General features: G+C 44.8%; 2 protein-coding genes and 1 long non-coding RNA gene across 14 annotated transcripts in view; all 3 read right to left on the bottom strand.

Moving 5' to 3' along the window:
- The window catches only part of LOC134092069 (potassium voltage-gated channel subfamily KQT member 2), a 48244-nt gene extending 47618 nt beyond the window's left edge, over positions 1–626 (bottom strand). The window contains exon 1 of the mRNA XM_062544872.1: positions 118–626. Within this exon, the coding sequence (XP_062400856.1) occupies positions 118–410 (293 nt within the window). The 5' untranslated portion in view covers positions 411–626. The remainder of the gene's footprint in view (positions 1–117) is intronic.
- A 6585-nt stretch (positions 627–7211) lies between these two features.
- ralgapb (Ral GTPase activating protein non-catalytic subunit beta) lies at positions 7212–42003 on the bottom strand. Of its 12 annotated transcripts, none has more exons than XM_062545621.1 (34): positions 41864–42003; positions 40025–40232; positions 38205–38407; positions 37170–37336; positions 36128–36314; positions 35494–35625; positions 34573–34751; positions 33969–34019; positions 32498–32569; positions 32078–32125; positions 30144–30295; positions 29435–29645; positions 26842–27043; positions 26261–26428; positions 24446–24560; positions 24060–24204; positions 23859–23923; positions 23548–23686; positions 21757–21890; positions 20527–20709; positions 19843–19994; positions 18971–19158; positions 17847–17953; positions 16762–16917; positions 16383–16433; positions 15686–15889; positions 13982–14140; positions 13524–13692; positions 12584–12706; positions 11783–11922; positions 11433–11538; positions 11219–11297; positions 10077–10225; positions 7212–9584 (listed from the first exon to the last, which is right to left on the bottom strand). In XM_062545621.1, exons 2-34 carry the CDS (start codon positions 40199–40201, stop codon positions 9391–9393), a joined length of 4707 nt encoding a protein of 1568 aa, XP_062401605.1. In that variant the 5' UTR covers positions 40202–40232; positions 41864–42003; the 3' UTR covers positions 7212–9390. The 12 variants fall into 12 exon arrangements, with proteins under 12 accessions (XP_062401605.1, XP_062401607.1, XP_062401606.1 ...); XM_062545623.1 differs by having other exon boundaries at positions 16762–16914; XM_062545622.1 differs by having other exon boundaries at positions 17847–17950.
- A 965-nt stretch (positions 42004–42968) lies between these two features.
- On the bottom strand, positions 42969–48480 carry LOC134092229 (uncharacterized). Its single transcript, XR_009940181.1, has 3 exons — positions 48401–48480; positions 46366–46506; positions 42969–43007 (listed from the first exon to the last, which is right to left on the bottom strand). It is a non-coding gene; the product is annotated as an uncharacterized LOC134092229 (long non-coding RNA).
- Between the last annotated feature and the right edge of the window lie 4020 nt (positions 48481–52500).

Here is a 52500-nt window from a genome sequence, read left to right as displayed (position 1 = left end):
CTCGCCACAAAAAGCCACCTCAGACTTGGAACCTCAGGTTGGCCAATGTGTTATGATCTCGAGTGGCTTTATAACACATAATATATATCAGGCTGTGAACCCAGTGCCATTACTCACACATAAGCATGGTAAATAAACGCCCATCCTCTTGGTCTCTCCAATACATTGTAAAGGAAATTCTGCAGCCGTCTATAGAAGGCGTTTCTCTTCGGTGGTTTCTTCCCGGAGATGCTGGAGCGCTGCTTGCTCAAGATGCTGCCTCGTTTGGTTTCCTCGGTGCCGGTTATGAGCAGAGCCCCGTCTCGGTTCGAGTCTGTCGCACCTGCCTCTAGCCCAACAAAGCCCACTTTGAGCTTCTTCTCGGCGGCGGGGCCAGGGTAGACCCCGCCGTTGCGGGATTTTTGCACCATGCTCGGGGTAGTACCGTCATGGGGAGCCGCTGCTGGAGGGGTTATCTCTCTCTTTGCCAGGTAGGAGCATCTCAGGAACCAAGCTGAGAAGGGCGTGAGAGGTCCGCCTAGTGCGCAAGTGTGGACGTGTAAGCTTGTTCTGAGAGGAGTGAACGTCGCTAATGGAAAGGCAAGAAGGAAAATCTGCAATCTCTCTCTTTCTCTCCCTCTCTCTTGAGCTCTCTGTTCCTCTCTCGCGCGCGCTCCCCCTCGACACCTTCCGGCCACCTGACTTCAAGAGAAAGAAAAAAAAGTCTTCAATTATTCAGACTTCAGAATGGGGTAAACATCAGTCTGGAGATCGGATTAGAAATCAGGCTCTTTAACAACAAAATTACATCCTTCAACCCAGAGGAAAAAAACACAAATTGATATTTTTGGTCTGTCATGAGGCATTTCTTGATCACAGTCTCAAATGTCATTGATAATTCCACCAACTCAAATATGTATCATTGCATAGTTGTAAGGCAAATCAGTAGGCTACACATGTACAAAAATGCAGAAACATTGTGATCTACATTTTGACAATGAAACTATTCAACTGATATTTTTCTGTAAAAGGGAATTTAATTACATTTAGAAAGTAGGCTGTAGGTGTGTTTTATTAGTAAAACGAATGACAAAAAATATACATCTCCACATTCTTCTCTTTTTGTACCCAGATTGTATTGTGTAGCCTACATATCAGATTAGTCACAAAAATGCATTGTAAATCTAACCAATCTTCCAGGGTTCTACTTCCCTCACATTTAGTAAAAGGTAATCCACCCAAAATGGTCACCGTCTGAAAAGAGAGCAAGGTGATGGGAGGAAGAGAAAGGACAGCCGAAATGGATAGAAGAGAAATGACAAAGGACTGGATCAGAGCCAGAGGTAAAAATAAATAAGATGGGAGCAAAGCAAGAGTGAAAGCAACAGAATTGGGTTTGTGCGTGTGTGTGTGTGTGCGTGCGTGTGTGTGTGTGTGTGTGTGTGTGTGTGTGTGTGTGTGTACATGAGTGAGTGTGTGTGTGTGTGTGTGTGTGTGTGTGAGGGAGAGGGAGAGAGATGGGAGGAGAGGAATCGAACAGAATTGAACACAACAGGTCCATTGGGAAAGCATGGCAGGGAATAAGCAAACAGAGCAGGACAGAGTGTTCCTGCTGAATCTGTTCACCGTCTCTGGGCTCCCTGAGCCTCAAACCTGCACAACAGAACGCCAGCGCCACAGTGACCAGCAAAGGCCAGGTGACCTCTATGGTCAAGGGGGGACCCTCTTGCAATCAGGGGATGTCAGCCTGCAGGCCATTTCTGGCCATCATGTTTCATCATGCTTCACGTGGTTCTCCATGGGTGTGGGACATCCACCATAATGACCCATCAAGCAGCATGTGGCTCAGCCCTAAACGAGAGGAGAAGAGAAGAGAAGAGAAGGGAAGAGAAGAGAAGAGAAGCAAAGAGAAGAGAAGACGAGAAGAGAGATGGGTGGTGAGTAGCTCGTGTGTTCCAATGATCATCAGCAATGCACACACAATAAATGTGTCAGTTACACCACAGGGTCTAATGAAAACCCATTTCTGGGATTTGCCACCACAAAGGCATCGTTAATCACAGACCAACACTGAATTATGCATAATCATTGTTGTGGTCCAGGTTTAGCTGGACATAAATAAACCTGCTATCCCTAATTGTACTTCATAGCAGGATTTCTGTTCTGGATCACAAAAATATACAATTTGGCCAATACCATTGAACTATACAACACAAAACAGTACATGTGATTGTGTAAGCGTTGTTGACTGAAGTGTTGACTTCCTTTCTTTCCCTCATGTTGTACACAAGGTGACATGTTTAACAGAACCTAATTACTCTGTTAAAGGTGTGTGTAAAAAGGTTGGGGATGGGGCTGTCTACCAGATGGCTCGACCACTTGAAGAGCAGGTCAGCTAAGGAAAAAAGGGGAAAGGAATTGATTTCAGGATCCTGTATCGATTTGTGCCAAAGCTCAGTCAGCCCAGCAAGAAATCACTACAGACAGGCCCTCTAGCCCTCCTTGTCCCAAACACCAACATAGGAAGCGCAACCATAATCTAACACTATAAACCTAATTAAACTAGTAGCCATAGCAAAGCCCTGTATACGGCATACACAGACATGGGAGGTTATGATAGCATACAGATGGTAATACTAGTAAGTGAACACATGCTAGTGTTGAGAATATTGGGAAAAAAATGGTAGTAAATTATGCATAAAGAATGGATATCCCCACAGCACACATTCACAGAGAATCAGAAAAACATAAGCTCGGGTGGCGGATTGGTTTTCATCTCTCAGGGATGCGTTTCCATGGCAACAACCCACTGAACAATGAGCCTGTTCTGTTTTCTGTCCCTGAAGCCCGGAGTGGCGAGACAAGACTGCTGCTTTCTCAAAGATGACGAGGGGAAAAAAGGGACCTGCTGGAAAAATAAAAAAATAAAAGAAATAAATGAATGAAAACAAACAATCTACCTTCACTGTTTAAGTTCCTTCAGTGTTGTATGCTGCAGAGTTAAGACAGTATCATAGGGATATAAATGCAGCATGTGCACGTTAAAAACATCACACTGGTTCCTATATAGGCCATAAAACACTGTCAAAATTCTGATAATTTCCCCCTTTTACTGGCGTTTGGCGGCAGTTGCATTCACCACTTTTAACACAAAAAAATTGATATCTCAAACAATTCTAAAATCACTATATAGGTCATTCTAGTCTCATGTTTACTTCTAGCCTACTTATTACAGCATCGTGTTTCTACACTTACTGTATATCTTGGGAGTTGTTTTACGCAAAGCATGAGCCTACGCTTTCCAAAACATAAGCAGATTTGTAACAGCATATGGAGATGCACATGGCCCTGGGGTTAGTTCTGCTCTTCTAGCTTTGATGATGTGATATTGATCTGCTAGAGAGCCACCCAGCAAACACCTGTTTCTGCCCTCCAGCTCACCCCTCCACACATTCTTATGGTGAACCGCTAATGTACAGCAGTGCTTCAGTTAAGAGTTAAAACACCAGCGTTGCTGTTCACAACATAAAATGGCAATATTTTTTTCCACTGATAAAAACAGGTTAGGCATTGGTAACCATGGAGACTTGGCCTGGTCTCTCTCTCTCTCCACCACTTCAGCATCAGGTATGTAGTGCTCGGCAGCTGGAGAGCAGCGCATAGCGCAGCGTAGCAACAACATCAGCACGTCCCCTGCTCTCACTTAACTTCCATATGGGGCTGTAAAGAGAAGGACATAAGCCACAGGACATCTATAATGGGATTTCACTGCTAATGGCGGAACGTGAATAGGATTGTTAAAGCGCACATTCATTGAGAAGCTATGAGGGCAGCGGACGACTAACTAGGAATGACAAGGATTCGAGACATGACAGGAAAGCAGAGCTGGAAGTGATCTTCTGGTCACAAATATCCCAGCATCTTTCTCTTTCAATAATAGCCTTACAGCTCTTTATTCATGTTGCATATCACCCAATTCTGTCATGCTCCATGTCATTATAAATCTGACATAGTGCATGTGTTTGTGTGCTGTTAAACCCATGTCAAGATGGTAATCTTCTGTTATATTTGGTATTGTAATATATGACATTCCAAGACACAATAATACATAAGTAAAGCTTTGGGACTGAACAGAGAAGAAAATGGTTCATTTCACAACCATCCGGTCACAGCTTGCTTTCCTACAGTATTTCTCCAACCAGAGACATAGCTGTGTGTCCCTTCATGTACCCTCACTTTCTCTGAGAACTAGAAAGGGGATTACTCTGCAGGCCTCTTTGAATTTCAGATTCCTCAGAAAACCCTTTGCTGCCTGGCTCAGTGTGTGTGTATGTATTTTTTAAAAGAGTCAGACAAAAGAAAGGAGAGAGGAGAGAAGGCGTGAGGAGAGGCAAGAGAAAGAGTGGCTGCACCGAAGGTGGTCGTGATGAGGGAGGACGGCAGCAACGCGAACAGATGGGTGGTGAGATGGACTGAGACAAAACAAGGCAAAGATAATTACACACCACCAGAAAGACAGATGAAGACAGAGAGAGAGAGACAGAGCGAGAGAAAGAGTGAGTGAGTGAGTGAGAGAGAGAAAGGGGGGAGAAAGGGATGATTCGGAGAAAGCCAAGTCCCTGTGTAAGGCACAAAGCTCCCTTTTCCTGGGCAACGCAGGGCTTGCCAAGGCCATGGCGATCAAAGCACCTCGGCTCGGCTCAAGCCAGGGATCACCAGCGGCAGCGGGGCTGCCAAAGCCTTCAGGGCCACTCTTAGGATTCTACTGCTGCCCGCCCGCCCGCCCGCCCGCGCTCCTGCCCGCCCGCCTGCCTGTCTGCCCGGACCTTGAGGAGAGTTGACATTGATACAGGGCCCTCACGCAGCTGTAGAGGTCAGCCAGAGCACTACGGGACGTCTTCACGGCTCACGCAGGGGCCAGTGTGTGTGTGTGTGTGTGTGTGTGTGTGTGCGCGTGTGTGTGTGTACAGTGTGTGTTTTGAGGGGGGAGGTGGAGGTGGGGGTGGGGTCAGTGGTGCACTATCAGCAAGAGTTCACAAGGGGAAAAGTGCACATAAATTACGATAAAGTACTTCCCTGGTGGTAAAGGATGACTCAGCAATCTCCACATTGTCCCAAAGGGCCACAGCCTCCGTGTGTGTGCGTGTGTCTCTCTGTGTGTGTGTGTGTGTGTGTGTGTGTGTGTGTGTGTGTGTGTGTGTGTGTGTGTGTGTGTGTGTGTGTGTGTGTGTGTGTGTGTGTGTCAGCAGGTTCAGGAGCTGTGGGGTGGGGGTGAGGATTGATCTACAGTGTGGCCTTACACAGGAGGCTCGTGCTGCCTTCCTCTTCTCGCTCCTCCCTCTCCGTCTCCCCTTAATGAGGTGTTTGCTCAGGGAATTATTCTTCCCATCAGCTGTTCGTGGCCCTCATAACACGCTCCGATCCCCCAGCCGGCCCTGAGAAGAAATGGGAACTGGCAGCGTGCGTGGCTTTGGGGGAGGCTAAATCACTCCACTGATCTGGCAACGACATCTTTAATTGGTTTTTGCCCTCCTTCTCCATTGCCCGTGTGCCACTGTTAGTGAGATGCATGATTTCATCAGGGTAAACAGACGAGCATGGCGCTTAATCTCGCAAAAAAAAAAAAAGAAGAGACAAACCGTGTGAAGAGTCGAACGCATTTCTGTGGAGGAGTGTTGTGGTTGGGGACCAACATGTTAATGGAAGAGCACATGTTCCACACTGTGAAGTGGTGTGTGATCCTGTGGGGTATATAGGCTGCAGGGAGACAAGAGGCAGCACCGCCACTTCACACTGGAGCCTCATCAGAGTCAGAAGTGATAGGAAATAAATCTGTTGGGCAGCAATCTGAGCGTCACAGGAATTGGCTCGCTTATACAAGCCAACCCAGGACAGAATACAGTCTGGAATATACAGCCTTTCGTAAAACAAAGCCATGCCTAGTAAATTGGCAATGGCTGTGCATCACAGGCCATGCCTTGTTAACACAGGCAGGAGAGGAGTCGCCTCGCCTCCCTTGAAAAAGGTGGAGGTGGAGAGAATAACAAGCGCACTTTCGCAACGATTCAAACGCTCGCTTGGAACCCACTTAAGAGTCAAACTCTACAGCTGGTCTTCGCAGAGGGGAAGACAACCCTCCAGTTCCACATAACACGAGGGAGTGTCAAGAGGCCACTTAACAACCCACAACACAGAGTAGAGCACATCATGCCCCCAGCCCTCCCTACAGCCCACCTCCTATAGCCTACCAGGTGCAGGAAGTGCCGTGGATCTCAGCTAGAAATGACTCATAATTTGTGTGCTTTCATCCAGGTCCAAAACGTCATGGCTCACTTCATCAACACGCCGTGCGGGGGTGACTGTTTAATTGGCAATCCTGAATTATTCTTTTTTCTATTTTAAGGAGCCAGTCTCCATTACGGGATTAAATTGAATCATTTTCTACGACGACGACATCTGCCTCATTTTCCAGTTCGCCGACAGCGATGATAGAAATGACTAATTTCGCACAAAAGTGCCCTTTTCTGCAGTTCCACATTTTTTCCCCTTTGCTTGAGAAAAACACTTCACACAGGCAACCTTAGGGGTTTGATGTCAGGGTTGTCCTACTAAATGTCCGACAGGAATACTGAGCCTCTAAATGATTCACTTTATACATCCCCAATTGCTTTTCACCGTGGATCTTAATAGTGGTTAAATAGTGGTCACTTCTGGTGACAACAGGGATGATACTTAGACATGCTGAGACAAGCTGCTACCATGCCAGATTAGGCTTTGTAGAGCAATACCTTGCCCATCCAGTTCCTCTCTGTCTACAGTCGGTGTACAGATGCTCTACTGCCCCCATGTGGTGAGACTGGAGGGTTAGTGTCTGTAGATGGCCCCAAGGGCTGGAAGAATCCCAGCAAAAAGTATGCATTGCTTTTAGCCATTGCATAAAAAAGGTCAAGAATGTCATCTAATCCTCTTCCCTAAAAAGGCAAAAGAAACATTAAACCTCTATCACAAATCAGCTCAAAGGCCTAGAAAGCTACAGAACGACGCTGCCACTGTTATCTACACAAAGCAGACAGTGACAAACAACTTGGGTCGGAGCAGAGCACCTGAAGGAAAACCCTCTTTGTTTATCTGCAGAGCAACACCGTCTACTGGGAACGAGAGTGCAATAATGAAACACTAACTAACGCTTTCAAACAGATTTTTCCGGAAAGAATCATCAAGGACTGTTGGTGTTTAAGAAGTTAATTAAAATCTTTATTCATTACATGTGTTACATTCAATATTCAATGTGTTTCTTTTGGACACATATATAATAGGCATAAATACAAACAAGCGTTTTTTGTGCCTTTCCTAAAGAGCAAAGATCGGATGAGTGAACTCAACTTCCACACTTTCATATGTACATATCATCCAACTTTATACAAGATGATGCTTCCAATATTTACAGAAAACAGCAGAGAGAAAAATCATCTCAAACAAATGACAAAAGAATGTGTGTATAACATTATTCATATTAAAGCAGGTGGCTTAATAATAATAAATTGTATTTAAAACAGCCATACACACCCCCTAGACAGATATGTTAGAGGTTTTGCTTTCTCAAAACATAATTCTTTCGGTCAGATGACCAGCTCATAGGGGTCCTCCATGGCATTTCAACATTTCAGCTCGTCTTTTTTTTTTTTTCGACATCAAAAATTCAGTCGTAGCTCTCTAATCAGTCCTTATGGACCGTAAAGACCATTTTGTATTTAAAAAGTAGAGAACTTTGAAAACAAAGTTATAGTTTAGAAAAAAGGGTATGAGCGTTCAGGACTGAGTACAGTAATGGTGGAGCTTTTCTTTTCCTCCTAAGTCTCCTCTTTCAGTCGCTAGTGCAGAAATGTCGACAATGCGATGTGCTATCAGCTGAAATGGATACTAGACAACAGTGAAGTTTGACAACAGCTGGGTGCAACCAGACACTTGAAATGGCCACAACAATAAATAAACAAAAAAAATGAGTGAAACTACATGATGAAATAAATGTCTGGACCAATAATCGGTGGTTCTGCTAAACCAGAGGTCCAGAAAATGAACAAAAGGGAAAACAACAGGGGGAAATCAAGCCCTTTGTATTTGGTTCAAATTGCTTCATAAGTCAAATGGAAAAATAATAAAAAAGACGATAATTAATTAATACAAAAAGTGAAATGATTCATGCCACTTGGCTGTGAGAAATGTGACAGAAATCACTGTGAATCCAATCATGGTTTTATAGATGTAGCCTAAGCCAAATAAATGTGAAAGGGGAAAAAAAAAGCTTAACACATACAGTAAATATAGATATCCCCTCCACAAACCATGCCACTCGTTCTAGTGAACTGGAAGAACTTACTTGAGGTTTCAGTCTTGGCACCAAAAAAAAGAACTGATCAACCCCACAGAAACCCACAATGGCAACACTGGTATCAGTCATCAGTCAGTGTCTTCAAAGCAAAAATAAAGAGTCATGTTTGTAAGTGCAAGAGGAGCCTGTGACCTGGAGCCCAGAGGCTGAAGGATGCCCACAGACCCAGAGGGTGAAGGGTGCCCTCAGACCCAGAGGGTGAAGGGTGCCCTCAGAGGCCGAGTGCCAGGCCAGTGGAGTGCACAGTCACTTGAAGCTGAAGCTGACGTGCCAACACACAACAACAACAACAACACATGGAACAAAACTACCTGAGATCCAAATCAACAAGACTTACACTACTAAAGAGTTCAATGTTTACTGGCACATGGGTTGATGGAAAACAAGGAAGGAAAAAATAACAAAAACAAAACAAAAACAAATAAACGTGTCTGTCTCTCCGTGTTAGGAAATGAAAGAGACACACACGGCTGTGATGCTGGCAGCAGTCACGCTTTCAGATTAAACCCACGTGTTATAACAGTCCACTAGACAGCGCAGTCGATGGCACCTCGTGTTGATGGATTGTAGTGTTAACAGTTATCCTTCTCTCTCTGACAAGACATCATTAGCACACACAAACACGCAAAAAAGAAAAGATCAACTAAAATACAGTAGTCTGGGTCATGTCTGGAACATGACATTGCAGGAAAAAAAAAACTCTTAATAAAACTTAACAGCTTGGAGAATGGGCTCTCTCTATCTCTCGCTCTCTCTGTGTGTGTTTGTATGTATGTTTGTGTGAGTTTGTGTGTGTGTGTCTGTGTGTGTGTGTGTGTTCATGTAAGAGAATGACAGCAATAAAATCCAACAGGTACAGTACTGTTTGTATATGAGAAAAGTAGGTGAAAACGGAAACAAAACGGCCTGTTCTCCAGCATTGGAGCTCGCTCATGAGTGTTTGAGTGTGTGTTTGGTTGGGTGTGTGTGTGTCCTTGTTTTGCATTTTCCAGGATTGTAGTGAATGTGTGTGTGTGTGTGCGTTAAGGATCGAGGCTGCCCTCTCCGACCTCCTGGAAGAGCGAGGTATAGAACTCCGGCTCCAGCTGCTTGTTGCGGTAGCGGTTGACGATGTCGGCGATCTTCTGCTTGCGGCGCACGTGGGGCGGACTGTACGAGTCGCTCTCCAGACGCTTACGCCTGCAGGCGTTTATCACTGTCTGACGCACCAGGAACCCTGACCCAGACACACACACACACACACACACACATTAATTTATTTTCTTGGAGTGACTAATACTTATTCAAATGCAAACACAACATCCCTCAATAAAAAGCCTCTTAAGCTACACAAGACCACACACAAATCATGCATGGTGAAACTGAGCACATTGTATGTAGTCTTGTTATGAACACACACACACACACACACACACACACACACACACACACACACAGACACACACAGACACACACAGACACACACACACACACACACACACACACACACACACACACACACACACACACACACACACACACACACACACACACACACACCATTCCTTGGCTCAAAGGGGAACAAATGTACACAGAAGCTCTTCACTTGATGACAAGTTAAAGTAAGAGCTCAGATATGAAAGTGCACAGGGTCATAATAAACACATGAACACACACACACACACACACACACACACACACACACAGAGTTAGGACCAGCTCTCCTCACCTAACGAGCGTCGGCTGACCACCATGCCGTCCACCAGAGGGATGACCATGCTGAACTTGCCCATGGCCCCGTGCAGCTTGATGCGGAACAGTCCCGTCTTCAGTGGGTGGATGAAGATCACAGGCACGTCTTTCTCTGAGAACGTGGTCCTGAGGGAGGGAAAGAGAGATGGAAGGAGAGAGAGGGAGGGAGAGAAAGAGAGAAAGGAGAGATCGAAGGGGGAGGGAGAAAGAGAGGATCAGTGAGTGAGTGAGTGAGTGAATTAAGATATGGATTGAACTAAGGCATTAGGCAACCGAAGAAAATTAGCAATATCTATTTTACCATGATGAGCACGTTCTAGAATGATCTCCCCTTCAGGAGAAGGACCAAACATTCCACTCTATACCGGATAGTTCCCGTTGATATATAGGTTGTATATATATCTCTGGGGTAGTTCCCGTTGATAATGAATGACTAAATTGTGCTTGATGCCATTGTATAACCCAGCATAATCACACATGCTGGCATTTCGTTTTATATTACCACAAAATTGATACAAAAGTTAGAGTTGCTGTGTCTTGACGACGTTGCTTGGTAACCATTCTGATAGAGGAAATATATTTCTTGGCGGAAGAAAGAATCTATGAATCTAGAATAAGAATTATTATGAATAATTTGTTAAATTTCTCATTGCTGTGAAATCTTGCCAGATATACTGTATGCAGTAACCGTTTTAGAAAAGCAATGAGCCACTCGAGTCCGTAGTAGGTTACACTAATTTTAGAACAGCCAAGGGGGGGTTTTAAGCACGACGTGCAAGTGGAGCCCCTTAGCTGTTCCACCATCAGAGTAACCCACTGCCTCTCAGGGCTTATTAGTTACGTTAACCATGATGAGTGCATTCTAGAACTATCTCTCCCTTCAGGAGAGGCACCAAACGTTCCAGTTAACACTCATTAAGGCTTCATTTTCTTTCAATTGAATTCCGTGCTTTAAGCTGCCCCGTCCATGTTTGTTTTCTCAAGGTATTAGATGAGCAACATGATTGTGCTCACTTTTATTAGCTTTAGTGCATCTTTGCTTGTTGCTCAGACATCTCGCCAGTCCGTGAGACGACGGCAACGTGTTTGACCTTTGACCTGGGTGTGGAGTGTTCTCACCTGCAGGAAGTGCTGCTGTTGACGTTGGTCTCCACCCCTGTGCTAGTCTCCGCCAGTAGGTCGCCCAGAGGGAAGTTCTCTGATAGGGGAGGAGAAGACACACGATGTGAGTCTCGGACATCTCCGTCATGGGATGCGGTCACTAAAGGCTACCGCTCTCACAGTACGAGGGAACCGGTGTTGTGGGATGGCGTTGTGTCTGCGAGCACCTTACCTATGTCGTCGAAACGCTCCACCCAAACCACCAGCACTTTAGTGTCGGGCCCCAGAGTAGGAATGGATCTGCCTGAGGGAGTCTTTTTGCTCTTCACCGTAGGACTCTAAATCACACACACACACACACACACACACACTTCTTGTTAAGGACAGTCCACAAAACAGAAAGTTCAATAAATAAACCCCTAATAGGGCCATTAAGGGTCGGTAAGTTTCGACTATGACTGTTTGTGTCTGTCTAGATTATTGCATGTGAGGTAGTGGTAGAGGGGTCGTGGTGGTGGGGAGGGGATAGTGTGTGTGTGTGTGTGTGTGTGTGTGTGTGTGTGTGTGTGTGTGTGTGTGTACCCGCTGTGTGGGCCCCATGTTGTCGGAGTGGTTGGGAAAGAGCTCCAGCGTGAGTTGGTTTGGCTGCTTCAGCAGAGTGGGCAGGAGCTCCAACTGGGAGTCGGAGTCCACCGTGGGGAAGCTGTTCTCCGAGGACTCCTCTGCAATCACACATCAATGCGCGCGCACACGCACACACGCACACACGCGCACACACACACACACACACACACACACACACACACACACACACACACACACACACACACACACACACACACACACACACACACACACACACACACACACACACACACACACACACACACACACACACACACACACACACACACACACACACACACACACACACACAGCATGCATCACTACAGTTATTTTTCATCTCTCGTTAATGATTGGACATAGGCAATGTAATCAGAGGATCAAACAGAATGACTGTTTCCTCGACATCGCCAGAAATGGCCCAACATGGTGGGAAAATCAATAACCCGCCCAGTCATGCTCACACATACACACACACACACACACACACACACACACACACACACACACACACACACACACACACACACACACATAGATGAAAAATCTAATTGGGCACCAGAACTGCTATATGATGAACAATGTCCCAGATTTAATCAATCCCCTCCCCAAGCAGAGGTGTATAGAGAGAGTGAATGAGAGAGAGAGAGAGAGAGAGAGAGAGAGACAGACAGAAGGAGAAGGAGGGAGAGAGAGAAGAATAAAAAATAACAGAGGTTCATCAACACAATGAGGCAGTGCGGAGCACCAGTGTCTCACCGGACGAGTCGCTCAGGCACGGCACCACGAAGGCGATCTCGGTCAGCGCGTCGGCGTAGTAGAGCACACGCCTCTCGCCGTTGAACGCGCCTCCGCCCGTGTCGCCCAGCGAGTCTGACTCATCTGCCAAGACGGAGAGTGATGGAGAAGGAGAAGAAGGGAGAAGAAGAGAGCGAGGAAGAAGAGACCGAGAAAGAAGAGGGAAGGGAAAAAAAACGACAGGACTTTTAATCACACTTCCACGCGGACGATGGAGAGGCTATTAAAGACGGCATTTCCGTGCGGCGGGCGCTTCTCCGATCAGCTTGGTCTGCCCGGGCCTTATCAATATTCAGGAGGAGATCAGTCAGGGCCGACTCCGAGCGCTCCCTGAGACAGCTCCTTCTAATCCGGCGAGCGCTGGCAATTCTTGAGCTTGTTCAAAGAGCCCGTCTCCTAACTCCTCATTTGGTTTTTAAAAACATCCTTGGGCGAGGTGTCCATACAGCTCACTGGAAGGGCTAGATGAGCCGCCCACGCACACACAGTCAGGCAAACAGATTTGTCTATGTGTGTGTGTGTGTGTGTGTGTGTGTGTGTGTGTAAGTGTATGTGTGTGTGTGAGAGAGACACTGTAAATGCAATTGGGGGTGGTGAACAAGAGAGTGAGAGTGTACCGCACCATACATGTGTAAAGGGCTACTATAAAACACCATTTGCTTATGAGAGAGCGTAACTATTCATATATGTGTGTGTGAATGCCTGCATTTAAATACATTTGCATGTGAATACATGAAGCCCACTGAATTGCCTTTGGTTGGAAATGTGCTGAATACATAAACGTGTTGTGCTCTTACAGTGTGTGTGCAGTAGCTGTGGGCACATGTGTTTGTCTAAGTGGCATCTGGCTTTGTAAATGTGTGCGGATCTAAACTAAGTGCACTGCGTCCGTGAAGCTCACCGGTGAAGCTGTGGTCAGTGCCGTTTGCGGTGGTGTTGATGGTCCAGCTGGTGTAGACGCTGCCCGTCCAGCCGGGGTGCTGGCCCACCTCCACCGGCCAGCCCAGCGACATCAGCAGCTCCAGGAAGTGCCTCTGCACGTTAGCCGACGACTCCACGTTCCTCAGAATCTGGACGCGAGTGATGGAGGAAGAGCGATTTAGCGTGTGTGTGTGTGTGTGTGTGTGTGTGTGTGTGTGTGCCAGAGACAGAGAGAAGTAGAGGTCAAGATTGCTCATTCCAATCAGTATATTGATTACACAGACAGAGACAAGCCACTGGACAGACAGACATCAAGGCAGACATGGGGATAGACACCTAAGCAGACAGACAGCTCTCTGACAACCAGCCACTGATGGCGGTCTGCCCAGCGCCCGAGGGCTCCTACTCCACTCTACTCCACTCCGCTCCGCTCCCTACCTCCTGACTGCTCTTCTGGCCCGCCTTCATGTAGAAGATGAACACCGTGTCGCACGGTCGGCCCGGCAACAGGTCGAGGTAACCGACGTCGTCAAAGAAGCCAGGCAGGGAGGAGTCCAGGGCGATGAGGTGCGGAGGCAGCCGGCTGTTTCCGGGCTCCTGTCGGCCAGAGAGCACAGGTCATTAGTGTCTGGACACACACACACACACCATCCATACAGGAATCGGTCGGTACACACAGGGTATTTTTACTTTTTAATTTGCAATTTGTTGTGTTTAATTCCTCAATTCTTTCTTTTCTCACTTTTGCCTCATTTCTTCACAATGTTTGTGTTCAGACCTTCACTCAGAGTTACCATTGTCATATTGCCACTGACTCTTTTTCATTAGAACAGCTAATTGGGTCCCATTTATGTACTCATCCTCCAATAATTGGGTACATTTTGTTGTCCTTAGTCACAATATGATAATCACAAAAGTCATAACATGAAGTAAATATGGTATTGCATGAAGATGGATAGTTAAACTAATCTTATGACAGGCTGACAAATCAGATGCTGTGAAAAATCCATGTTTTATTTATTAGCCTATATAATTCATCCAATTAACCGAACCATTTCATGGAAAAGGTCAAAAGCTCATTATGCACACATATATGCAGGAAATCAGAAAAACAAACCAAAAAATGTGCCTTCCGTATTGTTCTTCTGTTCTGAGTTCACATTATAATGAAAACAGATGATCCAATAGACTTATTTATAATCAGTCCGAGCAAAAGACAGGACACCTCAAGTAAGGCAATATAAATGTAAATTTGTTAGCATCAAGTGATTTTCAAGTTAGTCAGTGAGTGTCTACTGAACAAATGAAGTGGTTAAGGTGGCTGTGTTCACACGCCGCCAATACTCTGGCTCAGGAGACGAGATGAGAGGGGAGAGAGATGGAGCGAGGGACAGAGAGAGAAAGACAAGGAGGGGGAGAATGAGACCGAGCCAGATAGAGACAGACAGCTAAACGAATAGACAAATGTGTGTGATGGATACAGATAGCTAGATAGTGTGTATGTTAGTGTCATTCTTCCAAATACATGGATAGACAGATCAATAGATTCAAGGATAGTGGGAGACTGTGTGTTTGGAACATCCATCCATTCACTACAGAGTACGCTGTACCGCCATTTTCTGAGATTCTGACTAATGATCAGTTTATACATCTTTTTTTGTAAAATGTCCACAGCTCGGAGATGAATAAACAGTATTCATACCGTTTTCTTCATTCTTCTGTCTGATCGGATTCAGATTCTGACTTATTGGGCTATTGGACACTGCGGTTAATGCACAGGTGCGGTCAATGCAAGCTTTTGTCTTTTTTTAATTTGCCTAAAACACCATCATGCGGTTTATATACGAGATGGCTAATACACAGGAAATCACTGTGTGGTGAATAACCACCATATGGTCCCTTTAGCTACTCATTCACTACACAGTTTACTATATAGAATAAGCACATATTGGCCTAGTTATTCCATATATAGTACACGTTATGCTGACTAAATGGTAATACAGTGCAGCATGTAACTAATGACTGTGTAATGTATGTTCTTTACTACTGCACACATACGGTATGTGTAATGTATGTTCTTCACTACTGCACATATGTGCGTGGATGTGTGTGGGCCCAGGGGGAGAGTGCGGCCTGCTGTACCTTGAGTGCCTCCAGAGAGAGGAAGCCGAAGTGGGAGAGGAAGAGGCGGGCGGTCTGGAACTCCTGGGAGGGGGGCGGCGGCTTGCAGTCGGGGTCGGGGAAGCTGCGGTTCCTCCAGAGCTGCTCGCTGTACTGCTCCAGCGCCGACTCGTACTCGGTCTGCTTCCCCATCACCCCGCGCAGACGCTCGTGCTGCAGCTCCAGCTGCACACACACACACACACACACACACAGATGAGATGAAACACATGCATATACACACATATAGACAGAAACGCGCACACCCACACACACACCTCAATGTGAAATCGGACTGTATGTCAGTTTACGAGGCGCACGTGTGACATCACTTGATTTTACATAACACCCAAAAGGACCCTTGCACTCATATGCACTTCTGATCAACAGTGGTCACCATTTCAAACATATTGACACCACCACACACAGACACACACACACCCCCAGCCGTATCCACCCACACACCACCCCCAAGAAAGCCCACCGTCCCACCATACACAGCAAAAGGTGTAGCTCTGGAGAGCACCCACTCAAGCCTTTCTCTCCCCACTCAAACCGCTTTGCTCTCCATCCTCTCAGCCTCAAAATGGCCGACTGAGAGCCCGGGGAGCAAAACGTTTCGAAGCTCCGCATTCCCGAGGAGCCTCCGGCCTCGCGTGCGTGTGTTAGGCAGACTCACGGCAGGATCTGTGTGCCGTGGCGTGGAGCTCCGCCTCCTGGAGCACTCGGCCTGTCAGTCAACAAACCACACAGCTCAGGAGGACGCTAAGCGCTAAAGCACCGCTAGCGCACACATAGCCGCCACATTTCAAAACTACGGTGACCGGCCCAGAAAATAAATTAATATATCTAAAAAAACCTGTGCGGCACTGCTGGCATATAAATAAAGCAGATGATGATGCTGATGAATAATTGACTGAGTGAAGGCCAAGCGAACGCTGAATAAGGGCTTATGCAACAAACAGATGGAGGACAAAGTTTAGAGAAGATCGTCGGACTTCAATACAAAGTGATTAATTCCTCTCCACATTTCACTGGGGTCCGTGCCGCCGCCCTACCTCCTTGTCCACGATGTCGTGCAGGTCCGGGATGCTGAGGTCAGCCTTGACGAAGGGGATCTTGTCCACCTCCTCGGGGAAGGGCCTGTGCTTGACGTTGAAGCGGATGCCCACGTCGTTCTTTGGTGTGGGCCGAGCCTCTGGGACGAACACCTGCTGCCGGACCAACAGACTCGTGAGCGCAGGACAAAAGCGGCGAGCCAAACAGATGGACATCACTGGGACACAGCACACAGTACAGTACACAGATCTCCACCCCTCACTACACACAGCTACTGGAATCCCACCTGATTTCCTTACAGCAACACCATGCAGCCATTCGGCCCATTCTAAAGTATGCTATTATTCATGGCTTTCATCAGGTCCCTCTCCACAGGTGCATTAATCAAGCACCATGCAGTCTGCATTCATAATTAAGGTGCTTGATTTCATACACCTGTAGAAAGGGACCTAACCGACCTTTGGCATCATCTTCAAATCCCTTTTTAATGACATACACACAGATAAACACATGACTCATCCACACCATCACCCAGGATATGCACTACGGTTCTGTGATCTGGGGCTGGTTCACAGGGCTGCTTTAGACCGCTCTGTACTGTTGGTCTTGAACACAACCACATTTGTCAAGTTCTTGGAATGGATAGTTGGGATATCAGCCAGCTTTAATCAGTGTTGACTGCAGTGCTGGTGGTATTTTGCAAGGTATTAGCACATTTAAGGGCTTAGTTGAGTGGTTTTACACTTTGTACTGCTCCTAGGGTTTCTGACAGGCTCCCAGCAGTGGCATCTAGTGTACTGTGTGTCTTACACCATTACAGTATCTCACCTTCTGCTCTCTGAAATAGCATCTTACACCTGGCAATATGGCTGCTTTAAATATGGCTTTATCGCAACTAATTAGCTCATTAGTGGAAAAATGTTGCACCAAATGAATGGAAACTGTTTATTCCTGTATATTTATAGCTGGCTGTTTCTGTAAACGTTGCCCTGATGACCTTGTGTTGATCCCACGCATGCAGATGTGTGTGTGTGAGGGAGCTGAATGGAAAGGCAGCGTGCGGCTCGTGTGGACAGTCACGTACCTTCTGGCTGGCCCTGGCTCCTCGCGGCTGATGGAAGAGCTGCATGGTCCAGGCGTGGCGACCGGACATACCACGGATGAGCATGGTGACGGAGGGACACGGGTCTGCTGACACACACACACACACACACACACGCACACAACCACACACACACAGAGAAAGCCAGGCCTGCTGTTCAGTCTCCATTCTCCATTAGCCACTGACAACATTTCAGTTGCAAACGGCAAAGTGCGACTCCTCTCCCAAACAGACACGCATTAGTAGATTTCCGGCTTTGCTTCACACAGTTTACTATCTGTCCTCATCTCCTGTTCCTGTCAGCATAACTGAGACCAGATATCTCCCCGGTTCCTGAGCAGACATTTGCTGAGAGTAACGGTATGAGACCGGTTTATACTATTCACATTCCCCCCCTTGCTCTTCCTAAAGTACCCAGAGAGTGAGATCTCCAACCATCTGTTTGGGTCTACAAACCTGAGATGTTCAGATCCCAGTTGCCTGGTGTCTAGGGGAGATAAGCTAGTTCTCTCTGCTTGAGGTGTACAGTTTGTCAGGCTGTTTACAGGAGATTGAAACATACAGACTGCCCTGCCTCCTCCAATTACATTTTTTAAACTGATCGTTCTCCAGGAAAGCGAGGTGTCCTAAATTGGCTGCGCAATTTAAATTCTGTGCTCATGTTTCCACTACTGACACTTTACTGCTTCCTATTTTGCACGACAGAATACACGGTTTGCTTTCCCAGAGTCACTCTTCACACCTATTGAATGTGTGACATTCGAGAGAACGCTAGCAGCCAACCCTCACACATACACACACCCGAAAAACGACTCCTCACTCAAACACCCTTCACACTCACACTTTAAAATGTAAAAAACAAAAAGCCAACGCCACTGGCTCAAGTAGAGTTGGTGCAGGCTGTGGTATGCTTGTACATACGACTTTGCTTACAGTAATAAAATCCCAAATAGGTTTTTGCCAAGTTATTAAATTGGCTTTAGTTCCACATCACACATTAGACTTAATCCAAATGATTGGCGTGTGTGTGTGTGTGTGTGTGTGTGTGTGTGTGTGTGTATGTGTGTGTGTGTGTGTGTGTGTGTGTGTGAGTAGGAGTAACTCACTCTGCTCGTTGCCCAGCGGCTGCTCCAACATGGCCAGGATGACGGAGTTGTCCAGGACGAAGTAGCGGAAGTTGCTGTGGCTGGTGGAGGTGAGGCGCGAGTACTTGATCAGCGTCTCCTCGTTCAGCAGGCTGCAGGGGGACGCAGGCCCACTCGGGGAGGGGAAGGCCCCCAGCACCTGCATGATGCTGTCCCACACACAAACACACACACACACACACACACACACACACAAACACACACAGCCACACACACAAACACACACAAACACACACACAACATTTGTCCAATTAGTCCAAATACTTTCTAATCACATTTTGATTTCGTTATTAGCAGTGGTAGTTTCACTGTGATATAATATCTAATACTGTTTTAGGAACGAAACTGCGTTATGAATATTGCTGTTTTCTCATTACTGCTTTTCGACTGTGGTTACACAAGTCACTTTGGACCAGTGGTTCTCAAACTTTTTCTGTCATTCCCCACGTTTGAAGTGGGGAATTTTCAAGCTCCATCCGACTGTTAAAATATCATTTTCGCATTTTGAATCTATGTTACATTTCCCGTCTGCTGAATCTAATCTACTGTTATAATCCACAGGTGTGTCTGTTTATGACTCCTATGTTTGTGTGTGGCCTTGTCGAAAAAAGAAAGGCATTATTTAAGATAGGCATAAAAAAAACAAAATAAACTTCCTCCTGTTCATGACGCCCCACTTGTCATGTCTCTAATCCCCACTAGTGGGCCTGCCACCCACTTTGAGAACCACTGCTCTGGACAAACACATCTAGTTATAGTTAGCTCTAATTAAAGCAACAATAAAGAGTTTTTCTTTATTAAAACAATGTTTCCAAAATCATTTCAGTACTCACCATGACAGGGTGGCCTCCGCTGCGTCCTTCACCCTCATGGAGGCGGGGTTGTGCTCCTTGTCAGCCTTGTACCTCACTTCCTGTTCGCCCGTCTTGGATTTACTCCCAGAGATGCCCAGCTCTACGATCTCGAGCACCTCAATCAGACAGTCCTGCAAACAGAGAACCCCAGATGAGCACACCGCAGAGGGAGAGATCGAACAACCTCCAGCACCTACAGCTGACTGAAGTCAAGTCCTCCTCCTCAAGGAGAGCGGGTCTTCCTCTAAAAGCAACGTCCGAGTGATAAAATCAATACTAACACCAGATTCAATTAGTTGAGATTAGAGGAAATTGTATTGCTTAAGTGCAGAGTAGAGACACACAGCCAATGATATGCAGATAACATCTACTCAAAAGTAACATTTACTGAGATGTACATAGGTACAATATAGTATTTAACAGTGGAGTGAAACTCATGTAGACATTACAGGTATGTGCATAATGAAACATTACATGCAGTGGTGTCATTAACACAAAACTACTGTATAGATCCAGAAGTGATCCATTCCTTCTTCACATGCCCCACCACCGGCCTGCTAACAGCTGTGGAGTAAGGGCAGCACGTCCCCAGCTAGGCCCTGCTCGTGTGTGTTGGTGTGTGGGAGGTGACGGGGGGAGGGCGGGAGCGTGACGGGCCCTTGCCTTCTCGTTGAGCATGTCCGGGTGCTCGGTGAGCCAGACGCACAGGCACTGGAAGGCGGCCACGATCATGGAGTGCAGGTCCCGGGAGTGCAGCGGCGCCGGGCGACTGCACTGGTACACGATGTAGCTGCAGACCGAGCTCACCGCGCGCTTCCTGTCCGACGACTCCACGCTCGCCCTCACCTGGGGTTTAATGAGACCACACACAGAGGAGAGGGGTGAGGGCACGGAGATGATCATCTGTGGCTATTATTTAATAACCTTACAAATGCTAGGGCAACACAACAAGGCTATTATCATACACATAAACCTAATTAGCATTATCAGAATGACAGAGAGAGAGAGAGAGAGAGAGAGAGTGTGTGAGAGAGAGAGAGTGTGAGAGAGAGAGAGAGAATACACAGATGCATACTGTAGACAAATGAGGCATGGACACATGGGGTGACTTGCTTGATCTCCGTTTCAAATTCCTAATTAGGTAACAAGCCTCACACCGGGACATCACTCCCAACGAGAGGGTAAACACACCACCCCCCCTCCCCCCCCTGCACTCCACCGCCACCCACTTCCCCTCTGCAAACACCCCCTGCACCACAGCGACCTGCAGCATGGCCCACTCCAGCTCCCCCTCACCCTCACCAGAGCCAATTAGCATCTCCCACCCGGGCTCGTCTGGCCTGTGGGGCCCTCGGGTAGCCTGGCCCTGCGGCCCTTTTTGTCTCACCTTGATGTAGAGACACCGAGCTCATTGGGAAACGGCCGGCAGGCCACACAGGGTCAACGGCGAGGGCAAGTGGACAGACGAGGGCATGCGAGTTGGGAGCAGCTCGTGCAAATAAGGCGGAGAGGAGACGGAGCCGTTTGGCTCTGCCTGCCAGCGCAGCGCAGCTCAAATATATTGATCGGTCCATAATTACATATGGATCATTCTGTCCATTACTCTCGCCACCTGTCCACCACATTTGTTTTTTTTTTTAAAAGAAAGAAACAAACAACAACAAAAAAACATCCATGCTAATTTACGTAGTCACCACCCTGCTGGTTGTAGCCTTTACAACTCTATCCAGACAGCTGCAGGGACTGGTGACATCCTCTGTGGACTGGGGGAATGAGACGGTAGTCTGGAGGCTGGAGGTTTGCCACTTTGTGTGCGTGTGTGTGTGTGTGTGTGTGTGTGTGTGTGTGTGTGTGTGTGTGTGTGTGTGTGTGACTGTGTGTGGTGGTTTGTACCTTGGCCAGGCCAGCGAGGAGCTCGAGGGCCGCCAGCGAGATGCTCATGTCGGGCCGCCACTGGGAGTTGAGCCGCTGGGTGACCAGGTGGATGCTGCGGATGAGGAGGCCGCTGGCTGTATCTGTGTGGAGAGCTTGGATATGAAACCCCCAGAGCCAGCCAGAAAAGCCCCACAGAGAGACAGAGAGGAGGAGGAGGGATGGAGAGAGGGACAGAGGGAGAGAGGGAGAGAGGGAGAGGGGTTGAGGGAGGTGGTGGAGGAGAGGAGAGATGAGGAGAGAAGGAAAGGGAGGTAGGAGAGGAGAGGAGAGGAGAAGAGAGGAGAGGAGAAGAGAGGGTGAGGAAAGGAGAGGAGAGGAGGAGAGGAAAGGAGAGAGGGAGAGGAAAGGAGGAAAGGAGGAGAGGAGAGAGGGAGAGGGAGAGAGAGAGCCGGGGGTTAGTCACACACACACACACCAAACGCAAGCAGAAGCACGGCCAGTGGTCTAGCAGGCAACTAGCCAGACAGCCACACAAACACATAAACAGACTCTCACATCCAAACACACACATACACACAGCTTTGCATTTATCAAGCTAGGCTTGTACCTCCAGTGGTCACTAGTGTTTTCAGGAATTAGGTTAATAGCTGTTAAATCAATCTGCTTACACCCAGACTCTGGGTTTAATTGGAAAATGAACTGAGTAAACGCTAAGCTAGAGCCAAACACTCATTTGGATTAATGTCTGAACAAAAAAACCTGACGACAATTGGACAGATTTAAATGTTAATCCAATATGGGACATTCAAGAGGCGCATTTTTAGAATCTTCACAACACTGGTGACCACTGATACAATTTAACATTCAAAGCAAACACAAAGGCAAAACTGGAAACACTCCATGACTCTGAAATACTGAAAGTGCTTTACAGACTGCCAATAATGGGCTGAAAACGACTTGATAGGAGCTTGACAACTGTCATGCAATTACAGAGACACTGCAGCTGAAAAAATCAGGGCACAAGAACAAACAGAAGCGTACATCTGTTGAAGACAAATGTCCTTTTATCGTTTGGAAAAACCGAGATGGAAAAACCTGGCTTCAGAAAGTAAAAAAAGTCACACCACGTATTGGGTTTTACCCGTGCACTTAAAATGGGAGATTGCAGTAGAATCAGCAGATCAGTTCAGATTAGCCGGTCTAACTGTTTCAAATGGTGTGCTTATTCGAGTCAGCTGGTTTAGTGAATACATGAAAAAAAAAAAAAAAAAACATGGTAGGACTTCCACTTTCTGAAGGTCAGTTTTTGCACGTCCGGTCTTAAGCATACTTCCATCCAGTGAAGAGGTGCACAGGGAAGTTTGAGAGTTTGGTCAGTGCGAAGAGAACCTACAGACTGAGAGCATATCCATGTGATGATGAAGCTGCACTGGACATTTAGCCACATGCAGAAGGGCTGAATCCAAGACATGCAGCCAAGAGACTGTGTGGTCAAGTCTGTTACTAATATATATATATATATGTATATATAAAATAGCAATTTCAAAAGAAGAAGAAGAGTGGTGGGGAACATAAAAGTTGAATTTATGACAAATTCTCAGAGACACAGCACTGCAAAAAGTTTCAAAAGAAAGAAAGAAAACCTTTACCAAAAAATTCCTCTGAACACATTACAAAATGTTTGCTAAGGACAAATAATAAACTAGTGTAAACCCAAAATGGAAAAAAAATGGGCAATTTAAAGTGAAAATTCAAATTCTTTTCACAAACTTTCATCGCCAGCCTGTCTGTGTGACCCTCCTGGCTTACCGTAGTCTCGGAGCAGAGCCTGTGCGGGTCTTTCGCTGTCAGGCGTGGTGGCCTCCGAGCTGCCTGCGCTGGCGGTGCTGATGCCGCTGTTGTTTCTGCTGTGGCTCTTAGCCAGGGAGTGACTGCCATCCAAACTGCCCTGTGGAGCAGCACAGCACAGCAAAGCACTCTTTCCAATATGTCCTCACAGCTTAAGGTGATTTCTTCTGCTACAATGAACTTCTCTCTCTTTCTCACTCGCACACACACACACACACACTCACACACTCACACAAATATATTGCTGCCTTACCATCACATGCATCACTTACCACTTCAGCTTGGGCACCGATTGACTCTAGCAGAGCTGAATCTTGCACAATATTCAGCATGGCCCCTGCAAGCAAGTCAGTGCTAACTCATTTATTCTGCTTTACTCAGAGCACATGAAGGGCAGTGCTGTCAATAGTCCACTGAGGGTGTAACATTGTTACGCATGCAACATGGCTATAATGGAGGACAAATAAATGTACCGAGAATCATCTGTGTGTTGGTTGGGTCGGTCTCCGTCTGCAGCGCGCCAATCAGAATATTGACCAATCGCAGTTTGAGGGACAGGAAGGTGACCGCCTTGTCGTGGAGTGAGTCATCATTACTGAATTTCCCTTCCAGCAGGACCTGAAAAGCACAGAGTGGCAAAAACCCATTCAGCATCTACAGAAGCCATCACTTGGTGACCGACAGCGCTGTCACATCTCCCGACAATGTGATGACTACACAAGATTTTTTGATGCGTTTTTACAGAGGACCGCAGATGATGTCAGAAGACACAGAGAGTGTGATGAGAGAGAGAAGCCTGGCGGCGGGGGCGGCGGGGGGGTGAGCGCGCTGGGCGTGTCCGGGCGTGTCCGTCTCCTACCTCTGACTTGACGTTGCCAAAGTGGTGGGGCAGGGGCAGCATGGAGAGCAGGATGTGGATGGAGGCTCGCCGCAGCTCCGTGGGGTTCACGTACGACTTGAACTTGGACAGCTCCCTGTGGGCGTCCAAATAACACACTGAGCATCTATGCAACACTGATTATTTACAATAGCCAGTCCACGGTTCTCTACGACTATGATCATCTGGCACACTGCAATGAAAATATATTTACACACACACACAAACACACACACACACACACACATGTATATATATACAGTGAGGAGCACATGTATTTGATACCCTGCTAAAACAGGAATATAAAATCATCATTTGACAATTGATCTTAATGCCTTAACTCAAAAAATTAGTACAAATCAAACCGCCAAGGACACCAATTTTCTTTGTGATTGAAGAATGTATCGTAAATAGATAAATGTTTTCCTTAAATGCTAGGGGAAGGAAGTATTTGACCCCCTATGTAACCCTATGGGAATTTAACACATAGGGTTAACATAGGGGCAGGCAGATTTTTATTTTTAAAGGCCAGCTATTTCATGGATCTAGGATATTATGCATCCCGATAAATTTCCCTTGGCCTTTGAAATTAAAATAGCCCCACATCATCACATACCCTTCACCATAGCTAGAGATTGGCATGGTGCTTTTTCCAGTAGGCCTATTAGCCTGTTTGATTTGCATTGAGCTCAATGAGCATCAAACAGGCTAATAGGCCTACTGGAAAAAGCACCATGCCAATCTCTAGCTATGGTGAAAGGTATGTAATGATGTGGGGCTATCTTAATTCCAACGGCCAAGGGAACTTTATCAGGATGCATAATATCCTGAATCCATAAAATAGCTGGCCTTAAAAAATAAAAATCTGCCCGCCCCTATGTTAACCCTATGTGTTGAATTCCCATAGGGTTACATTGGGGGTCAAATACTTACTTCCCCCTAGCATTTAGGAAGAACATTTATTTATTTACGAAACATTCTTCCATCACAAAGAAAATTGGCGTACTTAGCGGTTTTATTTTTACTCAATTTTTGAATTAAGACATTAAGATCAATTGTCAAATGACGATTTTATATTCCTCTTTTTAGGCAACTTTAGCATGGTATCAAATACATTTTCTCCTCACTGTATATATATGAAGTATTTTATCACATTCCCTGGCATTCCAGAAACACTGAACAGTAATAAGGTGGCTACTGGCTAAGTATTGCACCCCAGATACTAAACTATGTATTAAGAGATAAGACTCCAGGCATAAGAAATGATTTGACAGAACACTACCCCGTCCTCACAGTCCCATATTATCATCATGAATAAGATGCTTGCTGCAGCAGCATTGATTACCTCCTTTTTGTTATTTAACATTTAGTGAAATGTTAAATGTTGCATAACCCCATTTGCGTGATGGGCCTGAACTGCCACGAAAGCATTCCATTTTTAATGCACCGTCAGAACTGGGCGCATGGAACCATTAACGCCATGACATGACAGGAGAAGGCACAGCCATCTCTCTCCACAGCAGATAAACAGAACACAACTGCACCCAAAGCCCATCAGGGAAGGAATATTCCACTTACAAGTAAAGAAACAAATACATTTCAATAATGCTGGGAGTTGATCTGTCAGTGCTAGCCTACAATAGCGCCCCAACAGCTGTGTACAGTAAGCCTCCTCTCTGAGTCTCTGTGCGGTCTATCTGTCTGCAGTGTGGCAGGGTGGAGGTTGAGGGGGGTGGGGGGATGGGGGTCTGTGATGGATCCCAGTGCTTGCTGCCTGTCAGTGGGTCTGTGTCTCACCGGTCCGGCAGGATGTTCTCCAGAGCCGAGATGAAGTATGGCACCACCACGTTGATGCCTTTCAGGTCCGAGCAGAACAGAGCAGACGAGTTGAGGATGATGCTAGCCAGGACCGGCCGGCAGATGTAGTCCGATATCTGGAGGCCCTGGATCAGAATCATGTAGAACCTGTCAAAAGACAAACACCTGGTTAGGTCTGACAGAAAACAGGGGAGACAAAATACGATCGAAAACACTGATCTAAAAATATGCTTAGTCTATACTCCTACTGTGTGGCCTTCCTGGGAAAAAAATTATTTAACAGATCATATTTCTTCAACTTTTAAATGTAACTTCTAACTACTTCTGTACAGACTTTTGACTTGAACTTCTAACCTCAGTCAAACAACCTCTGTACAGACTTTTGACTTGAACTTTTAACCTCAGTCAAACACTTTTGACTGGAACTTTTAACCTCAGTCAAAACAACCTCTGTACAGACTTTTGACTTGAAGTTTTAACCTCAGTCAAACAAAACAGCTCTGTACAGTTCTGTACAGGACTTTCAAGTTTCCCCTGGCTCGGTCCCCCTGGAGTCTCACCTGGACAAGTAGACGGGCAGAATCTCCTCACCGGTCTTCTTGCTGCAGAAGATGCGGCACAGGGTGCCGCACGCCTCGGCCCTGCCGGACTCGTAGTTGTCGGGGAACTCGTTGGCATCAAACATGGGGTTGGAGACCATGGTGTCGGTGGACATCTGAGAGCCTTTCCTCCTCAGCTCGACCCCCGCCTGAGTGGCTAGAGCTGGCCAGAGAACAAAGGAGAGAAGAGGAGTCCAGGAGGAGGAAGAGAGGGAATAGAGAAGAGAGGAGAAGAGAGGAGAAGAGAGGAGAAGAGTGGAGAAGAGTAGAGGGTTAAAGAGGGAGCGGTGAGGGGAGATGAGAGAAGAGAAGAGGAGAGGGGAAGGAGATGAGAGGATATGAAAACAGATGGAGCCAGACAGGTTCAGGAGAGACAGAGAGGGGTGACAGACAGAAAGAGCAAAACAGTGAATAAGACATGCCTGGGGGTAAACACTGGCCCCACCAAGCTAACCGACAAAGACACTGCAGCTGTTTGCACTGAGACGCTCAGATGTGACTCAGCATCAGGTAGAGTAGAAGTGAACTACATATAGTCGTTGGCATCTCATTAAATGTGTCTATCTTTCGATGCCTGAAGCAAATAGTCAACAGAATCCCACTTCAAACAGAAGACAACTTCATTTGGAACTCAAAATTTAACAAGGGGGTTATAATGTGCAGAAATGTCAGCTGTACTGTCTTTTCACCTACTGAGGAACTCGAAAGGATCTTCACATATAGCACCAGTGTAGTGGTCCAGCTGGATTGAACTACTTTGGCCGAGAGGGCCCTGGAGAAAGACCGGGGGAGGAAATAATGCACTCTCCCTGTCAGCACTCAGGTCATAAAACAGACTCATCCATCGGAGAAATGAGACTAGATGCCCAATGAGCCCGGACAGCAGCTCTTAATATTCACAAAGTATGATTTCACTCATAAAAATTGCAAAGACATCCACGGCATCCATCAGTACTACACCCAACTAAAAATGTTCTAAAAATAAAAGGATAGGCGTAAGAATCTGCACAAATGGCAAGGTAGTCCTTCAAAGTCTGGTTAGTATAAACCGCTATGGTGAACGGGAATGGGTTAAAAGTGTTGTGGTGAGATGGGCCAAGGCAATTACTGTATGTGCAGGCAAGTCAGTCAAATGTAAACAAACACTTATGTCGTGGCTTAATTTTTGAGTTTTGTGACTATGCTACTTTTTGAGTGCAAATGAGAGAATCACAACAGTGAAAGAAATGTCTGGTTGGTAAAATGTCAGAAGCCCGTCTCCAAGTAAAGGCTCTGTTATCAGTCCCCATCCAAGCTTTCCATCATATCTGTTGCAATTGACCCAAAGGAATGTGGGCGGTGACCATTCAATCCAAACAAACACAAGCAGGAAACAAAGCCAAACCTGTCCTTACAATCCAAACAGTGCCACTAAGTGAAATGGATGAAAATGTTATTGCGAAATTAGGTATGTGGTTCCTTTTCAACTCACAAACTATTAGGCAAACCTATGCAAAAGAGCAGAAACAAAACTAGCCAAAACATATCAAGTAAAAGCTTAAAGCGCCTTACTTACAAGATTTATAAGAAAGAAGAATTTGGAAATATGTGGCTGCAAGACAACAACAACAAAAAATGAAACGAATCAAACTAATCAAAGAAGAACAGTAATGTGTGAATAAATTACGCAAAATGAAGCACTCCAATAGCAATGGTTCTGTCTAGCTGCATGAACTCTGTGATGCTCTGCTCAGTATCACTGACTGAGCGTTTACCAAATCCCTGCTTAATTAACCAGGGCTGTTCCACACACCACACATGCAAGAGGCAGACAGAACCCACAACAGAGTGAAGCTGCATCACCTCTGGCCATTTTTACCACATCATCGAATAAATGCTAATACACGGCTCAGTCGACAGGCTCACAAAAATGTCCCTCTGGTGGGGTGGGTGGTGGTGGAGTCGATACGGAGGCAGCCAAACAAACACAGACAGCTAATTAACACTTCAAACAGCACAGAAAACGACCCTGGTCAAGAGATATAAATAAATAAAGTGACCTTCTGATGACAAATCTGCAAGTCATCCTTTTATAATGAGAGGAGCCTGCCAAAGGAGTTTATTATAAATAAGCAGATGCTAGGCGCTCATTAAATATTGGCACTTGACTCTCAATACATATCTTCAGGTCTGGGCAGACTGCTGCAATTGAGGAAACGTACATTTCAAGTAGTCTTAAACGTACTATTATTGCTTCCACAACAGTGCTCTTCCACACAGCACCTCAAAGCGATACTGTAAGAGTCTAGTCCCAAGCTAGCAGTTGAACTCTAATGGCTATCTGAGCAACACAGAGCGTTCTTCACACAACATCAAAAAGCTCATCTTTTCACATTCTGTTGCTATGCCTACAAGATGGTTTAATGTTTCGAACTAAAAATCCAACACATATCCCCTTTGATGTCAACTCTAAAGCAAGGCAAGAGTGAACACATGGTACTGGCCAGGTAGGGGTTTGTGTGTGTGTGTGTGTGTGTGTGTGTGTGTGTGTGTGTGTGTGTGTGGCAGATCTTACCAGTCATGCTGCTGTCTCTACTCAGGCTTGAGTGGAGTTTGCAGTGGACCAGCGCAGCGTCAAACAGCCACTGGCCAAACAGGTTGAGGACGCTGTTGACCTTAGGCCTTGTCGGGGCGGGGAGGGGTCGCGGCTCTGAGCTCGTTTGGTTGGGGCTGGACAGAGGAGATGACGAGGAGGAGGTCTGGTGCGACACTTTGGACTGTCCCGTCTGGTGGCAGATGGATAAGTAGCATTTTATTCGCAAACGGTTCATCATTTACAAAGTAATTCATTTTCAATCAGTATCTAAATATATTTTTTCCTCTTCAGACAGTCTTAATTTTCTATAATCAAACCATTTGATCACTGTATTTCACATTAATCCAAATATGAAAGGTGGGCAAAGTCTTCTGCTTCAAAAGCATGGACCAAACATTATTCTCATTGTCATTGCCACAGAATTTCGCAAACTATTATCTGCAGCGTATGATGGATTATGCCAAATGTCTTCAGCTATGAGGTTACTAATTTCTTTTAACTTGCCTAAAACACTGTCCTGCGGCTTATACACAGTGCGGCTAATACGCAGGAAATGACTGCATTCAAATTTGAGTACATATTTATGATGTGGAATGTTTGCCTTTCAAATTAGGGCCCTAAGTAAATGTATTGTATGTGGCTAGGAATGTAGGAGGGGCAAACACTGCTGCAGTTGAGCATCACCTACCGTTGAGGCCTTGCTGGTGGTCTTGGTAACGGCGGTTGGGCGGTGCCGGCGGCTGTGCGGTGGCGTTGTGTTGGTGGTGGTGGGGGCCGGAGGCATGCTGAGCCTGTTCACAGGCGTGGGAGGGGCACTGTCTGAACGGGGGCGGGATATTCCTGCAGGACAGTGGCGTGGAACAGAGGAACAGTCACACAGGTGAAACAGGTAGAGGTCCCCAGTTGTCCTGCGTTCACACCCACAAATAGTCATTAGATCACCTGAATTCCAGATCGTCGTTGCTATTTCGGACAGATCAATCAAGCAAACATGCCACAGTTTTGCTGACAGCCTGAATCTCCAGCGGAAACCAGGGCTGATCTGCTACAATTAGTGCGGCAGCCGGGCACCACTCTGACTGGCAGCATTAGTGCTTGATCATTTCATTCTGGTGTTCCAACAACCCACACAATACAGACTTCATATGCCATTGCTTGGCCATTAAAGCAAAACAAAAAAAACAAAAAATAAAAAGGGTTCATCAAAAGAAAAACACCCTGGCGCACAATGGCATGTACCTTTAGCCTGGTATCACTACACCTATTCATTGTGAAGATTGTGCCGTCCTAGTGGGCACAGACGTAACGTTAACTTTGAACTCACTGGTCCAGTCTAACTAATCGCATTGATCAGGGATTCCTAGTGTTACATTCTACTTCACCACTAACCTGATGCAAACTGATAATAAAGCACATTTGCAGTGAGAAACCAACGTATTTACCTGTGCTGTAAAAGTGTATATGTTCTTCCAGCTGCATTTTTTTAAATATGTTTGCTGGCATTGCTACCATGGTTTTATTGCTTCCTCTAGTTCTACCACTGCAACCTTCAATATTGAAACTGTTGCATCATTGCTGAATGGCCCACCATTCTGGTGGTTGAGGGAAACAGAGGTCCACTGAGAGTAGCCAGACTAGTATATCTCAGAGATAAAAAAGGAGATGAGATGCAGGCAGGCACAGCCAGGCTAATTTACCATAACAATAATATCAATCATTCATGTAATTTTGCTCCATGCACCACATACCAAACATTTCCTGAGGATCCCCACAAAATTGATTAGGTTAGTGAAGCTCAAGTCCAAATTGATCAAGATCAACACAATGCCAAAATGCAGGATAAAATGTGTATATTTCAAAACCCCCGATGCAATGCATTATGGCCTTTGGAAGCAATGGCTTGCACCTTTGATTTCATGTCAGTAGAGCACTAGAACCTAGTCCTGTTAGTTGCACTTGAACTACTGAATTTGCAACTGACTTCACTAGTCATAATGACCTGCAGCACAACAGGTGTTTGAGCAGATGTGCGGTTCAGAGGGGAGTCGGCACTACAGCACCTCTGCACCAAAAGGCCCACTCCAGGGCTGTTTGATTTGGCATGTGCCCCATCCCCTCACAGCAGGTCATCCATCTACTTCTACTGTAATGTCAGCGTAGCTGCAAAGTTTTTGATCACCATAAGATGAGCTCATATAATTGACTATTTAATAACTACTACTCGTTAAATTCAGATTGGAACCAGGTGTGTCAAATTAGAGTTCCCACACCTGCAAGGCAGCACATCTTTAAAGGAAAATCTATTCTAGTTTGACTTTTCCTGAAAAGTCTTGATGTTGATGTTCAAGACCAAGCCATGCTAATGAAGCCTTGGCGTTTTCTTTCTTGGACTTGATGTCTAAACTATTTTATCTCTTGAGACCTGATAAGCATACGCCGTATAGAATGCAGATTATACTGAATCTAAGAGTACATTTTTGACAATTTGACCCTTGATATAAAGGGCCAAAAAACAGCAGCCATAGTGCATGCACCAATCCACAATAGGATCTTTCCAACCCCAGCAAATCCACCAATCCACATCCTGTTCCCTGATGGTTCTTTAGGAGATCTACAAAGTACCATAAGATGGCAGCCTGTCTCGAAAATTGTTCCTAGACACCGCGACACCTGAGAAAAAAAGATGGTGTTCATAAACAGAAACTGCATTTCACTGGCTCTGTACCTATACTCTGCTAAATGACAATAAAGCTAATTCTAATCTAATCTCAAAACAGACATAAAATGAACATAAATGTGGTGAAATAATAGGAAACAGGTGCACCTATAGTACAAATATATATACATAAAAAATGTACAAATAGTTATTTGGAGTTATAAGTAGCATAAGTAAAATTATGGAATTAATCTAAAAAACTAAATAGCAACCAAAATATCCAAATGTGCTGAACATGATTCCTGATTGAGGCCAGCTGCAGGTGTTGGAGGAATCAAGCATGGCTGTCAGGTGTGAGTTTATTGCTTTAGTGCGTCTCAAAGTACCTAAAGAGGGCAGTCTGTCCCGTATATAGCCCCGAGACAGGGAGGCTCCTGTGGAAGAAAGCTCATGTAACCCTACACAGGGAAGAGAGAGAAACATGGATGGAAACAAAGAAAGAAGAAAAAAAGAAAATAACAATGGTGCAGACTTGACACTGTAAGCACACAGACCCAGGGCACGAGGAAACACATACACATCATGTATATCACAATGACAGTGTGTTAGTATAATGTACCACTGTCTAAGGGCACATGAGGAAAGGTTGATTTGCATTTAGTAAAATGTCGATCATTGCAGTCACGGACATCAAAGACATTAACATAGCTACAGCACACAGGTCATTGGTCAATTTTGGATGGCACTCAATGGTCAACAAACAGAACATAACGATGTGGGGAAAGGAAAATATTTGTTGTATGTGCAAGCGCCTATCTGCTTACAATATTTACATTACTGCATAGCTCAATGTACTGCATATGTGCCTGTCAGACCCAGAGTAGCAATGTAAACACTATAGCGAGGTCGGAAAAGGTCATCTAGACATGCATGCTGGTCACACACACACACACACACACACACACACACACACACACACACACACACACACACACACACACACACACACTTTTGAGAGTTTATAGGCGTGTTTTCAAAGGTCAAAAAGGCACTACACATGGCGTAGCACAAGGATGAAGTGCTTGGCCACTCTGTGACCATGCGGTAGAGCAGAGGCCCACCCTCTCCTAACTTAGGCGCAGAGCTGCACTCAGCCTTTCCACAACAGACCACACACACATGCTTCCTGTCACTGTGGGACAGACCACAGGAAGATTTAACCACTGGGACTGTTTAACTGAAAATGACTAAACTCTCTGAACATGATTTAAATGCGCCTCTACAACTTGTGTGTGTGTGTGTGTGTGTGTGTGTGTGTGTGTGTGTGTGTGTGTGTGTGTGTGTGCGCGCGCGCGCGTGTGTGTGTGTTACTAGACCAAAGGTCACAAAAAAACACAAAGACAGAACAGTTAACAAGCTATGAAATTGTACGGCGTACTATACGGGCTGTTCCATAGTCTACACAAACTATGCGGACAAAGTTGTAAACGCCAGGCTCACACACCTATCAAAGAGCCCACTTATGGTCTACCGAAGTTATGCAAACAATGCATCCATATCAGAAAGGCATGACCTAGCACTCACTTTGTGTTACAAAAATTTGGACAACAAATTTTGCTACATCAGCATAATGTCAAACCCTTCTTGTATTGCATGATGCATGTGTCCACACAGCTTGTGTTGACTATGAAACAGCCCTACAAAGAAGGCAGTTCAGTCTTTCAGCATTTCAGTTTTGAGGCAATCAGGGGCAGACAGACTAGCACAGTCCCAGTCACATAAGCCCTTATAGCCCAGATTGGCAGAATCAAGTGAGAGGACAGACAGACAGAGAGGGCCCCAGGGAGGGTAGAGTACCATAGGAGGGCAGCTTTTCATGGAGCTCGAGTCTCTTAAAAACCGCAACACCTACAGTACAGGAGAACACACATCAACACTTCAACATCACAAACAAAAAAAAACAAAAACAACAAAACAACAACAAAAAAAAGACAGAATGAAGTTTTTTTTTTTTTTTAAAAAAAGGCGATCATCTCTCGGAGCCGCCCAACGGAGATCAGCTGAGAGGGAGAGTTCTTTCAAAAGGGATCACAGTGGCAGCAGAGCAGTTCCTCTGGTTAGAGCAGCGACGCCGCTTGTGCCCTGAGCAGCCCAGGCACCGCATATCTCCCTGCTTTTGACTACACAAATATACACAGCAAAACATGATGAGCCAGACATCTGTTGGCTACTACTCCTGGGCAGGAAGAGAGACTTCAAAGAAACACTATGGGTTCTACTCAGGGTTGCCAGACAACAGAATTGAGAGTAGAGAGAGGGCACTGATATCATCCATCTTCAACACAACAGAGCTCTGTGGTGAGATTCAGAGGATATTTAGAGGGTTTACAGGCACTTCAGCCCAGACGGTGTCGGGGCGAGACGACGTGCCACACACACACACACACACACACACACTCACCTAGGAAGGCGTCCACCAGGCAGCTGATGCCCCTCATGGCGCGGAAGAAGATCTGGGGCAGCTGCTTGAGACAGGGGTGCTGCACCACCTCTTGGGGCACCCCGCTCACCCCCAGGAGCTGCTCCTGGAACTTTGGCGTGGAGCTCACGATCACCGGGTTGCTCAGGTCCACCGGGTTACTAGTGTAGGACAGGGAGGGGGGAGAGGATGGGGAAACAATCAGCAAGGCTCCAGGCAGGGGATGGGGTGGACAAGGGCTAACCAGCTTTGGAGGCGTAAGGTATTCAGAAAGAGGATCACATGCACAAAACCAATTCCACAATTACTAGTCTAGCACAGTTGTCTTGTCTCAGTGCCAACTGACACACGCGTCCCTCAATATACAGTCACAAATCTGTGTGGCCTTCTGGCAAAATGCATAATGTGTACTGTATAGGTCAAAGCTGTACATATGCATTTTGACCCGTGCTGTGCATACAGTAGTCCTCAGGCCAAAAGGCCTCACAAATGTACAGTATGACTGTGATAGCCTCTGTGCATTGGGGATGTGTGACTCAAGAGGAGAGGGTGGGGGGTGGTGGGGTTTGGGCATTTTTTAATTTTAGTTCACACATTTTTCAGATAGTTCATCATTAAACAAAAAGCTGTAATGTCATGCTTGTTCCACAAATTTATTTCCCTATTTCCCTGCTATAATTACCACCACAGGGCCAGTTTCCTGTCCTGTTCTAGACTGTAAGCATTTTCTTTTCAAAGGAAATCTCCAATAAAGGTTTATTGAGGACCAGACTTCACCAATGGCCAGGAGACCAGCCCTCAGTGTTGCAACTGTGGTTTAGGAATGGAGAACAAACTGGTTCCCCTGGCAGTGTTCTGAGGCATCAATACTGTGATAAGACATCCACGCGCTGGGTGCAGTACCTGAGCATGTGCAGGAAACGAAACCATGTCTGGGCCACGCAGTCGTTGTCCATCTCGGAGGGGATGAGGTTGGCGTCCTCCTCCGGGACCTTGAACGGCGGGAACGAGGGGCCGTACGTGAACCGCAATAATCTGGACAGAAGAAAAGAAGACAACAAACACAAGAGAAAGAGAGGGGGAGAGAGAGAGTGAGAGAGAAACAGACAGACAGAGACAGAGACAGAGACAGAGAGAACAACATTGTTACCCAAAATGTCAAGCTATAGATCCATACGTCTGACTGATGTTCCCAAGAAGATTGTGAAATACTTGCTGCACATTACAAACACATCAGTGACATGCTGCAACAACCCACATCACTCACACATGCATGTATGCTTGCACACGCACAGACGCACAGACCAAACCACAACACAACACAAGCAAATGCATGCATGCACTCACACACAAACACCTGAATATGCATATACTGTATCTGCAGAATAATTTACAGTGCTTGATGATATGATAATATGAAACATATTAATATAAGTAAAAAGCCAGGGATTCTCATTGGGACTGTGTCTTGCTGACTTGCACCCTTCCTGATCTGCAGTGCCCATCACGCCCGTGCCCAGTGGCCCGCGCTGCGTACCTGGAGGTGAGGGCGGCGATGACCTTGCTCCACTGCTCCACCACGGGCGGATGGTGCCTCCAGTTGGCCAGCATCTCCCTGGCCGTCTTCCAGTAGGGCGGCGTGGGGAAGCAGCGCGTGCAGGCCAGGAACCACACCTCGAACAGCACGCTGATCAGCTTCTCCGCCAGCTTCTCTGCAATGCCACCTGCTCACAGCACACAGCAACAGGCACGCCAGTCAGGCAGGGCTCTACTACGTACTTCAGCAAGAATAAACAGCCATCCAAACAGGGGCAAATGAGGCACATCATGATTCTTTTGCTGATGTGCGCAGGTTTTGCTTCAGACTTCAGTGTGCTCTTTAGAGATGAAGTCAGCAATTAGGGTACTAGGGTCTAATGCAAAATGTTCAATAATATGTGAAAGCTCAAATGCCAATCTAATTACACCTTTCCTACTGTGCTCCTGAAGCACTGTGTTGACTGGCTGGTATTGGTTATGTCGCAGTCGAGGTATTGCTATTTACAGGTGCAGGACTGTGTGAGAAAACGTTTTGAATGGAAACACTGACTGGACATCTAGATCTATCCATTGTGAGGAGCAATTTGCTGAATTTGATAACAACAAAAAAAGTGCATGGTGTTAGAATTGCAGACTGCGCTTCTGAAGACTGTGGAAAATAATGATTTGTTAAAATGTGCCGATTTACTGCAAATGCTGATGTCACCTTGGGCATAGACTGTAATGTAGGGAAAACAATGTTCACCTGAACACTGTAAAAAGTGTGTGTGTGTGTGTGTGTGTGTGTGTGTGTGTGTGTGTGTGTGTGTGTGTGTGACATTACATTACACGTGGCTGATGCTTTTTCGCCAAGTGTAAATGCAACTTACAACATGGTAAACAGTTGAAGCTTTTTAAAGCAATTCTCACAACAATTCTAGGGAAAATTTTAAAAAGGTGGAGTGCAATAAGAACAAGTGCATCAAAGAGTGCATTAGAGACACAGTGTGCAGATCAGCAGTGTGTGTGTGTGTGTGTGTGTGTGTGTGGTCATTCCCCACCTCCTACGGTGGGCGGCGCGAGCAGGCTGTCGTTGATGCGCAGCAGGAAGAGGAGCAACACTTCCCAGGTCTCGCGCACCATGGAGGAGGAGTCGCGCGCCAGCTTCTGGACTGCACACAGCACCTGCTGGCACAAGCGGAAGTGCATCGGGCTGTAGTGCTCCGGCCTGCAGACGACAGGAGGAAACAACAGAGAGTCAATACTCAGGGCAAACTGTTGACAAACGTGAAAAAAGAGAGAGAGAGAAAGAGAGAAATTAAGCAAGAGAGAGTGAGAGAGAGAGAGAGACAGGGACAGACAGACAGACAGAGAGAGAAGTTTAGGAGTTGTATGTTTTTTTTCTTAAACAAGAGACGAAGGCAAAGAAACAGAGAATTTGATTTTAAAAAGATGAGTTACAAAAGTAAAAAATGAAAGATAACAGAGAGCCACATTCAAAGAAGTTCTATTTTTGCTTTCATTTCTGGTTCAAAGGGCCCTCAGTCAAAACAAATAAAAGGTAATCTGTGCCAGCAATAACTGCTCCTTGAACTCAACCTCTTTCCTCATCGACAAAAAATAGCCAAGAAAACAAATATCCAAAAATATCAGCATGCCAGTCACACTCAAGCCAAAATAACATCTTGAGAAAGCGTTCCAGCTGAAATGACAAGCTATAACATAACAAGCCAACCTCTATCATGGGACAAATTACAGAGGGGGGGGGGGGGGGGGTGAAGGGGTCAGACCCTGCTCCCCTCCATTTAAACTCTCTTCTCCCAAAGAAGCAAAACAACCTGCAGGGTTGAACTTTAGTAGAGGTACTTGGAAGAACCCACTCACCCACCAAATTCTACCGTTGCATAATTTCCAATTATAACAATAATAATAGGCTAATAAGGTTTAATCTGGGTTTTATCTCCTCTCCTCAAACAACCATTTACTTGGCATTTTGGAGAAATGGGCCCACATTTTGCGCAAATCATTCAACACATGATAACATGAGAAATGAGAAAACATGAGAGATGTTACAAATCCAATAGTATAAGTGGCACCTTGGCAAGAAGAGGTTGTGCAGGTGCTTGAGAATGGTCTGGACATAGAGGTTGGGCTCTTTGATGATGGGCTGAGGTATGGAGTCTCGCGGGGACACCAGGGCCATGATCCAGTCTGTGTAGACGTCCACGCAGAGCTTCACCGTGTCACCGTCCAGAGGCAGGGTCAAGCCGTAGCACAGCACCTCCATAGTCCATTTCACCTGATGTCCAGAGGGACAGAACACAGTTATTTGTTAATATTGATGTATTGGTCACATGCATAATTGGACAGGTAAAACTGCAGTGAAATTAACTCTTGAACACTTAAATGTGCAAGGAAAAGAAAAAAGACACATATATAGTACACAATTCATACTACTAGGGAAAAAGTGCAAAAATGTGTGCTGCTGTGTCCAATGTCAATTCAAAGTGTTCATGGCCAGTATGGCCTGAGGGAAGATGCCTCTGTCTTTCAGCCCCAGCCTGTGTACAAAAAGATCGTTGTTTGTGGTGAAAGGAATGGTAGACTAGACTAGGCAATCCACAAACATCCTTAACTTAAAAAAATAAATCTTATTTGGTGTTCATAATGTTGAGAGTGAATGGGACAATTCTCTTGAGCCGTAACAGACAGTGATCATGTGACACCATGGGCCACTGACACTATAAACAGACAGCTAAATTTGTCCTCCTAGCTACAGCACCACATCTTCTCTAACGCCGTTATCAACAACAACATCACTCATTAACTTCGGCATGTGGCTGTGGTTTTGCTCTGCCCAGCCGATCAACCACCCTGTCCTTAACAGGAAGAGTGCCCACAGGCGGTGCCCCCAAAGCGCTCGGCTCTCGGCTCAGCCACTTATCTCGTGAGCGAAAACATGCCAGGAAACCCAACAGACACTCGCCATGCTGAATCAAGGGCCAGAGTGCATTCCTTGGCAAGGGACTTGAATTTCTGCCTGAACCCTTGTAGCAAAACAGCCTTATCTAATGAATACTGGGCAGGCAGGCAGTCTGTGGATGGCCCAGGCACAGGCAGGGTTGGGTTGAGCAGGGAGGGGAGAGGAGAGGAGAGGAGAGCAGAGCAGTCAGTGAAAATCAGAGGCAGGGGCCTCAGGGAATACACAGGAAATCCTTGCGCTGTTATCACGCCACACAGAAGCCAGGAGGAACCTGAGGTTCCAACACAAGGGGGAGCGGAAGTTAGCAAAGGCACAGGGAACAATAGAGTTGTTCTGTTCTGGGTCCGCACAAACTCAGACACACACACACACACACACACACACACACACACACACACACACACACACACACACACACACACACACACACACACACACACAATACAAATCAGCTAACACATACAAACAAAAAGGGAACTGTCGCAGTTCATGTCCGAGGCAGAAGGCAGAAATGAGGCTCACTCACACAGATCATGATACAGGCTGGAGAGGCAGGCAGCAGAGCAACAACTACAGTAGTTGCATTTGGAGTCATACTCCAAAACTCTAAATACTGCAATAATGTGAGGCATCAACAAGCAGAGAGGCGTCGACAGAGAGAGAGAGCATCAATGTGAATGGCCACAACAGCAATCATAACATTAGGTCTCTTATTTCTTCCCTTATTTCTCATGGCACCCTTCCTCACCAGGAACATCTCATCATCATCAATCATTGGGACAGGAGGACATAACTGCCGTAGAAAACAATGGCCTGAGCTAAATATACACAGTATGACTTACAGGAGACCAATTCACCAGAACTGTTTCGCACCAACCCTCTTGCACTCTGCTGAACTCTCTCTCACTTACACTCACACACTTATCCCCGTACCTCTTTATCTGTCTTTAGAAAGCTCTCGGACGAGGAGCCCCCCAGGCTGGCTCCCAGGGGCCGGACCACGGCGTTGGCCACATCCCGTCCCACCGGCGCCGGGTAGGAGTGCAGGACACTCACGTTGCCCTGGTCGTTCTGGACCACCAGGTGCAGAGACCTCCACTCGGAGTACATGACTGTGGCTTCTACTGGATCCAAGAACAGCCTATGAAGGGAAAACATGTAGTCATTATTTCACACACTTAGATGCCATGTAAAATTAGGCCTAGGCTATTTGTAAAACCAAATGCAATGGGGCTGGTGGGTACAAATGTTTACTTGAAATATTTTCCCCATAATGCAATCATGCATCGTGTCTCACAGTCACAGTTCACTTGAAAGGAACAACAAACAAAGAAAGGGCTTCTTGTGTTTTGGCAACACTGTCTGTTCTCCAAATCGTCTGAAGCTGAATTTCATTGGGCGTACAATGAGTAGAGGCTCTTCAGAAGAACTATGAATAGCAAGGTGTCCAGCTCTTTTTAACTCTGTCTGGCTTGTGTGTATGTCTGAGCAATGACACGTCCATGTGTGTGTTTGTAGCCTACACTAATCTCAGTTTATCTGATATGCTAATATTAGTATCAAATGATAACATAGTTGGGGCGTGTGCCAAATGGGCATTCCCAATCTGTATCGTGGCATTGACTAGTTTCAAAATCGAAACTGTCTCAAACAAAAACACTATCGAGTAATCAAGGAAGCGCATTTAGTCATTTAGGCAAGTCCCAAATATCCACCAACACACGTTAATTACATGTCATGAGGGCGCGCAGACACACAGCTTTTTGGACAAGAATGCGTCAATGGTCTGGCCTCTAACGTTATCGGAATATTATGAAATTATTTGTCTCCATCAATTGCTCCTTTATAACACTGACATCCACAATCCTACTAATTCACAGGTTTGATATGACGCTACCTTGACAAGTGTGAGTAAAGTTTCCGCCCTCTTGCCTTCAAAGTCTCTGCTTTGGGCGGTTGTCATACAGCTTCCAAACTATTAGCAAGGCAGCTCCTCAATATGTGTTGAGTACAAGTTAGCATTAGCATGTTTATTAGCGGAGTTTTGAATTAAGGCATAAATCACACGTGAGAGAAACGTTCATAGATGACATTCAAACAAGCAGGTTATTTCAGTTTACTGATACATTAGCAACAAAGGAAACAAGTCGGCCACTTTGTTGCACTGCGGAGGGACCCCCGTTTAAAGTTCTGTGTGGCTAACACATCCATGCTATCATAGCTAACATTTACAGGAGATTTTTTTCAAGAAAGCAGTTTACCATCAGGGACCCCTTAATCTAGTTTCATGTCAGTTGGTGGCAAGTGAAATCCATATGTCTGGCTAGCTGTAGGCAGTTTACAGAAGTGACAATCCTACAGTTGATCAACATAACTTATAATACAAACCAACTGGGAAGTGTTAACTGCTAACGTTAGTTCGGGCTGCCAGAAACAGCTAACTATGCTAGCGTTAGCTGTCGCTAAATGCATACAATATAGCGAGCTACATTCCAAGACAACGTTGTGTAGGTTTGTGAGTAAGTAAGTTAGACAGCACAACCCTTGCACGTATGTTTATTTTGGAAATTAACTGTTCCGATGAAGTAATTTCTTCGAAACTCCAAAACTCAGCGTTATCCTAGACAGCTAACAGTGGCAAGGTGATCTGGAGCCGAAATCTCCTGCTGGAAGTGCACTGTTGTTGTAGGCCGCACTGCGGGACATTCACGACAGCAACAAACATACACAAGTTGTCTTTTAAAAGAAAAGCAACCACAGATCGCCAGCTACCTGCGTCTGAGAGAACGGTTGACATATCAGACATCGGTGTCTTCTCAGCACAAGTTCTTGGACCGACGAATGAACCTCGGAAACATCATCTTTGTCGCTGAAAATCCACTGACATGGACAAGCCTTTCCGCCCTGTCGTCATCCAGTAAGGTTGGCAGTGATGCAAATGCCCACGGATACCTACACCATGTGGATTGGTTTTAAATTAACCAAAGACAAAGGCTGGAGGTAAACAACTGCTTTCATAACATAGATCTACGAGCGTTAGTGGGTTACAGTTCACCATAGAAAGTACTCTATAGTTTTCTCTTAAAGAAAATGGGAGAATATAATACATGCCGTGCATATTTATTACAGCAAAGAAGACATGTCTCTTTAAAAGCAAGGTCCTGTTTGGATCCTGCTAGCCAATCACCTTCAGTGGCAGGGGAGGTGGAAATGTATAAGTGTGGGCGCGTTCAACACGGTTTTGTATCACACTTTTCTCCAATTTAGCGCATATTTAGCACAACATTCTTAAATTAATCAAAACAGTGCATTTTTTAATATATATATATATCTTACACACAGAACCTGGCCTTCTAGTGCCTATCCTAACAAACAAACAAACAAAAATAAAACAAGAATTTACCAAGAGAAAAACTAGGCCTACTTAACAGTAGCGAAGAACTATAGTGTAGCCTACAAGAAACAGTAGCCTAGCCTACAATCATAACGTTTTCAGAAACGATGGGGAAATGGCACATTAAGTCTTTTTGAAGTAAATAGTCATTGTGACTGACAGTCACACACATTCATTCATGATATAACAGGCTACTCAATAGATTAGATGAGCGTAAACTTTATTGTCATTGTGCAGAGTACAAGTAGCCTGGCTATCACCAGACTAAACTCAATCTTTTCAACATTGATTGAACATTTGTCTGGGCAGTCTGTGATGTATTTCTACTGCACAAGAGGCATGATCAATGAGCATAGTTGAAATTTTGGATAGTCCATCAACCAATCAGGCCAACGATCCGTGTGCGCCTGGTGGATAAGCCCGTTTGTGATTGGTTCCAGCAAGCGCGGACAGGAAGCTGGAGAGATAAATATGCAGGTTTCCAGCCTGAGATGCAGGGTGAAATCCAATCGCCAGTCCAGTCTAGTGCAAGTACTGTACAAAGACAACGAAATGCAGTTTGCATCTAACCAGAAGTGATATACAAAGTGATATACAAAGTATAGACAGGACAAGATTGTGCAAGATTGTGCAGTGTAGCCTAGTGGTTGAGAAGTGTATTATTTGCAAATTATGGTGTTGCGGTTGAACAAATAATCTAATTTTGATCTGGTGATTTTGTTATGTCAATCAGCAAATATCTCATTAATGCAATGTAGGAATTTCTTAGCAACCTGAGCTTTTGATCACGCAATTTGGTGTAGACAGGCTGTGAGGTATTTATCTTTGAAGAAAAAGAGTTGTGAGTCATAGTTATTGATGTTATTAATTTGTGATTATTCTTAACTGTCTGGCTTAGGCAAAAATGCCACCCTTCAACTTGCTACAACAAGAGCCAGAGCTGACAACTTAACAAAGGTTTTGGTATGGGTTCATTTACGGCTACCAAGTATCCTTTCATTTTTTGATGATATTAAATGAGCTAAATATTAGTGCAGGCAGGGACACTAGCCTCTGTGATAAAATTGTGAAAATATATGGCACTCCGGTGTTCTACCTAATTTTTGTCGGTCACCTTTTTGTGAGCGTGTTGAACATGCCCTTCCAGCTTTCCTGCATGGGAGAATATGAAGCAAATAGCGCCATCAGCTGGGCTTGTTCTGTCTGTGATGGTGCTCGCATGGTTTCCTTACAGTAATCTGTCTTGGAGGTATTTGAAAATTCTAAATGTTCATTTAATTACGCATAAATTACACTCAGAGCAAATGTTTGTAACTGTATTTTCCTCAAAGATTTGGTCTTACTAATGCCAGATTCAAAATAAACAAGTGGTCTGTTCTGCTTCCAATATACTTTGTACATGTACAGTATATGCCCTGGGCTAATGCATTGTGAATTGTGTTAGTGCCACTTCCACCAAACTTTACCTTTAATCAACCTTTACCCTTAATCTGAAATATTTACCATATCTCACTTCATAATGTTCATGAAATTAACTTCTCCTGACAGTTTTTTCATCTAATGGTATTTTAGGTCCATTGTGTTTTTAAACAGTTGGCTGCATCACCCCTCCCTCCCCCAAAGCTTTCTTACTGCCGGCTCTCAGTGCACCTTGTCAGAATAATTTCTGCATCGTCACAGCAAGCACTGCACAGCACTTTATGCCCTGGTCCAAGACAGGCTGCCAACATAAATAATTAAAGAGGGGACTATTTGCACATTCAGTGTAAAGTGCATGACCATTTTCATCTGCATTGTCCTATACTAATCCACAGGCACTTTGTGGCATCTGTGCCCTGTAAGCCACAACTGAAAGGCACAGTAAGTAGTTTCTGCTGTCAAAAAATATATAATAATAAAATAATATGCTTTTAGACTGACAATTGCGATGTCAGTCTTAGAACAAGATGAGAAAACCACAAGTTTGATTTCGTAAAATGTAAACACCTATAAAACCCAGATGCAAAGAATCAGTATGCATACAATGCACAACAATATATATTTTTTGTTCGTATAAATACATCTAAATACAAAGATAGGCTATCAAACATCAAAAAGTAGCTTTTCTACAAAAAAAATATGTACAGGCAATTCAGTTAATGTTTTTACATAGTGTTTTCATTAAGTAGGCAGAGGCAATAGCTATGAAGCCTTTGATGTTTTGTTTACGTGTCAAAATAATGCATTCTCAATAGGACAATAGGATAATAAGCAACACATAACGTGTCGTGGGCACTTGCATTTGAATGTCTATTTATGTGCCATTTCTAGCATCATCTCAATGTAAGTTGCAGTTTTGAAAAAAAAAAATAATTGAATCACATGAGTATGGATGCTCATCAGCTCAATGTGCACCGATCTCTGCAATAATTCCACTATCCAATAGATGGCACCTTTCCTACACGGTAGAGCAAGCCGTCAGCCATCTGGGGAGGAAGATAGTATTCACATCAGTAATCCCTCAACAGTGCAAAACCTCATGCACCGGGGATTGTCAGTGTAATGATAAATGACTGATTAGAATTTTTACATCACAATAACAGAAATGCCAAAACTCAGTGTATTAAATAAATAAATAAATAAATAAATAAAAGTAAACAAGCTCTTTTGGGGGAAAAGTGAGGCCTCATTTAGGGGTCACTGTGTAAAGTTTTCAGGGAGTCTATTAAGAATAATGGTTCTCTCAGGATGGCAAACCAGTCTTTTCAGAATCATAGTGTGCTCACTAGTTGGCATGTTGATGGGCTGCAGTTGCCTTTACACTGAAAGGCTTGGGGAACAAAACATTGTAGAGGGCAGTGCCCTTTGTTTCAATTTCAATGGGAACATTCTCTGCAGGCTATTTTGTTTAGATTATTGATCAAACTATGCACATTTTTGAGCGTCAGCAATGATTTTTTTGAAACTATGCATGTTTTTGAGTGTCAGCTATGATGAAGTACTTAGTCTCCTATAAGCCTAAAAGTCAAAAGTACTATGTTGGCATGGGGATGCATTTCATCAAGAGAACTCCTTGTATCGTTTTCATATGCAAGAGACCTATGATTGTGTTTTGGGTAAGTGCCAGTTCAGATGCAAAACCATAGTGTTTGGATTTGCTGGAGGAGGGTGGTTGGTGATGCAGGACACTACCTGAGGGAAAATCATCCTTTATGACTCCTCAAGCAGCCTTTTTTTTCCCTAAACATGTATTCCAATGTGAATCCTCTGTCTCTCCCTCCCCTGATCGCCTCCGCTGATTGTCATGATTCAGTGCTGTGCGTCACCCAGCCCTGTCCTCACACTGCCTTTGATTTGTGGGCGCTCGCTGAACACCAGCCCCTCCGTCGAAAGGATCCGTCTCTGGGTTTCATGCCCTTGGGTGTCTCCTAATGGCTGTCAGGCACGTGGAGGGCTAAAGAGCTGTCACCTAAATCAGCCCGGGATCGTCTCCGAGTCCAGAGGCACCGGCGGCGAGATCCTCCATACTGAGAGGGGAGAGCCGACAGAGAGAGGAGCCGACCGGAGGATCTGAAGCTCCGCTGTAATTATACAGAGAGACATTCCTCTTTTGCTGCTGGCTGCCGTGGCTTTTTTTTTTCTTTTCTTTTTTTAAAAAAGTGCGGCACCACTGCGCTGCTGCTGCTACTGCTTAATATTGTTCCTGTTCACGCAGAGCCTGTTGTCGAATGGTTTAGTGGCGCTAAGCAGATTGAGGAGTGTTTGGTGAGAGGGGAGAGAGAAGAGAGAGGGGCCCTAGGGAAGATTAATAATACATTGATACACTCGTCCACAACCTGAATGAAACGAAAACAAATGCATTACTGTGACTGCAAGAGCCACCCATACACCTAGCGCTCACCTTATGATCAAAGAAGAGTCAAAGAAGCAGCGTGTGCCTCAGTGAAGCACTGCTTCTCAGTGTTGCTATATTCTTTTGCATACGGAAATTCAGAGAACCGCTGCTCTATGGAAATGCATCTAGGAGGACAGCTTTTAGCATCTGCACATGAGAGATATGATAAATAAAACATGTGAATTACACAAAAATAAATAAAAAAAACAGTGGCTGGAGCATGCAGAGGCAAAGGAAGGTCTCAAGATGTATGGTTGACCTTGAGATATGCAGGGAGCCTTTATTTTCCCCCGTGCATACAATGTCAACTAGAGGTCCTCAAACAACATATTACATATACAATATTTATCATAGATGTGATTGTGCACTCAACATGTCCCACCACAGGGCCACATTTAAAGCTCCACTTTAAATATCAATGAAACTGTGCCACTGTGGCTTATTATTCTCTCGTGTAGTGTGATTTAATTCCTCAACAAAGCTTTTAAAAGCCATTTTAATCATCTATAATTTACGGACGTATTCGCATCTGCATTATTTTTCCCACTATTATCATCATTAAAAGGGTTGCTCTGTTAAGGAGACAATGGAGTCTTTGATAGCAAAAACACCTGTGGGTAAAAATATGCCCAAAATTAATCACACTGGTTGTAGTTAGGGACAAATTAAATATTCAAAAGATTGTACCATGTTAAATATCAATAATGTTTGATTGGGTTACTGTGTAAACAACTTCCCATTGTGAGCAACTCTGACCGGTAACTGATGTGCTTTAAATTAGTAATATGCTCTTAACCGCTTCTTTGGCAAACGTTAAGCTTTCATCATCCAGTTTCATTATTCAAAAGTAGTGGAAGGTGCCATAAATTTTAATGCTAAAATGATTTCTTAATACAACATGTGGTGTTTCTGGAGGACTCTCGATAATTGATTCCGTTAAGATGAGTCACGTGTGGCAAACACCTTTGATTGAGCTGTATGTGCTGCGTCTGCACTTTGTCCAAACAATAGCTTTCCTAGTCATACACGTGAGAGCTATGGGTGCTCAGAACTGAAACATTATGAAACAGCTTCTCTCTCCCACACTTTCCACCATTCTCTGTTTCTTTCTCTCTCTTGCTCTCTCTCTTTCTTTCTTTCTTTCTTTCTCTCTCTCACACTCTCTCTCTCTATCTATCTCTATCTCTCTCCATCTCTCTCTGTATGACTTTCTATAACCTGACTCTTAAAGGGGAAATCCCACCCATCTCATTTCTCACCAAACACCTACTTTTTCATAATATATCTTCTCTCTTTTTTTGCTGTCATGCGGTCTGTCTCGCCCTCTATCTCTTTCTTATTTAGAAGGGAGCATTTGTGGTGACCAGATGGTGGTTTTAATAAATCCCACTGAGACGGTGTTGATTCACTGAGAGTGGACAGTTACATTTAAGTTTCCTTTTCCCTCGAAATGGAACTCATTTTGAGTGTGGTTCCATCGATTAGTTTACCTCAGAAATTCCTGGAAATGCTGACATTGGAACCTGATGGTTTTACTGAATACCTATAGGGACCAAAAACTATTTTAATGAGGCCTGTTTTTATATAATGAAATAAAGCAGTACATATGATTGTACTCACACACAGCACGGACCATAGCATAATCATATCATAACATGCCGTAACATTTGCCCGAGGTGCCATTTTGAGGAGAATGAATCCCAACCAATATCATCACCACTGCCTCCCCTGACACACTGTCAAATCAGATGCCCCTTTTGTGAATCTCAGAGGAGTGCCACTGGTATCCTGATTCTTCAGAGCACCCCAAAAAGAACAGTAGGAACAGGTCCCTGAGAAAATATGTACCTGAGGACGGATACAGGGAGACGGAGAGATGCACAGAGAGGAAGAGCGAGAGAGAGAGAGATGGCGGGAACACGTTGCACTCGGCCCTCCTCTCCCCCCTGAACCACCTTCTTCATTTTATCCTCCACGAATCAACAGCAGACAGAAATGAGAGTGGAAAGGATGAATAATGCATAGGGAGGCTCCAACGCACCTTCATGCTGGAAGTCGGGCCTCCTCTTCTCTGTGCAGCCCCAGCAACACAGGTTTTCATTTTCAGTGACAATACAACTCTGCAGTGCACAGACAGATGAAACACAAGATTATTTCTGATATCTGCTAGGCCACGGAAGGAATGGGTGTAGTATCTCAGGAAAAGGGAGGGGAAAAAAAAACGTGTGCATGTTAAACAGGTGCTCCATCCCGTAGCACAGAGTTGACTGCACTAAAATGAAAAAGGCCTTTTGTTTCTATGCAGCATATATGATAGAGGAGGCATAAGATCAGGCTTGAGCATGATGTCTTTAATAGGAACATCTATCATTTGTCTGGGTAAAATAACCTTTCTAGCGTTTGTCTGCGTATATGCCTACCATGCTAGGAAATTGACTCATTTTTTTTTTTTTTTAACATTAACAGATAAATTATGAAATCAATCCTCTGAAAGAAGAAAAAAAGATTCATCATTATGTAAAATTATCACCCGCCATCACACAAGGTCAAAAGTTCAAGTGCATAATTTACTTTTCTTACAAGACCAGAGTTTGCATTGGAATGGGTTCTCATGTAGGATACTTGCAAGGGTTAGAAATGCCAAACTCTATAACATTAGCAGCCATCAAGCTAACTAGCGAATGAAAGGAGCGTTGTTAGGAATGATCACATCATTAAATACGCCAGAATGTTTCTGTGCTTTCAGAGGTAAATGAAAGGTTTACTCATCGCTCTTGTACGCATCTTCCTTCAGCCTAAAAGCATATGAAATGGCATTAGAATGCATTTTTTCCATGGTTTCAGAGTCTATCAGAGCTAATAGGCTTTCCACTTCAATTACTGCTCTTTAGAATCAGCTAACCTTTACAGGATGATTTCAGATATGAGTCATCACTATCTAATTTTAGAATGCAGCCCGCTCTTGATTGGACTTGAGGTAGACAATTAAATAAAATGTGACACATCACGGTGGTTAGGTGGATATATAGGTACAGGGTACTTTTTGTAACCACCGTGTCTGTTTGTTCACATAAAAACCGAGCAAAGCATTCAGATCTCCTTTCCAAGGACTTCTGAAGACATTCATTTGATCTCCTGTCATTGTCAGAGCAATGTTCTGATTCTAAATTCAGATTCTGTTTCATTGTTGGATTCCACAGGGCATTTTCCCATAGTGAGTTATGAGAAACATGCCTTGACATTTTAGCTGCAATTTAGCGTAGCAGAAAAATTCAAAGGACTTCTATACACTAATATGTGATTGTTGAATGGGGGTCTCGCATGCTTTGTGTGTAATGATTTGGATGAGCAGGGAAAATCAAATGGTTTTAGATATATTATTATCAGTGTAATTTGGATCATTCCAAAGGCAGAAATGAGATTGTTTAGGAAAAGGCAATTCTCTAGAATCTGCAGATTGTAGTTTGTTGGAGAGGAGCAATGTGATTGGTCATGGTCACAACCAACCTTTAAGCAAGATAAGACTGAAACTTAGCTGGTCTCTCAAATTCTCCTTGACCTTTACCAGTGGAATGGAATGTGCTTCGATGTGTCAGGTTCAGACCACAGTCATATTAATACTACCTCTCCACTCTCCCTGGCTTCACAATCAATAAACATTACCTTGCTTCTAAATATGTGAGACTTGTTGAAAAGCTAGATGTTAGGGAGAGTGCTCAGACTTCAGTCACAAATGATGAAGCCGAAGAAAACAAGCAATGTGTGTGTGTGTGTGTGTGTGTGTGTGTGTGTGTGTGTGTGTGTATGTGAATGTGTGGGTGGGTGGGTGGGTGCGCGTGTGTGTGTGAATGTAAGTGTGAGTGAGAATGAGAAACACAGAATGCATTTTTTTTTAATTCAGGGCACATAAGAATGATTTTTGTGGAGGTGCTGTGAAAAAGTTGTTAAAAAAGGGGATTCTTAAAACAAATGCCAAAATTCCCAACGCGGTGCTTTTTGGTCTCTCTTCAACCGTTTTTCTTTTTGTTGATTTCGCATATAAATGCTAACCTTTGCATGTTGTCCACCTACTCAGTATGACCTACTGACTCAGAAAAGGGGCAAGATTACTGCAAACAGTGGGACCATGCTGATTTGTCACCGATTCTACATAGGTCATCAGATAGTTGGAAAAAACCCATATATATCTTTTCCAAGTGCATGGCCGCAGCTTGAGAGCGTATTTGTGGTTATCATGAGCAGGTTCATTTTTACATTGGCACAATTTCCCGCAATTAGCCATTCTCTGACATCTGGCAGATATAGCTAATAGACTTTCATCATTTTGCACAGAGTCTAAGAACATGAATTCACTGGCATTGCTTTAAGAGGCCTAAAGTGCTGTGAAGAAACAATGAGAATTGTTTTAGGAACTACCTGCTGCTTTTTGGCTGGGAAAGTAGACTGATCAGACTTCATTCATTAAAGCATAATTTTCTGTCTCCCCATAGTTCGGATAAATGGCAGACAGAGCTGAACTGCTTTTCCTTATTCACTTTTTAATGGGTCTTACATCTATGGTCAAAACATCACAACAAGAGCAAGGTCCCAGGCTTGTTGTTGTCTTGAGTTAGCTGAGAAATTATGACTGTCCTAGAATGACTTCCACTGTAACTAACAGCATTGGCTCTACTCTTCTTCACATCGAGTTGTTAGCAGCATTAAACATTATTTAAAAAGAAGGAAACGGAACACTGAAATCCTATAGATATTCTTTGAAAAAAAAAAATCAAAATGCATGTTCTTTGATGTCTCTCTCACCCCCCACCCTCCCCACCCCCACCCCCCTTCCCCAAAACCGTGCACATTTTTTTTTTAACGATTCTCTTTAGCTGTTTCCAAATTCCCCTCCATCTGCGGGAATGCGATACTTCTCTTCAGCACAATGGGCAGGGAAGCGAGGCTGTGTTTCACATAATCCCCCAATCCATTCAACTCTCACATCATATCATGCAAATTCGCCAGCACAGTTTGAGGACAGGATCCTGTTCCAACCATATGCCTGAGTCTGGTAAGATACAACAATTTATTATGCATGCATTGCACCCGGCTTATGGTAATAAGGTATTAAATTAGTACTGGACATTATTGCTCTTCTAGATCATTTTTGCTCAAGAGATTTTCATAAAAGTCACATAAAGCGAAAGGAAACAGATTGGGGTCCAGATGAGGGATGTGCCATATTTTCACAGCAATATATGATGATTTACATCACTGTCAGAGACACAGAATGGTATATATTTCACAGGGCCTAAGTTTTAGCATTGGGCGCGCGCCATCTATTACTGATGTTTTGCTCAGTTAAATTGGTCTTCAATAAAGCCATTTGTTCCATACAGGAGTCCGTCAATTTCCCCCAAATGAGCACAGTGTACATGCATTAAAAGCTTTGGACATGTAGCGGCAAAACAAGTTTTCTATCCACAGCTTCCCAATTTGAGGTCGACTTCTCCATATGATTTTGTCTAAGTATAAAGGTTCACAGTGCAATTAGATAAGCTCTGCAAAGACTTCTTTCATTTTCCCTCTATTACTGCAGTGTTTGCCTCTAAATCGAGCAAAGTGCTCTGAACGCAGTAGGTGGAAGGACACGACCAGAGTGCCTCTACGAGCCAAACACTACTGCCGATTTAAATGTCACCAACAACACCACCACCAGACAAGGAACCTCTTTCATGTGGAGTTTACAAGGCAGAGAGATAAATAAAAAAGACCTAATAGATCCATTGGTGTGTTTTTGTGTAAAAATCCAAATGTTCATTGTTGTTTTCTATTTGGGCTGAGTTCTTGTAAATGTGTCAAAGTCAGGAAGTGCAAATCAAAATATTTTGACCTCAACTGCAGCACTGTTTGTCTGTTTACTATCGGACATCTACTGTATATGCTTACTTCTGTGTTTTCTGACATGCAGGGTTGTTGATGAGAACTGGGCGTGAGGCTGAGAAGGTGTGAAAACCTTGCCCTGCCTTGAAGAAGTTTGACTGATGACCACATTGACAACAACCAAAGCTTAATGTTAATTCGGTTGAAACTACCAAAGCTTCAAAAAGTGTTTTCAACTCCAAGATACATCAATAGTAGGCCTAGAAGTATATCATTCAG

The sequence above is a fragment of the Sardina pilchardus genome, chromosome 9 (assembly GCF_963854185.1).
Source record: "Sardina pilchardus chromosome 9, fSarPil1.1, whole genome shotgun sequence".
Classification (NCBI taxonomy): Eukaryota; Metazoa; Chordata; class Actinopteri; order Clupeiformes; family Clupeidae; genus Sardina; species Sardina pilchardus.
This window is presented reverse-complemented; position numbering and strand designations above follow the sequence as displayed.

Coding starts and splice junctions, on each gene's coding strand:
- ralgapb (XM_062545621.1), bottom strand. CDS start 40,201: ATGTACTCCGAGTGGAGGTCTCTGCACCTGGTGGTCCAGAACGACCAG. Junction 32,570..33,968: donor TGAAAAGCTGCCCTCCTATG/GTACTCTACCCT, acceptor TTCCCTGTGTAG/GGTTACATGAGCTTTCTTCC. Junction 11,298..11,432: donor GGAGCGTTTCGACGACATAG/GTAAGGTGCTCG, acceptor CTCCCCTATCAG/AGAACTTCCCTCTGGGCGAC.